Genomic DNA, 72,089 nt, shown 5'->3' on the forward strand with positions numbered 1-72,089 from the left:
GGTAATAATAAAGGAAGCACAGAAGGGCAACAAACTACACGAGTCAAACGTGGACACTGTTAAATAACAATTATAGAACCATCTTCCCTAGATGTTTATTAACAGAGGCAGAGCAACGAAGGTCCACTGAAGAATCACTTAAAGCCATCGAAGTTGTCCCAAGCGATACACAAAAAATTACTTATATAGGATCTTCCCTCCCAGCCGAGGAAAAGGAAATGTTGATCAGTATCATTCAGAAGAACACGAATGCATTCGCTTGGGGCCACATGGATATGCCAGGGATCAATCTGTCGATCTCATATGATAGTATCAGAGTCAGTCCTTCGTTCAAACCAGTTAAGCAAAACCATCGGAGATTCGCCCTTGAAAGGAGCCAAATAATTGCTGAAGAAATGGATAAGTTACTTTAGGTAGGCTTCATCAGAAAAGTTCATTACCCTAATTGACTATCAAATGTGGTGGTGGTACAGAAGAAAAATGGAAAGTGGAGGGTGTGTATAGACTTCACCAATCTCAATAAAGCTTATCCCAAGGATAGCTTTCCACTAACGAAGATAGACCAAATGGTAAACATTACTACAGGCTATGAGCGATTTACATTCTTTGATGCATACTCCGAATATAATCAAATCCCCATGAATCCCGAGGATGAAGAGAAAACATCCTTCATAACAGAGAAAGGAACTTTTTGTTACAAAGTCATGCCCTTCAGACTTAAAAATGCCGGAGCCACTTACCAGTGCCTCGTCAACAAGATCTTCAACGAGATGTTGGGAAAAACAGTAAAGGCATACATCGATGACATGGTGGTCAAAAAAGAGAAGAAAGAAAACCATTTTGAACATCTTTAAGAGGTGTTCAATACTTTAAAAAGGTATAAAATAAGGCTGAATCATTCTAAATGCTCCTTCGCTGTATCATCAGGACAATTTCTCGGTCATATCGTTAACAAAAGGGGAATCAAAGCAAGTCCAGCTCAGGCCCAAGCCTTAGTATAGAATCAAGAATTGAAAACCCATAGAGACGTGCAGGTCTTAACAGGTAGGATAGCAGTGCTCAGCCGATTCATATCCCTGTTGTCAGACAAATGTAAGCCATTCTTCGATGCTATACGGGCAAAAGATAAGAACATTTGGGGGCCACAGCAACAAGAGGCTTTCACAAAGCTGAAGCTCTATATGGCCAACCCTCCTATTTTATCTGCGCCAAAACCTAATAAGGTTCTCATCATGTACCTAGCAATCTCTAATATAGCTATAAGCGCGGCATTAATTCGGGAGGAAGAAGGAAAGCAGTATCTAGTTTTTACACAAGCAAGACCATAATAGACGCCGAAACATAGTACATCAAAACAGAGAAGATCATATTAGCCTTGATATATGTATTTTTTCTTTAGCCCTATTAATATGCCAAAAGAAAGCTTAGGCACTATTTCAAGTCCCATCGCATCGTGGTTCTTACAAACTATCTGGTACGTGCCATTTTATCCAAACCAGAACTATCCAGAAGAATCACAAAAATGGGCTATTGAACTTAGCTCCTTTGACATCGCCTATAAGTCGAAGGTCTCACACAAAAGACAATCCGTGGCCGATTTCCTCCTGGAGTACGAGGATAAGCGTGAAGAACCGGAGCCCTCATAACTACCATGGGAACTTTATGTTGATGGCTCCTCGAACCCGACGGGCGCAGGGGTAGGAATCGTCATTAAAACTCCCGAAGGAACTATGCTGTAGCAATCAATTCTTCTGGATTTCCCTACTAACAACAACGAAGACGAATACGAATCTTTGTTAGTCGAAATTCGGTTGGCAAGGCAACTTCAAGTAAAATGTCTGAAAATTTTTTGCAACTCACAGCTTTTAGTGAACCAGGTGACAGGGAAATACCAGCCAAAGGAAAAAAGAATGAAAGAATACAAAGAGGATGCGGTAGTTACTTCCCATGGATTCGATCAAATCGAATTCCACCAGATACCAAGAGAAGAAAATTTTGAAGCTGAGCCCCCAATCAGATAAAGAGTTTTAAGAGATTATAAATTAATTCTTGTTGCGAGATTCTTTAGATTTTTACAGTTTTCGAAACTCAACCAAGTAAGCCTTTCAAGAAATTCAATAGACGGATGAACCTCAACTAGACTTGTACAACCTTCAAAATCCAGTATCTCCAAACATGGCAACCTTGACAAATTAGGAGTTTTCTTCAAATTTTTGCAGTAGCGTAGATTAACGAAATTTAACTTATCTTGAAACTCCTAAATCAAACGATTAAAAAATAAAAGAAATTAACTACAATCAACTAAAATATAATTATCCAACAAAAGGGGAAATGTATTTAAAGTAACAACCTCACCATTAACTTTTAATCTTCTCATCTCATTAGAAAATCCAGATAGAAAACACAAGACAACTACAAGTAGTTTCATGTTTCCTTTAGTTTTCAATTTTCCTTTTCCTTTTCCTTTTCCTTTTCTTTCTCTCACATTAGAAAATAAAAAATAGACTTAAGAAAAATAAAAAGACTTGGGAAAGAGAAAGTTACTGAAATTATACAATCACTAGATCAAGACCATTTGTTCAATTAGTTTATTTCAAGTTGCATTCAGTCGTGTATAGCTAAATGAAATGTAAGAGGTGAAAGTAAAAGTAAGAGGAAGTGAGTAAATGTAAAGAAAATAAATTTTCCAATGTGCAATTTATTAGTATATAATTTTTTTAAAGAAAATTAGAAAAAATACCATGTCATAGTTTAGAATACTTGAAACTTGAAAGAAAATAAAGTACAATATTATAACCTCATAAAATTTTCTTAAGAAATGAAGTTAGCTGAATATGACTAAATTACTTTCCTTCTATTTCATACTATTTCATTCTAATCAAATGACCAACAAAATTTTGCCTCCTTGTCTATTACCGATTTGACCAAAACATCGGATGTGTGCTTCAGTTTGAGTTGGTATAGAAGGTAAAATTATAGAACCAAACTCATCATAACTGTTTAAGAATAAATTGAAATCAGCAACCCAAAAACAACCTAAACTGAACCATTCTGGATTGTACAAAAACAATTTGCATTGGCCAGCTTCACAAATTGAGCTCATCCTAAAATAAAATCAAAAAATAATAGGTTAACTTAAATCAAGCCTTATATAAACATAATTTCTATGATGTAGATAAAATATTTCTCAATTTTCCATTTGAGATTGCGTTCCTAGTTTCTAATCTAATAGGTATTAACATATTTAATGTAAGCCTACGACAACAAAAGTTATCAAATCAAAATAAATAAGTGTATATATATATATATATATATAACAGGTATTAACATATTTAATGTAAGCCTACGACAACAAAAGTTATCAAATCAAAATAAACAGGTATTAACATATTTAATGTAAGCCTACGACAACAAAAGTTATCAAATCAAAATAAATAAGTATATATATATATATATATATATATATATATATATATATGCACGCATTAGGGTTCAATAGAATTTTTTTTTATTTTTTTATTTTTTGACATCTAAATGCTGACTACGTTTGGAACTAGAAGTGAACTGTTGATCAATGAAACTGAATCAACTCATACAAAGAACCGTCTTACTTAATGAATTGACATAGTATCTAATTTAAATCTGGTTTTTATTTTTTCTTATGAAAAATCATAGATTTTTTAAAATGTTCTGTGATGAACCTAAGGCTCATGTATTTAATTATAATTATGATAATAGTTATCATAATTATTATTTACATGGACATTCTTTTAACTATGCCCCATGAATCTGGAGATGTTCTTGACAATTTTTTCATTGTAACATTTATTTGCAAACAAACTTGTGATATAAATATTGTTCGAAAAAAAAAAAAACTTGTGATATAAATCTTCTTCAAGCAACTTGATAAAATAATGCACCTTAAATAATAACATTACCTCAAATTCAACCTCAACCAAATTGTCACTACCCTTAAGATTCAAATTCTTCAGAAAGGGGAACTCTAGAAAATTTGGATTTACCAAATTTGGGCAGTTACTGAGATTAAGTACTTTTAACATCTTTAGAATTTGTTAAAAAATATAATATAAAAAAAAATAAGTCAGCTTCAATTAGGTGGAGAAGATTATTTTATTCGAAAGAGAAAATTTTAATAGAAAGGGAAACGGCGGGAGCAAATTAATTATCTTACTTTTGAATTCATGCAAATCCCTTTGATCAGGCTATTAGGTAAATGGAGTACCTCATGTCTTTTTGGATGAAAATTGTATGTAAAATATTCTTGGGGATAGCCGTCCGACTTAATATACCTTAACTCATTTGAAAGATCTGTAAGGAACCCATCAAGCCGCACACCATTGATTTTGAGTATTCGTAGCTTCCTCATCTTTGTGAACGCATCAGCTCTTACATGCAACCCTCCCTCTAAAGATAATCCATTCTTGGGTAGCATAATAGCTTCGATTTTTTCTATCACCTATTAACCAAGAGAAATAAGAACCTAACTATAATTATACTACTACTTCAAAGAAGACTACAAGTAAAATACAATACAAGAAACTTTCTTTGTTTGCAAATCTTGCACGTAGAAAGAAAAATAACATATATACCTTTAACACGTACCATATTTTCAGCGAATACATGACAGATGTCATCACAAGACCATAGCCTACTGTGTTCTCCAGGTTCTTTAGATTCTTAACGAACAATTCCTCAGCCCATTTCTTATATCAAGTCATGCATTAACACCACATTGCCTTTTGATATATTAATGAGGGACCTCTCACTAAGAATTTTTATTCCATTGACCACGTCAAATTCAGGCAACTTAGAAACATTTATGACATATTTCTTATGGCATCCATTGAAGAAACACGCGATATCAAGAAAAATATCCATCTCTTCCTCATTAAGGCAATCATAACTAATCTTTAAAACACGATAAACATTTTCCTCTTATTCTTTGGGAGGGCTGGTCTTCAAGTTATCCAATATACGTGACCAGTATTGTTTTCCTCTTTTGTGTAAAAGAGAACCCAAAACTTGGAGAGCAAGTGGAAGGCCCTTGGCATAATCTTTTGCACGGTGTGAAAGTTCCTCATGATTATCTTCAAAATTTTCCCGTTTGAATGCATGATAACTAAAAAGTTGTAGTGCTTCACTCTCATTTAATAACTCAAGATCGTATGTTGTAACATTGTACATTTCCAACAATCGTTTATCTCTAGTTGTTAGGATGACCCTACTACCACGACCAAACCATTCCTATTCAACTAAGTTCTCCAATATATTTTGGTCGTCTACTCATCAAGCACTAGAAGAAGCCTTTTATTACCAAGTCTATCCTTTATATCATTGATTCCCCTATCAGGATCTGATATTGTTATAGTTTGATCCCTTAGGGTCTCCCTGAGAAGCTTGGTTTGTAGTTTAGCTAGATCACCATCTTTTGCTAACTCTTGTCTCACTTTTTCAAGAAAACAACTTCTTTCAAAATCTTTTGATTTATGGTTGAAAACCGCTTTGGCAGCGGTGGTCTTACCTGCTCCTCCAATTCCACAAATTCCAACAAAGAATTGATCTTGGTCTAGCAATGTAATGATTTTGTCCACGCGTGCATCGATACCAACTTTGTACTTAGCAACTCTGAATGGTTTAGGCTACAATTTTTCTGAAATATCTTGAATAATAATTTTGATAAACTTAGCTTCGTACCTGTTAAGTAGAAAGCACTTTAAAATCAAAGACTTGAGAAGGAAAAAAACAAAAAGGAAAAACAGAGAGAAATATATAAAGGTTGAAATAAGTATTTACTCATTATAAATTAAAGTCCCCCCAAAAAAAATTAGAGTTTAAAAAAATACTTCTAAGAAGTAACAACCCATTTGATAGATATAAAATGACATTTGAATACGGTGACTTCCATTCGATAAGAGTGTGTCATCATGTTAGTAACAGAATAGATGCCCTGCTTAAATATGAAGTTTGCCATCAGATAAAGGGAAGTCAATTAAGATATGAGACTGCATTGTGATGTTAAAAATCTATAAAGTTGTTGCTGCTCTTTATCACAAACCAATAAAATAATGTATATATACATATTGAACTAAGCTAGTAATAACTGATCATATATAGAAGCAGAACATATATATATATTACCCATTAGCTGCATCTTGTAGATCTAAGCCGCTTAGACTTGCTGCTTCCTTCAAAGTGTCCCTCCATTTTTGCATCGTTTCGTTCTCCACCTTATGAATTTCTTTATGCTTTCTAAATGCTTCCGCAAAACTCTTCTTCTGGTACCGAACTTCCGATGTTTTCACGTCGTAGAAGATGGGCAAAACTATCTGTCCCTTGGTCCTCTTGCACTTAAGGATCTCCACTAGTTCGTCCAAGCACCATGACAAAGTCGCATAGTTTTTGGAGAAAACGATCACAGCAATTCTCGATTCATTAACATTCTTCACAAGATCTGAAGAAATAGATTTTCCTCTCTCAAGCCTTTCGTCATCTTTGAAGGTCCTAATTCCTCTATCAACCAGAGCTATGTAGAGATGATCCACAAAGGTTTTGTGAGTGTCTTCCCCTCTAAAACTTAAGAACACATCATATTCAGATCCACGCGGCGATGATGATGAAGAAAAAGAAGAAGCCATAGGAACCTAGCTTAATAATGAGACAAGTTACTGGGAGCTAGAGATTTATCTGGAGAGCAACAAGAGTGTGTATATATTCTACACAGATGCTATTCAAAAAAATCTTAGCCATCAAGTTAGATGGCTGTTCAAATCTTAGCAATTTCCTGGCACTATACATAAAGATGAGCAATTTGCTTATGTTGTGACTGTCCACGAAACTTCCTATACTTTGTTTGGTAGTGTCAGTGACAATAATTGAATTCGGGTGATGTTTAACCAATTTCTTACACTACATTGATACCGTGTGGCCGTAATTGAATGCACTTACTAATTGAGCACAATGATGCATGAGGGACAATAATGCATATTTGAAGTAGGAGAATTGAAACCGCCTTTTATTTTTTTCTTAATATTTGCATTAATTATGGACAATAAGGTCACGTGGACAAGTAAGGTCAAGTGGACAAGTAGTCTCGTTTGGGTGCACCCATGCGCCTTGGGAGAAGTTCAGATTCGTGGAGATTAGTTTTATTTTTAGGAGAGGTTCAAATAAAATTTTAAATTATAAAAAAAATCTCTATAATTATGACATATCATAAGAGAGTTTGATGTAATTTCATTCTTTCTGATGTTAAGATATTGGATCAGTTAAATTTCTTAGATTTATATTTATGGGTGAAAGAATTAACAAAAAAAAATTACAGTAAGTTTAGTTTTTCCAAAGAGGTTATCCGTGTTATCAGATCTTGAGCAGGCAAATGAGCTGGCTTTGGATGGAATCCATCACCTAACCTGGTCTATTGATTGGGACAACAAGAATGCTTTGAAGTGAGAGACCTTCACTTTTTCCACTACGCCTTTTTCACGTATGCTCCCACAAATTTTCACCATGAAATTTGACACTCTTTTCCGCGACACTTTTTGTGGTGAACGACCAAAGTAATGAGAAATGCTAATAATCCTTACTTTGAAAGTAATGAGATTGGGATTATGACCAACAATACTAAGCTGTTTATAGATTCAATTAAGTACCTCTGATATAATTTTAGTTTCATGAGAACATTATAAGGTTTTAAATTAACACACTTTGAATATTATAAAAAAATAATAAACAATTTACATATTATAAGCATATTATAGTGGTCTCATAGTTAACACGAAAAAAAAAAAAAAAAAAAAAAAAAAAAAAAAAAAAAACGAGGTTTATAAAAATAAAATAAAAAATTTATTTCTAAACAGACCCTAAAGCTTTTACTTTTAAAAAATTACAAAATTAGCAATTTAAGATGAAAAAAAGATGATAACAAAAGGAACAAAATTAGAATCAATTTATAGTGGTTGGTTGCCTTTCCCCACCATTTATGGTATTTTGTGGGTAACATTAACTAAAGTTGCTAAAATGAGCCAAGTTGGATGACTTTATATATAAAGCAAAAAAAACGCAGATCACAAATATCTAATTAAAATTGCCATCCAATTTTCACCAAATAATTGCATAGGTGTCAACCACAAAAATAACATCAAGACTATGAAAGAGACTATGAGTTGTACATCTTATTGTCTTCCGTGGTGGTCCACTCTTCCTTTGATTTCTTTCTTTCAATAGCGTTTGTTGACTTTTTGGCTCACTCATCACCCACGATGTCATCTAAATACTTAGCCTCCAAGTTGATGTGCTCAACAAGCAATTTTCTTGGTCTCCAAGTCCAGCTTGCATGCATGATCACCAAGTAGCAAGAACAGTGATGACATTTTTTTGGCTATAAATAGCCTTGATCTCCATGGTTCTATCATCCAAAAATTTGAGAGTAATTTGCTTGTAAATGCAAAGTAAAGTGTGTGAGATTTTGGATGTATCTAGATTTTGGGTGTGATCCACTTAAATATTGTATCTCCTTATTTCTATAGTGAAATATTGTTCTGTTTTCTCCCCGTGGATGTAAGCACAGCCGAATCACGTAAATCATTATCTTGTTTGTGTGTGCGCTTCATTTATTTTCTTGTCATTATTTTTCTCTTGTTCTCATAAACTCCTACTCTATCCTTGTTTTTTTTTTTTTTTCATAACAAACTGGTATCAGAGCTCGGTTCGTGTATTGTGTACACATACTATTCACACATACGGTCCTGTTCACATATACTTTTCAGGTACTGTTCACAAATACGGTACTATTCACCAAGGAATTTTTTGGGGGAGTTTTTTTTTGAGATGTCGACCAGGTATGAAATTGAGAAATTTGATGGCAAGATTAGTTTCAGTCTTTGGCGTATCAAGATGCAGGCCCTGCTAACTCAATAAGGTCTAAAAAAGGTACTGTTCGGGAAGGACAAGTTGCCAAAAACTATGTCCAATGAAGACAAGGATGAGGTCGATGAAAAGGCGCGCAATGCGATTCTCCTAAATCTTGCCGATGAGGTGCTGCGTGAAGTTATTGATGAAGACACGGCGGCAAAGTTATGACTGAAATTGGAGAGTCTGTACATGACGAAGTCTCTCACCAACAGACTTTACCTGAAACAGAGACTTTACACCCTTCGTATAAAGGAAGGTATGCCTCTTAAGGAACATGTTGATAATTGCAATTATATTATTATGGATTTAAAAAATACTGATATTAAAATTGATGAAGAAAATCAAGTCCTTATTTTGTTGTGTTCTTTGCCTCCTTCCTATAAGCATTTTGTTACCACATTGCTCTATGGAAAAGTCATCAATAGTATGGAGGATGTTAAATCCTCACTAAACTCTCAAGAGTTGAGAAAAACGGTATCCGGAAATAATGGAGATGAACAGGCCGAGGGTCTGATTATGAGGGGAAGAAGTGAGAAAAAGGGCTATGGTAGTAGGGGCAAATCGAGATCTAAATCTAGGTCTCATAAAGATACTAAATGTTATTATTGTCACCAAAAGGGGCACATTAAGTGGAATTGTCCAAAATTAAAAAATAAGAAGAAAGATAAAAGGGATAAAAAGGAGTCTAAGGATAAATCCACTAGTAATTTTTCTAATATTGCAGGGGTTACTGAGGAAAGTTACTCGGATGTCGAAAATGTTCTTTCAGTTTCTGTCAGTGATTATCACTCCAGTAGTGAATGGGTTCTTGATTCTGGTTGTTCCTATCATATGTGTCCCAATAGGGACTGATTTTCTACTTACCGTTCTGTTAATGGTGGTACTGTCTTAATGGGGAACGACAATCCCTATAAGACTATTGCCATAGGCACAATCCAGATTAAGATGCATGATGGTATTGCTAGAACTTTAACTGATGTTCGGCATGTTCCAGATTTGAAAAAGAATTTAATTTCTCTTGGTACTCTTGACTCTAATGGTTATAAATTTTCAGCTGAATGTGGAGTTTTGAGAATTTCTAAAGGTGCTCTTACTATGCTTAAGGGAAAACAGAGAAAAATGCCTCTATTTTTTGTAAAGCAGTACTGTGACAGGCGCTGCTTTAGTATCTACTTCAGTTGATCAAGATTTAGAAACTACCCATCTATGGCATATGCGTTTAGGGTATATGAGTAAGAGGGGTTTGACAGAATTAAGCAAACGAGGTTTGCTAGGTGGACAGAAGACAGGAAAGCTGGACTTTTGCGAGCATTGTATTTTTGGCAAGCAGAATATACTCAAGTTCAGTACAGCTGTTCATAGGACCAAAGGCACTATTGATTACATTCATTCAAATCTTTGGGGTCCGTCCAGAGCTCCCTCTCTTGGTGGTTCTCGATATATGTTGACTTTTATTGATGACTTCTCTAGGAAAGTCTGGATCTATATCTTGAAGCAAAAATATGAAGTGTTCCTTAAGTTTAAGCAGTAGAAGGCCATGATTGAAAAGCAGATTGGAAAGAAAATCAAGCATCTCAGAACAGATAACGGTTTAGAATTTTGCTCGGGAGAGTTTGACGATTTCTGCAAAAATGAAGGCATTGTCAGACACCAGACAGTTTGAAAGACTCTACAACAGAATGGTGTAGCAGAACACATGAATAGAACTCTATTAGAAAGAGCTCGTTGTATACTTTTCAATGCTAGGTTGTCTAAGGGATTTTGGGCTGAAGTAGTCAACACAACTTGCAATTTGGTAAACAGGTTACCAACAACTGCTATTGAGTGCAAAACACCTGAAGAGGTATGGTCTGGTACTCCTGCTGATTATTCTAATTTAAGAATTTTTGGATGTCCTGCTTATGCTCATGTTAATGAAGGAAAACTTGAGCCTAGAGCCAAGAAATATGGTGTCGACGCGAGCGTGTGCACAAAATAATGTACAAAACTTTGAATTTGGAAATTAATGTCAAGGGGGCACCATAATTAAAATTTATAAACCGCTTAACACCTATACTATGTAGTATGAGTGAGAAGGGATCGTCCTAAGGGATTGAGGTGTCGTACTAGGTTGAGGAATCAAGATTAGGGTTAGTCGGTCGAGTGATCAAAGTAGTGGTTGGTTGATTGGATTACACTAGATACAAATTAAACTAAAGTAAACAATAATGCAATAGAGAGAATAAAAAAGAGAGAGATCTTGGGGTTTAGAGATCACCACTAAGCATCCTTTTCTACACCTTTAATGAATGATTAATGAGAGGAAAGGCATGTATTGCAACAAAGAGTGTGTGTGTGGTTGTTTCAATAAGTATGGATGACAAATTAAGCATATATTGTCTAAATAACATGGTGGATAGCACAACATATCAAATTAAGCCATTAATCCTTTCTTTAAGCTCATAATCCAAACACATCACAAGGTTAGAGATATATGTTACTTGTTTTCATAAGTATGGAACATCAACAATAAGCATGGATTGTCCTCCCATTTAACAAATACACTACAACTAAGCTAATGACATGAAATTAAACTAATTAAACTAAGGGAAAGGTACAATCCATCAAGAAATGAGTATGAACCATCAAATAAACCACAAGAACATGACATTAAGCACTATGTCTTGATAATCTCTAGATCTAAAGTATCAATACACATAGACATGCATCAATAACACAAGAAATAGAGACAAACACATGAACATCTATTCTAGCATAAATAGACATATGGATGGAATGAAATGATCAATTGGAAGCATTAAACCACATAAATCATTGAATAAACAAGATCTATATATATAAAAGTGTCAAGACATGAATCACAATACAAATCCCCTCAAAAATACATAAATCAAGAAGTAGAAAGCATGCTTAGGGCTAACTTTAGCCCCAAGAGGATGTCTAGCCACTCATGGATGATGTCCTCCAACCCTCAAGGGCAAGCTCCATGGAAGAAATCTGCTCCTTGGTTGATGAAGAGTCTCCAATGGTGTCTCTAGCCTCCTCTTCTCCTTTGCTTCCTCACTAAGTATTATCTTCTGTAAGTATATGTGTATGAGTATGTGTATAAAAGTGGCTTATATTCCTTATATAGGTAGGTCAAAAATCACCCAAAATGAGCTGGGCTCGTACACCAATAATCATCTGATGATTGGATATGAGATAACTTTTAATAAGCTGGAATTTGGATTTTTCTCGGGATTTGGGAGGTTCGATCGATCGAACTTGAGGTGAGATCGATCGAACATGGCTGAGATCTATCGAATTGAAGCTGGATCGATCCTCAATGGCAGCGCCTTTATGGATAAAAACAAATCTGAGATATTTTGAAGATATTTTTGGGAAAAAGACAAAAGTGGTTGGTAGGGTGGTACAGCTGGATAAGATCTGGCATGTGGATAAGGACAAGAAGGTTCGATCGATCAGAGAATGATATTAGATCGATCGAACTTTTGGGATCTCTGAAAATAACATCATGGCATGGATCTATCTTGAAGTGCTGAGATCGATGGAAGTTGGATTGATCGAACTTTTCTTGAGATCGAAGTTGCTGAAATTCCACCCTTTGCTTCTTTTTGCTCTACTTTGCTTCTTTCTTTGATTCATCCCAGAATTACTTCATTTCTGCTCTTATTTGGCTGAGTTAGCTTATTTTGGGGATAAGTACCTGAAAATATAAATAACACGAAATCAATACAAAACGGTAAAATAAGATAGATAAAGGTTCTAGAATACCTAAGCTTAAGGGATTTAAATACGCAATTTTCAGCGCTCATCACACCCCAAACTTAAATATTGCTAGTCCCTAGCAATGAACTAGAAAGTAAAGGAATGAATGAAAAACTATACAACTATGAACTAGAAAGCAATAAATGGATAACGCCACTTTCGTAGGGAACACGATTGCATTTAGCATATGCAACAAGCCTTTTAAACCCCTAGGTTACCCCTAGTGGACGAGTAAAGTCTCGTGAGGGTTTCCAGAAATGATACCCACAAACATTAAGCTTATTCTCACAAAAGAGGCACCAATATTGCAAAGAAGCATTGGGAGAAAACTACCTCAAGTATGCAATTTTTCAAACATTTCTAAGCAATTTCTCAAAATTTCAACATCAAGCAAGCAAATATGGTCCTCCACACATCAAGAAAATGATCATGAAAATTAAAACAATATTAGAATCCTTTTTGAGTGGACCGGCATCAAATATGTCGCTATCTTAGCCAACTAAAGAATTAATCACATCCTTACCCTCAAACTAGCACAAAAATCTAGTACCGATCATCAAGACAAAAAGTGAACCTTTTATTAAAACTTTATTCATCTAGGTGCGCTTATTCTTTTCACTCGATTTTTGATTTTTTTTTTTTTTAGGATCAAAGATGGAAGCATGGTGCAATGTGTTGATCTATTAAGCTTTCTAGTGATCCATGAGGTCTAGCGTTAGGTCAATAACTCCCAAACCAGACGGCTTTAGGGCACTAGGTGTTCAAACACCCCTAAGTACTTACAAGCTCAAATCAACTAGGCTACAAATCAAAACAACCTCCATCTAATCATTTCCCACTTCTCACCTTTTTGGGAGAAGTCCTCACTCTTTATTGCTTTTGTAACCTTTTTTTTTTTTTTTTTTTTTTTTTTAAAGCAAGTTCAATTTACTTAGAATTTGGGCCCTCCACCTTTCGGCGCGAGAAGTTCAGTGCTTGATGAGGCTAGAATCCCGGCTACTTAGTAAAAAGGGGTTGTTATCTACCTTTATCAAAAATGAAAGCTTTCAATGCACTACTAGCTCAATTGGGATATAACCAATTCAATAATCAACAAAGCATGTACCCCACAAATAGATGCTAGTGTGCGCCTATGCTAGTGTAGAATACTAGAGTGAATCTCAAAACAATCACAAAATCAGGATGATGTGGACCACAAGTGCAAGCAAGATATCAATTTTTCAAAAAATTTACTCATAAATGGCATCCACAGGGCATACAAGGAGTATTGGACTCTCAAGTCATGCAATTTTTAAATTTTAAGCAATATAGTCCTCAAAAGATCAAAATCATAGCTAGCATGGGCCAATCATATAAAATCTCTCAAATACGCAAGACTTGCTCAAAATTTTAAATTTAAAAACAAACACTGCAAAGTACCATTACCCCCAAACTTAAATGGCACAATGTCCTCAATGTGCAAAGAGAACAAAAAGGAAAGAGTATACCAGTGCAATTAAGGCAAAGAATAGCTAAGACAGAAGTATCCAAAGTGGGTGGCATAGCCCCCCTAAACTTGGGATTAACTGTGGTCCTGAAATTTTGGCACTTGGATAAAACTCATTAGATAACAAAAGGAATAATAACAGTGCACAATGGTCATGCAAGTGTAATTGGTATAGCAACTGAAAAATAGAGAAAGGTATAAGGGTGGTCTTGAAAATTTTGGGCAGTACTCTCTCTCACTGAAGTCATTGGGATGCACCTGATGGAGTCAAACAGATAGCTATAAGAATATGAAAATATGACATCCATACAGAAAATATATATATAAATAAAAAATAAAGTACAGTATATCCAATATCAAAGCCGACAGACACGGCTACAAAAATAATATAACAGTATCAAAAATATGTGGAGATCACAGATATATAAAATAACAGGAGGAAAGGGATAGAGAGATCAGGAAGAGGAGGTAGGACGGGCAGGTCGCGCTTCGCGGATGTCTCTGGATAGATCTCTTAATGCAGTCATGACATCTGTACGGAGGGAAGCAATATCAGCTTTAATGGAGACAGCATCCTCTCGGAGAGAGACCGTGTCGGCGCGGATAGATGCTATAGCATCCTCCAAAGCCTGGAGTCGCTCTCCAAAGTCGGGTGTCTGTGCTGGAGCCTCAGGTACCACTGGAGTGGAAGAATGATGATCCTGAGCCAGCTCCGCATCGTGAATGGGTGACCCAACTGGAGAGTGCTGCTCTGCGTCCTCGGCAGGCTACTCCAAATCAATATCTATATGTACGGCAGCCGGATCGACTGGTATATCGTCCGCTACCGGGTCTGCTGCTGCTGCTACCTGCTCCTCTACCTCTAAATCCTCAGCTGCCTTTACAGCATTGTCTCTCAGGCTCTTGATAAGAGCATTGTAGCTCTTATCCCAATCTTTCTTTTTGAAGGAACAGGCCCCAGACTCAGTCTGCTCCCGTGGCTGGAAGGGATAGCGCTGGTCTCGTAGAATCTGGGTGATGAGATGGCCAAATGGAAGATACTTGGCCTTTTTGGGCTTGGCCTTACTGATGTGTTCGACATACAACTTCATCATGATGCTCCAGATGAGTGCCGGAATAGATAGCCAATGCCCTGTATAGAATACGTACAGAGCTGTCAAATAGTCGCCGCACCTCTATGTCTTATGGCCGACCATGAAGATGTTACAGAATAGGATAGAGTAAAAAAACCACAGGTCATCTAGAAGATAGGTTCGGGTGGCATAGGTTTCACCACCGGCATAGTGACCTGTGAGTAAAACGGCCATGTCTGCATATGTGGGCCTGTAGAGAGTGGGATATGTGTCCTGTAGCTCTGGAGGGCAGGCGTGTGGACACTATTAAGATCTGGACAATGTGTCCACAGTGATGCGGATCGGGTAGCCATCAATGGTGGTCCGCAGCTCCGCCAGGTTACTCGAGGCAGGCCGGAGGTTCTGGTAGAACATCCGGACCAACCTAGGGTACACTGGGTATGAGGCAGGGGCTAGTATGGCTGAGATGCCCTGTTTGAAGATATCATCATATGCTGACCGGGTAAGCACCGATCGGGAAAAGAAATATGTGTCGAAGACTGACTCATGCGGCACTCGAAGGCGTGAGTATCTACGTAATGGCTGGTCTAACTCCTGGGTTGACTGAGCTGGCTGTGGTGGTAGAAATGGTATGTGCTCAGCCTCAGCATCACCCTGTGAAGAAGATGCTCCATCTGAAGACTGTAGGCGGCTGTCAGCTGGAGACTGAGGTGGAGTGCGCTCCTAAGCATGAGATAGACCCGCCTTGTCATCCAAACTCGGCCTGCCCCTGCGGTGATAATGTCCGCGGGCTACAGTCTTAACCCTAGCCATGGTCTGTAAAATAAAAGGACAAACTTGCAAAGGAAGTTAGTGCTGATATAAAGAATTAAAGCACAGTTCATAGAATCATGTATGTCAAATAGGATATACAAAACAGATAGGAAACATGAATCTATTTAAGTGACCAAGAATAATTGACATGATGTGAAACATGTGAGACAATATAAGTATGGAATGCAACCAATGTGGAAAACATAGGCATTGGGCATGTATGAGATGGCATGAAATACAAGAGATGGTGTGTGAGATGTGTGAAACAAATCTGTGAAGTTCGATCAATCACAAAAATGTGAGATCGATTCAAGTTCGATCGATCAAGAATGAGTTAAAACGATCTGTTACAGATCAATCGAAATAAAAAGTTCGATCGATCGAACTGTGAAGTGAAACTCGAAAAGTCACAGATCTATGACGTGGATGGCACGGCGCCTTCACGAACATGGTCGTGGGCCCATCAACACAACAAAACATCAATCCTAATCACTTTATGAAGCCCATACTCCCAAAAATTGAAACAAATCTCAAAATATAAACAACCATATATACATATATATACACATATATACAAAGAGCTTTAAACTTCATCAATGGAGATTTTCAGCATCAAATAGCTTAGATCTAGCATTTAAAACATGTATTGAACAAATTGAAGCTTGAAATCACAAGAAGGAGGTTCGGATCTTATCGGAGTGAAGAGAGAAGTGGAGATGCGAAGGAGAGTGAGATGTGAGTCAAGATCTGAGAGGAGAGAGAGGGATTTGACGCCTGGGATGCTCGCCGGAGTCTCGCCAAAGATGGGGGAGAGTTGGGATGCAGCGACGAAGGGGGAACAAGGGTCTTAGATCGATTCAAGTTGAATCGATCGAATGACCCTGAATCGATTTTAAAAACATTCCCTTGCCAATTCAATCGATCGAACTGAATCTTAGATCAATCGAACTGACATCGATCTCTCCTCTTAAGTGACAAAGTATTTTTGTGATTTTTTTTTTCATTAAATAAACATATTTTTGTAATATATATATATATATATATACATTTGAAATTTTTGGAATTTAAAACAAAGTCAAAACAAAGTCAAAATTAAAAATCAAAGAACAAAGATCGATCTTTCCAAAATTGATCACAGAATACATTCGATCGATCGAAAATGCATAGAATTGAAGAAATGTTTGATCAATGAGACAAAGAGGCTTTTGGATGCAGGTGTATGCAGGTTTAAAATTTTTCTAGGTGTTGGAACTGCAAATTGATCCAAGATGAAGTTGGATCGATTGAAGAAATTTATATCGATCTAGGAACAAGTTCGAACGATGGGACAGAGAGTTGAAATATGTAGGTTTTGTTCGAACTATTGGACAGAAAGTGATTTGGATGCAGGTTTGATGTAGGTGGGAAGTTCGATCGATCGAACTCATTTTGAGATCGATCGAACTTATGCAAAATGCTCAATTTCAACATAAAAGTGCATGCAATCCTAATCACAGTTCCTAACAATGCATATGAACCCAAAGCCAATATCTAAACTTCGCAAGAAATGAAATTAAAGATAGAAATGAGGGAGGAATAGGGTTTTGACACCCTACAAAATGTCTTATGTAATACCCCTAATTTTAAAATGATAGTCTCGGTATTTATTTATTTGTTTTAATTACATTTTTAATTATTTAATTGATTATTTGACTAATTACTTATGTGTTTAATTGAATTAGGTATAACTTGATTATTTGATTACGTGTCTATGTATTATTTGTATTTGTCTATGTGTTAATTGTTTAATTAGATTATGTGCTTAAATGGTATTTTGATTAATTGTAAATTATATATATATATATATATATATATATATATATATATATATATTATTTTTCTTTTATGGTTATGGTTAGTAGTAATGGGCCAACCAATTGGGTCCTATGGACTACTTGGATAGGAGGTTGGATGTGTATGGATTATTACCTATGGATAATTGTGTATGTATATATATAGATATATATTATATACATATATAAAAAGGAAAGTAATTTATTAATTACTTTTATGGTAACTTGGGTAGTAATATTTAATCTGATGTATATGTTTTATATTTAAATAATAAAAATATACGTAGATTTGATACGTGTTATGTTTTAAGTTACTTTATAATATTATGGTAACTTAAATATTATTGGATAATCCATTAATAAATAATGGAATGTGTATAATTTATTTATTTAATAAAGATATACATAAATTATATACGTAACATATTTTACTTACCTTTCTAATATATATAAAAAGGAAATTAATTGATTAATTACTTTTATGGTAACCTAGGTAGTAATATTTTATCTGATGTATACGTTTTATATTTAACTAATAAAAATATACATAGATTTGAAACGTATTATGTTTTAAGTTACTTTATAATATTATGGTAACTTCAGTATTATTGGATAATCCCTTAATAAATAATGGAATGTGTATAATTTATTTATTTAATAAAGATATACATAAATTATATACGTAACATATTTTACTTACCTTTTTAATATTTTAATTTTTATTTTTTTTAAGTTGACGTGGATTGGGAAAAGGGTTAGGGTTATTTTATTTAGCCTATAAATATATAGCTAAAGGGGGTTAGAAATATTCATGTGATATATTCTAGAGAGAGAGAGTTAGAGAAGGAAGGAGGAAAAGAAAGGAAGGAGGAGAAAAACCCTGTAAAGAGAAGATCAAGGAAGAAGAAGTTTAACTTTCGATCCGAAAGTTTAAGGCAAGTTCTTCTTCTATCTCTTTCCCTTTGATTCGTGTTTCTATATATGCCTAGGAAATTCCAGGATTTATTAAACACATAAAATTAAATAATTATGCATGTTTAATTGGATTAGAACATAGGTTTTATGAATTTTGTTCATATCTGTTCTTATGTTATGAATTGATAAATGCATGATTTTGATTTGATTTTTGATGTGAATTTTTACATGTTTAAATTATGTATTTTTTATATCTGTGGAATGATGGAACGTAGAAACATGCCTAGGATTCCTGAACATTAAATAGGAACTAGGTTTGGGTTTAAATAAATTTAAATAGACTCAGTCATAATGATGCTTGCTATTTGAATGTTTTAAACAAACAAATGAATTTAATCTTTTAATATGTTTTAGCAATTGAGATTAAATGTGTAGGATGAATTGGATATGGAGAATGCTTATTTGACGGTATAATAAAATATGATCATATGTATAAGAATCAGTTTATGTAGGACATATGATATAGGAAGCTTAAATAAATAATAAGTCATTCTTATTTTGTGATAACTTGATATCATATTATCATAGTTATTTCTGGATTATTTGATGTATTTTCTTAATCGTTACATTAATTGTTGGATTGTGTGGTTTAATGCACCGGTATGGGACGGTGGCATTCTAGGGACGAATTAACTTATCAGTTAAGTCCTACCTATTTTATATAAGGGAATGGATTAATTAAAATGTTAAGTCCTACTTATATTCAAGTCAAGTTAGCTGAACAAGTTGAATGACTTATGGAGGATTAATTTATTATATAAGGGAATGGATTACTAAAATGTTAAGTCCTACTTATATTCAAGTCAGGTCAACTGAACAAGTTGAATGACTTATGGAGGATTAATTTATACTGAATAGGATGGTTACTAGATTATATATATAAGTATGGTGCCATGATATGAGCTTGAGTCTCAAGATCAGTGGTTAGGGCGCGTATATCGCCAGGGATGTGTAGCTAGATATAGTGTAGTTGTGTATCCTGGTAGGTCTAGGTACTCATGCCCACTATATATGCGTTTTGCATGTTGCCTACTATTCAGGTTGAGACAACCCTATAGCCTAGTGAGGTTCCTTTAGAGTGTATATATATATATATATATACGGACTACTAGTTATTGTTGGATTGACTAGGATGTATACGTGTATCGGATCTCTGCTTAGACTGTAGTAGAGTAGAACTTGTTTGTGGGCCTGACCCACCATTATTTTTCAGAAGTTCGTTAGGAGTAGAGGTTGTTCGTGCTGAGCGGGGATCAGTCTACTTCATTCTTCCGATACTGCATAGGAGTTCCTTTATGATTCAGTTTCCTGATTTAGACAGTTATTGCTGTCATTTATTTAGTTTGGATTTTCTAGGGGTCCACACAGTATGGATTCCCGAGTTGTATTTTGGAGGATCAGTTGTATCAGAAGAGTTTATTAATTAATGGAAATATATTATGAGATTTATTATTAGATTATCATTTTAGTTTCTTATCAGCATTTTATTTATTCTTCTATATGTTTTTTTGTACTCTGTGTTCGTTTATTGCTGATTTATTTTTGATATCCTCGGGTATTCGGGCGTGGGCCTGGCCAACCTGCATTCGGAAATCCGAGGGTATCACATCTTGCTAGTCTTTAATGTCTCTAGCAAGACGTTGGGCTCTTTTAGCCCGGATCAAACATCTTCTAGTGCATCTCCTCCTCAATGGGGTGATAAGTGCTTTGAACTCCACCCAACAAATGGTTCTTTGAGGAACTTGTTAGATTAAGCTCAAAAGACGTTTTCGGTCATTGGTCAAGACAATCTTTGGGCTTCCATGCCCTTTCAAAACAAGATTTTGAAACAACTTTCTCTGGTTTCAAGGTTGAAGATGGACTTATTGAAACTTTGGTCTCACACAAAAACTCAATTCCTTCACTTTTAAGGTTATGACATTTTTCTACAACATTAATCTCTTCATGCTTGTCAAATAAGTTGGGGGTTGGATTGAAAATATTCAACTTTACCTTCATGTGGCCAAACGAGATCTTCATTATCCCTGTCCTACAATTAATGTTGGCATTCGTGGTTGCCAAGAAAGGACGGCCAAGGATAACGGGAATTTGGCTCTTATGATTTGGGACCGGTTCCGTGTCAATGACAACGAAATCAACAGGAAAGAAGAATTTATCAATCTTAATCAAGACGTCCTCAATGATACCTCTAGGATTTTTGATTGATCGGTTGGCAAGTTGTAAAACCACTGACATCGGTTTCAAGTCTCCTAAGCCTAATTTGATATATACCGAGTATGGAAGAAGATTAACACTTGCTCCTATGTCAAGAAGAGCCCGATTAATGATATGATCACCAATGATGCATGAAGTGGTAGGTGAACTGGGGTCCTTAAACTTTGGAAGAGTGTTATGCTGCAAAATTGAGCTTACTTGCTCAGTTAAGACCACTTTTTTAGGTGCTTGGCTTTTGTTCTTCCTCTTTTGGGTGCACAAGTCTTTCAAGAATTTGGCATAAGCCGGAATTTGCTTGACTGCATCCAAAAGTGGAAGATTAACTTTTACTTGTTTAAACACGTCCATGATTTCATTTACTTTAGCCTTTTGCATGTCATTTGAAATGGATCCTTTTAAGGCATCCAGAAATGGAGCTTTTGGTTCAAAAACCTTTTCAGAAATTTTCTTTGAAGTCTCTTCAACACAAGAAGTTTTCAAATCATTTTGCAAATCTTTCTTTTCAAAATCACTTTTCAAATCACTTTTCAACACATTCTCATTTATATGGTCATGCACATGCAATGAAGGAGGAATATGATATGAAACGGGACGGGTGTCAACTTTTGGTTGTACCGATTCACTCTCTTCATTGGACATACCTACTTGGTTGTCCACAATCTTTCCACTTTGATGAGCACTGAAAAGTGCGTATTTAAACCCCTTAAGCTTAGGCATTCTAGTACCTTTATCTATCTTACTTTACCATTTTAAATTGATTTCGTATTATTTCCTTTTTCAGGCACTTATCCCAAAAATAAGCTAACTTAGCCAAATAAGAGCTTAATTGAAGCAATTCTAGGATTAAACAAAGAAAGGAGCAAAGTGGAGAAAGAAGGAAGCAAATGAAGCCAAAGGTGGCAAACAGCAAAATTCGATCGATCCAAGTTCAAGGTTCGATCGATCGAATAATGATCGATCTCAGCACTTCAAGATAGATCCAAGCCTTAACCCAAAAGCATAAAGTTCCGAAAGTTCGATCGATCCAACACCATCCTTCGATCGATCGAACACTTTTGTCCTTATTCAAATGATTGATCCTATCCACAGCTGTACCACCCACTAACCATTTTTGTCCTTTTCCTATAAATATCTCGGATTTGTCTTTTTCCAAAAAGCTCAGCCAGTTGGATCGATCCAGCCTAAGCTCGATCGATCTCATTTACTTTCAATTGATCCAAGTTCAAGGTTCGATTGATCGAACTTCCTCCAGTGCGAAAAAGTTAAAATTCTATCTCATTGAAAGTTGTTCTTTATCCAATCATTAGGGAATATTGTGTGCATGACCCCAGCTCATTTTGGGTGTCATTTTGACCTACCTATATAAGGATAAGGATTGCTTTTACAAAAAGAGGCCAACATTATTTTCATATCATCTCTTAGAGAAGAGGAGGAGGCTAGAGACACCATTGGAGTTCTTCATCAACAAGGAGCAGATTTCAACCATGGAATTAGCCCTTGAGGGTTGGAGCATCCTCTTGGGGCTAGAGTTAGCCCCAAGCATGTTTTCTGTATCTTAATTTTGTGTATTATTAAGGGATTAGTGTTGTAATTGATGTTTTAACACTTTAATATATATAGATCTTGTTTATTCAATGATTTATGTAGTTTAATACTTCCAATTGGTCATTTCATTCTATCCATATGTCTATATATGCTAGAATAGATGTTCATGTGCTTGTCTATAGATTTTGTGTTATTGATGCATGTCTATGTGTATTGATGCTATAGATTTGAAGATTATCAAAACATAGTGGTTAAAGGAATGCTTTTGTGATTATCTTGATGATTCATGCTTATCTCTTGATGGATTATGCCTCTCCCTTAGTTTATTTTCATACTAGTAGTGTAGATGTAGTGTAGTTGTATTGTAGTGTTAAATGGGAGGACAATCTATGCTTGTTGTTTGATGATCCAAGCTTTTGAATGCAATTAGCATATGTCTCTATCCTTGTGTTGTATTTGGATTGTGAGCTTAATGAAATGATTAATGACTTGTTTTGATTTATTGTGCATTTACATGTTGTTTAGACAATATATGCTTCATTGCTTAGATATATTGTGTCTTTCACATGATATTTAGACAATACATGCTTAACTAGTCATCCTTTCTTGTTGAATCAACTAAATACACACACACCAATATTGCAACACACCATTTGCCCTCATTAATCACTTTTCAATGATATAGAAATGCATTGCTTGGTGGTGATCTCTAAACCCCAAGATCTGTCTCTCTTACTTACTCTTAATTGCACTCTTTTGCTATCACTTAGTTTAATTTAGTTGCTCTTTAATCAACCAACCAACCAATTGTTTGATCACTCGACCTACTAGCCCTAATTGTGATTCCATGACATTGCTCGATCCCCATAATCCCGTGGGACAATCCCTTCTCACTCATACTACATAGTATAGGTGTTAAGCGATTTATAAATTTAAGTATGATGCCCACTTGACACTAATTTCCAAACTCAAAGTGTTGTGCATTATTTTGTGCACACCTAGGGGTAAGCATCATCGTTTTTGGCGCCGTTGCCGGGGATTTGTTGATTAGATTTGGCAACGTCGGATTTATTGAATTGATTAGGATTAGTACTCTTTTGATTGTGTCTTTACTTTATTTTTATTTTTCTTTTTGGTTACTTATTGTGTTGTTCTTACTTAACTATGTGCATTGTTGGAGAGGAAGCAAGCAAAGGAGCCATTGAGCATTTAATTCAAGCAAACAAAGAAAGTAAAAAGCTAAAAATTCTAAAATTGTTAAGCCAAGCTTTAAAATTTGGAGTTGAAGTGCTAAAGGACCTTTGTGAGATTTTCTTTACTCAATCCCTTAGTTAAATCGTCGGCCCGCGTGGAGGCTTATTTTTAATTATCTTGCATCATTATTGTTAAAGTATGGGAGTATGAATTAAATGTTTATGGAAAAAGTCTAATTGCATTATTGTGAAGGCATAGTGTTTGCCATTCTTTGTGTTTGTTATGTTTTATATTGTGCATGCATGGGTATCGTTCATTGAGACCAACTCTTGTCCCTCTTGATTTACATCTTAAATCTATCATTAGAAATCCTAAGGGAAGAGGAAGTTCAAATAGAGCCAATCTTTCAATGGATGACCATAATGATAATCATGTTCAGGACATTGGTCACATAGACCAACAAGGTATCCTTCATCCCAATGTGCACAATGAGAACATACAAGTACCATTAGGCATGCCTAGGCCATTCATTCACCAACCACCACAACAACAAGGCCAAGTTCCATATGGAATGCCAAGGCTAATATATGTTCCACAACCTCCCATAAATAATCAAGGAATTCAAAACCAAGGTGTTCATGTTGCACCTCAAGTAGCTAATCCACCTCTTGCTTTAAGAGACCATTATGTGCCTAATGAGTATAATGCACCTACATGTATCCAATTGCCTCCATTTAGAGCACATCATTATGAAATTAAGCCACAAACCATTCAAATGCTTCCTAACTATCATGGACTTCCAAGTGAAGAACCTTACAAGCATTTGGATGAGTTTCTTGAAGTATGTTCCACCGTAAAATATACGGACATGCCGAAAGAGGTTTTAAGACTCAAACTTTTTCCATTCACCTTAAAAGACAAGGCAAAGTATCGGTTTAACAATCTTAGGCCTTTTTCAATCACTTCTTGGGCAGAAATGCAACAAGAGTTCTTGAAGAAGTACTATCCGGTTTCTAAGACCAATGCCATGAGGACCTCAATTCGAGAATTTTCATATGAGGATGGAGAAACATTTCATGAGGCATGGGAACGCTTCAATGAATTGCTTAGGAAGTGTCCACATCATGACATGCCCAAATAGCAATTAGTTCAATACTTCTTTGAGAACTTATCAGACAACTATAAGGGTATAGTTGACGCTTCCATGGGTGGCTCATACATTAATAGGCATGAGGATGACATGTGGCGTCTTTATGAAAGCATGAGTGAAAATTCTTTGCATAGAACACTATCATCCAAGAATGGTAGAAATTCACAAGGTATGAAGAGTGTTGGCTTACATCAGGTCGACCATTAAAATGAAATAGCCGCCGAAATGAAGTCTTTATCTCAAAGGTTTGATCAATTTTTGATTAACCAAAACTCGGCGAACCAAGTATCTTCCTTCCCTAACCATTCTCATCGTGCATCAAATGAAGCATGTATGACTTGTTCTAGTGTTCTTCATTCTACTTCTCATTGTCCTCACGGACAAGTGCAAAGTGAACCTAATGAACAAGTCAATGCGGCTTTTATGAACCAAGGGAACAATCCTTATGGTACTCATTATAATCCAAGTTGGAGGAATCATCCGAATTTCTCTTGGAAAAACCAAGGAAAGGGCTCAAACCCTTCCCAAGGTGGTTTTCAAAGGAAGTACATTCCACCTCCACTTCAAAACCAAGGATCCCAAGGTTATAAACCCTATCAATCACAAGGGAATCAATTTGATAATTCTCATTTTCCCAACCAATCTTATTCCCAAGGTAATACTAGAAGTCCCGCCTTTGAAGAGAAAGTTTTGAATGCTTTGGGCACTTTAGAGGCTAACACTCAATTGTTTCATTCTCACTCTCAATCTATTGCGAAGTTAAAAACCTAAGTAGGGCAAATAGCAAGCACTCTCAATGCAAGAGAGAAGGGACAGATGCCTATAAATGCCCCACCTAAGCAACAATGTGTTGTGGAAACCCATTCCTCATCGGAAGGCCACACCATTGAACATGTTAATGCGGTGACTACCTTGTGGAGTGGTAAGATTGTAGATAATCATATTGGAATGTCTAATGAAGAGAGTGAACCGGTGCAACCTCAAGTTGTCACCCGTCCCATTTCACATCCCATTCCTCCTTCATTGCATATACATGATCTTGTAAATGAGAAAGTTTTAAAAGATGTGTTTGAAAAAGAAGTTTTGAAAAATGATGTTGAAAAGGTTTTATTGAAAAATGATTTGAAAACTTCTTGTGTTGAAGAGAGTTCAAAGGAAATTTTTAAAAAAGTGTTTGAACCAAAGGTTCCATTTCCTGATGCCTTAAAAGGATCCATTTCAAAAGACAAACAAAAGGCAAAAACCAATGAAATCATGGAAATGTTTAGGCAAGTGAAAGTTAATCTTCCACTATTGGATGCAATCAAGTAAATTTCGGCTTATGCTAAATTCTTGAAAGACTTGTGCACCCAAAAGCGGAAGAATAAGAGCCAAGTACCAAGAAAAGTGGTTTTGACCGAGCAAGTAAGCTCAATTTTGCAACATAACACTCTTCCAAAGTTTAAGGACCCTGGTTCACCCACTACATCATGCATTATTGGTGATCATATCATTAATCGGGCGCTTCTTGACTTAGGAACAAGTGTTAACCTTCTTCCATACTCGGTTTATGTCAAATTGGGCTTAGGTGAATTGAAACCGATGTCGGTAGTTTTGCAACTTGCCGACCGATCCATTAAGAAGCCTAGGGGTATAATTGAGGATGTTTTGATAAAGATTGACAAATTCTTCTTCCCGGTTGATTTCGTTGTCATAGACACGGAACCGGTTCCTAATCCTAAGAGCCAAATTCCCGTTATCCTTGGTTGTCCTTTCTTGGCAACCGCTAACGCCAACATCAATTGTAGGACGGGGATAATGAAGATTTCATTTGGTCACATGAAGGTGAAGTTGAATATCTTTAATCCTACACCCAATTCATTTGACAAATATGAAGGAGAAGTTAATGTTGTAGATGAATGTCATGATTTTCAATGCCAAAGAAATGAGCTTTTGTGTAAAACCAAAACTTCCAAAGGATCATCTTCAACCTTACATTCTAAAAGTCTTGTTTCAAACTCTTGCTTTGAAAGGGCATGGAAGCCCAAAGGTTATAATTGCATAGACAAGGGACCAAAGACTTCTTTTGAGCTTAATTAAATAAGTTCTTCAAAGAACCATTTGTTGGGTGGAGTTCAAAGCATCTATCACCCCAACAAGGAGGGGATGTATTATAAGATCTTTGATCCGGGTTAAAAGAGCCCAATGTCTTACTAGGGACGTTAAAGACTAGCAAAAGCATTCGTAGGGTGTCAAAACCCTATTCCTCCCCTATTTCTATCTGTCATTTCATTTCTTGCGAAGTCTAGATACTTGTTTTTAGTTCATATGCATTTCAAGGAGCTTTGGTGAGGATTGCATAAGCTTTCATGTCATTATTGAGCATTCTGCATAGTTCGATCGATCTCAAACTTGAGTTCGATCGATCGAACTCTTCTCTGCATCCAACACTTAGAAAAATTTTCGACCTGCAGAAACCTGCATCCAAATCACCTCTCCGTCCCATCGTTCAAACCACCTCCAAGATCGATCAAGAGACCTTCAATCGATCCAACTTCCAAGTTCGATCGATCTCATGACTTAACACTTTGGAAAATTTTGAGCCTGCATCAACCTGCATATTTCAGCTCTCTGTCTGATCGTTCGAAACATTCCAAGATCGATCTGAAAGTTCTTCGATCGATCCAACTTCCCAGTTCGATCGATCTCATGTTCTAACACTTAGTCAAATTTTTGAACCAAAAACCTGCATATTTTTGCTCTCTGTCTGATCGATCGAACTCTTGTTTCGATCGATCTCAATCTTCATTTCATTATTTTAACTTTATTTTGACTTTTCAAATTTTCAAAAATCCAAAAATATTTTTATTTTTATTTTATTTTATTTCATTTTACTTTATTTTATTTTCATTTTATTATATTACATTTTAAAAAATCCCAAAATATCTTAATTAATTTTTAATTATTAAGTGTTTATTCAATAATGCAAAAAAAAAACTTTGAAGAGAGTTCATCAAAGTTCGATCGATCACAATTGAGTTCGATCGATCACAATTGAGTTCGATCGATCGAACTCTGTCGGGAATGTTTTTAAAAATAAAATCAAGGGTTCTCAAGATCGATCATTTAGATCGATCTCACCCTCTCTCAAACCCTAGACCCTCTCGTCGCTGTCACTGTGCATCATTATCTTCCCCTTCTCCGGCAAGCCCTCCGGTGTCATCAAGCTTCTCGAATCACTCTCTCTCATCTCGGTTTCATCTCTCCCTCTTCATCTCCAATTTTCTCTCCGGTTGAGGTAAGAACCGAGATCTACTTTGAAGCTTGATTTGATTTGATGCATACATGTTATATATATTTGATTTAGGATGCCTAGATGATCGAATCCACCATTTTTAAAGCTTCGAAGCACTGTATTTCCATATATATATGTGTGTGTTGCTTCGTGTATATATACTTTGCATATTTTCAGATTTTGATCTCATTTTGGGAGTTTAGGCTTTGATTAGTGATGGGGATGTGTTGATTTGTTGTGTTGATGGGCCCATGAACACGTTCGTGTGGGCCCCATGCTTCCAAGGTCACAGATCTGTGACCTTTGGGTTTTCATCGTTGCACAGTTCGATCGATCAAACTAGTATCTCCGATCGATCTTGAGAGATCGATCGAACTCATGTCTTCGATCGATCGAAGTAGTGAGATCGATCTCACTTACTTTTGATCGATCCAAATTTTGTGATCGATCTCACTTTTTTTTATGATCGATCGAACTTCACAGATCTCACACACACACTTCATTCATCATATCTATGCCCAATGCCTGTGATATTCCACATTGGATGCATTTCATACTTACATTGTTTAGCATGTTTCATATTCTACCACTTGCATAGATTCATGTCATATTGTCTATTTTACTTGACATCCATGATTCTATTTCGTGCTTTTAAATTTCTTATTCTGGCACTAACTCCCATTACAAGTTTTTTCTTTTTCTTTTTGCAGGCCATGGTAAAGAAGAAGACCGTTGCTAACGGGCAACACGGGCCCACCCGCCATACTAGGCCACGGACAGAGGAGCCCGCAGAGCCCTCTTATGCACAGCGGGAGCCAGCACAGGCTACCCCGCCTCAGTCACCATCTCATGAGCTTGAGGATGACCATATACCATCCACTTCTATGGTTCATCTTGTTTTCACTCCATCACCATCTCCACCGTAGACTGGAGCTGAGCATTCATATATACCTCCTCAACCACCTCAGCCTGCTCAGCCAGCTCATCTGCGGCGTGATAGGCCCACGCCTCAATATGCACACATGACCCTCGACTATGAGTCGAAGTTTAACACAGCCTTCTTCTCTCGATCAGTGCTGACCCAATCCACCTACCAGGATATTATTCAGAGGGGCCTAGCCGCTATTCTTGCCCCCGTTACAGAGCCGGTTTACCCACGGCTGGTTCGGTTGTTCTACTAGAACCTCCGACCATCGCTGCGTACCACAGCCGAGATGGTCACTTCTATCAATGGCCATCCGATCACCATTATAGTGGACACTTTAGCCTGCTCTTGCCGCTGTCCACATAGATATCCTCCAAAGCTTCAGGACACATATCCGAGGCTATTCAGGCATTCATATGCCGACATGGCAATTTCCCTCACAGGTCACCATGCCAGTAGCGCGACTTTCGCCACCCGGACACACCTTCCAGACGACCTATGGTTTATTGATTCCGTCCTTTACCGGAATATCTACATGGCGGGGCACAAGATTCAGAGAAGGGGCGATTATCTGACAGCCCGTTACTTTTTCTACACAAAGCACTGGGTGTCCATTCTCGCGCTCATCTGGAGCGTGATGAGGAAGCTGTATGATAAGTACATCAGCAAGGAGACGCCCGAATGGGCTAAGTCTCTTCCTTTCAGCCACCTCATCACCCAGATTCTCATTGACCAGCGCTATCCCATCTATCCTCAGGAGCACCCCGAGAGAAGTTCCTGTCACTTCCTCAGGAAGGACTGGAACAAGACCTACCGCTCCCATATTACCAGGTTACAGGACCACGCGGTACTGGCTGCAACAGAGTTAGAGCTGGAGGAGGCACAGGTACAGGCACAGGTACAGGCACAGGCCCAGGCAGAGGCACCGGTAGAGGTAGCAGCAACACATCCCGCGGCGGACGACGCACCAGTCGATCCAGCTGCCGAGCATTTAGACATTGACTTAAAGCGCCTTGTAGACGATGCAGAGCAGGGCTCTCCAGCCAGGTCACCCATTCATGAGCAGGAGCAGACTCAGGAGCTTTCTTTTGATTCATCTATGCCTGAGACTTCAGATATGACCCCTGGCTTTGGAGTACGTCTGCAGATGCTCGAGGATGCTGTTGTTACCATCCGAGCTGACCTCACAGCCCACAGAGCTGAGTTTGTTGCCTTCCGCACGGATGTCGCAACCATGTTCAGAGATTTATCCAGAGACATCCGCAAAGCTAAACCTGCCCGTCCTACCTCATCTTCCTGAGCTCCTAGTCTTTTCTATCTTTTGATCCCCCTCTCCTTTTGATACTTTATTATTGTCACTGTATTATTTTTACAACTAGTCTGTCGGCTTTGATATTTTTGTTGTACATGCACTTTATCCGTTTTATATATATCTATTTTTGCTATGGATGTCATATAATTGTATTCTCATATCTGTATGTTTGACTCCATCAGGTGCATCACAGTGACTTCAGTGAGAGAGTGCTACCCAATTTCCAAGACCACCCTTATACCTCTCTCATTTCATTATCTGTTTTATCCTATTTACACTTGCATGTCCACTGTGCACTGATTATCCCATTTTGTTATCTGATAAGTTTATCCAAGTGCCAATTTTCAGGACCACAGTTCATCCCAAGTTTGGGGGGGCAATGCCACCCACTTCGGATACTTCAGTCCCGATCATTCTTGCTTAGTTGCACTGGTATACTCTTTCCTTTGTTCTCTTTGCACATTGAGGACATTGTGCAATTTAAGATTGGGGGGAATGGTGCTCTACAGTGTTAGTTTTAAATTCAAAATTTTAGCATGACTTGTGTATTTGAGGGATATTTCTATGATTGATCTATATCTAGCTATGATTTTGATCTTTTGAGGACTATATTGCTTAAAATTTAAAAATTGCTTGACTTGAGATTCCAATACTCCTTGTATGCCTTATAAATGTTATTTAGGAGTAAATTTTTCAAAAATTTGATATCATGCCTACACTTGTGGTCCACATCATCTTGATTTTATTATTATTTTGAGATTCATTCGAGGATTCTACACTAGCACCGGCGCACACTGGCATTCATTTATGGGGTATATGCTTTGTTAATTATTGAATTGGTTATATCCCAATTGAGCTAGTAGTGCATTGAAAGCTTTCATTCTTAATAAAGGTGGATAATAACCCCTTTTCACTAAGTAGCCGGGATTCTAGCCTCATCAAGCACTGAACTTCTCGTGCCGAAAGGTGGAGGGCCCAAACTCTAGGTTAATAATTGAATTCAAAAAAAAAAAAAAAAAAAAGCCAAAAGCAATAAAAGTGAGGACTTCTCCCAAAAAGGTGAGAAGTAGGAAACGATTAGATGGTTGTTGTCTTGATTTGTAGCCTAGTTGATTTGAGCTTGTAAGTCCGTAGGGGTATTTGAATGCCTAATGCCCTAAAACCGTCTGGTTTGGAAGTCATTGACCTAACGCTTGACCTCATGAATCGCTAGAAAGCTTAATAGATCAACACATTACACTATACTTCCATCTTTGATCCTCAATAAAAAAAATAAAAAATTAAGTGAAAAGAACAAGCGCATCTAGAACAATAAGCTTTAATAAAAGGTCCACTTTTATCTTGATGATCGGTACTAGATTTTTATGCTAGTTTGAGGGTAGGGATGTGATTAATTCTTTAGTTGGCTTAGATAGCAACACATTTGATGCCGGTCCACTCAAAAGGGTTCTAGAGTTGTTTTGATTTTCATAATCATTTTCTTGATGTGTGGATGACCATACTTGTTTGTTTGATGTTGAAATTTTGGGAGATTGCTTAGAAAGGGTTGAAAATTTTCATACTTGAGGTAGTTTTCTCCCAATGCTTGTTTGCAATATTGGTGCCTCTTTTGAAAGAATGAGCTTAATGTTTGTGGGTACCATTTCTGGAAACTCTCACGAGACTTCACTCGCCCACTAGAGGTAACCTAGGGGTCTAAAAGGCTTATTGCATATGTTAAGTGCAATCGTGTTCCCTACGAAAATGGCGTTATCCTTTTATTGTTTTCTAGATTAATACTTGTATAGTTGTTTATTTCATTCCTTTACTTTCTAGCTCAATGCTAGGGACTAGCAATATTTAAGTTTGGGGGTGTGATGAGCACTGAAAAGTGCGTATTTAAACCCCTTAAGCTTAGGCATTCTAGTACCTTTATCTATCTTACTTTACCGTTTTAGATTGATTTCGTATTATTTCCTTTTTCAGGCACTTATCCCGAAAATAAGCTAACTTAGCCAAATAAGAGCTTAATTGAAGCAATTCTGGGATTAAACAAAGAAATGAGCAAAGTGGAGAAAGAAGGAAGCAAATGAAGCTAAAGGTGGCAAGCAGCAAAGTTCGATCGATCCAAGTTCAAGGTTCGATCGATCGAACAATGATCGATCTCAGCACTTCTAGATAGATCCAAGCCTTGACCCAAAAGCATAAAGTTCCAAAAGTTTGATCGATCCAACACCATCCTTCGATCGATCAAAAACTTTTTTCCTTATTCAAATGATTGATCCTATCCATAGCTGTACCACCCACTAATCACTTTTGTCCTTTTCCCATAAATATCTCGGATTTGTCTTTTTCCAAAAAAACTCAGCCAGTTGGATCGATCCAGCCTAAGTTCAATCGATCCAAGTTCAAGGTTCGATTGATCGAACTTCCTCCAGTGCGAAAAAGTTAAAATTCCATCTCATTGAAAGTTATCCTTTATCCAATCATTAGAGAATATTGTGTGCACGACCCCAGCTCATTTTGGGTGTCATTTTGATATACCTATATAAGGATAAGGATTGTTTTTACAAAAGGAGGCCAACATTATTTTCATATCATCTCTTGGAGAAGAGAAGGAGGCTAGAGACACCATTGGAGTTCTTCATCAACAAGGAGCAGATTTCAACCATGGAATTAGCCCTTGAGGGTTGGAGCATCATCATCATGAGTGGCTAGACATCCTCTTGGGGCTAGAGTTAGCCCCAAGCATGCTTTCTATATCTTAATCTTGTGTCTTATTGAGGGATTAGTATTGTAATTGATGTTTTGACACTTTGATATATATAGATCTTGTTTATTCAATGATTTATGTGGTTTAATCCTTCCAATTGGTCATTTCATTCTATCCATATGTCTATGTATGCTATAATAGATGTTCATGTGCTTGTCTATAGATTTTGTGTTATTGATGCATGTCTATGTGTATTGATGCTATAAATTTGGAGATTGTCAAAACATAGTGCTTAAATGAATGCTTTTGTGATTCTCTTGATGGTTCATGCTTATCTCTTGATGGTTTGTGCCTCTCCCTTAGTTTATTTTCATGCCAATAGTGTAGATGTAGTGTAGTTGTATTGTAGTGTTAAATGGGAGGACAATCTATGCTTGTTGTTTGATGATCCAAGCTTTTGAATGCAATTAGCATATGTCTCTATCCTTGTGTTGTATTTGGATTGTGAGCTTAATGACATGATTAATGACTTGTTTTGATTTATTGTGCCTTTCACATGTTATTTAGACAATATATGCTTCATTGCTTAGATATATTATGCCTTTCACATAATATTTAGACAATACATGCTTAACTAATCATCCTTGCTTGTTGAATCAACCAAATACAGACACACCAATATTGCAACACACCATTTGCCCTCATTAATCACTTGTCAATGATATGGAAATGCATTGCTTGGTGGTGATCTCTAAACCCCAAGATCTGTCTCTCTTACTTACTCTTAATTGCACTCTTTTGCTATCACTTAGTTTAATTTAGTTGCTCTTTAATCAACCAACCAACCAATTGTTTGATCACTCGACCTACTAGCCTTAATTGTGATTCTACGACATTGCTCGATCCCCATAATCCCTTGGGACGATCCCTTCTCACTCATACTACATAGTATAGGTGTTAAGCAGTTTATTAATTTAAGTATGATGCCCACTTGACACTAATTTTCAAACTCAAAGTGTTGTGCATTATTTTGTGCACACCTAGGGGTAAGCATCACACTTCTTAAGGTAGTCACCACATTAACATGTTCTATTGTGTGATCTTCCGATGAGGAATGAGTCTCCACAACACATTTTATCTTTTGTGGGGTATTCAAAGGCATTTTTCCTTTCTCTCTAGCATTTAAAGTGCTAGCTATTTGCCCTACTTGGGTTTCTAGCTCAGCAATGGATTGAGAGTAAGAATGAAGTAATTGTGTGTTTGCCTCTATGATCGATCATCGACTATCATAATAATAATCAACCCTTTGCAATAGCACAAATCATTGTAAAATAGGGCTATTGTTTAGGTAAGTCAAACCACAGGGATTGCTAGTTTATGGCAACCAAGCTTCTAAAATCACTTTTAGCTTAATAAAAGTGGTGTAAGGTTTTTGATTGGTTTGTCACTTGGTAACATGGAATAAAAGATTGTATAAAACAATAAATGCAAAGAATTTAAAGAGGAAGGAAATCTAGGTAGAGAGGACTAGGGAAGTGAATTCAGTACCAACCCTATACACATGCTAGATTATGGTTAAATTGGGAAACAAATTAGATATATATGGCAATGAGATGTAATAATTCAAGATTACTACACTACCTTCAAGAATTTCATAGGATCAAGAATTAAGCATAATCCCTCAAAGTTTCATATGCTTGACTACCTAAATTAGAGTGTAGCTTCACATATTCACTATGCTAGGGACTATCAAATCCCTCAATACTATGGTGATAGCACATGGAGCCAAGAATCAAGAAAAATCCGTCAAAGGGGGACCCTAAGCCATGGACTAACAAGGTTCTCAAATATATGCCAATAAAAACATTTTCACAATCTTATTTCCATTATCACTATGAAAATGAAAGCAATACAACCATGAGAATATACAATCCAAGACAAGATAATAGATTAAACATGATCATTTATAAACATTTAGGTCCATTACATCAAATACAAGCTCTAGATCATGAAAATACCATATATATACACACTTCATTTCCCAAAGTAAACCAAAACTAAGACATGCTTACAAGGAGGAGCTTCATCACCTCCTTAGAAAGGGGGTTAGTTACCCATAGGAGCAATGGAGGAAGGAGAAGAGGTCATCATCCCCACCATTTTCGCACCTCAAGGCCACAAGACATACAAACCCTCTTGCTCACAATATTTCTCTCTCTAAAACCTTCCTCAAATGAGATATATATCCTTTTACATGCTTTAAGCCTCTAATATATCAACCTTAGCCTTCCATCCACTCCAAATTCATGGTCCTAAAGCCTCTAGACAATTTTAGAGCAATCCTCTAATTAAGGGGATAACATTAGGTGAAAAGAAGGGAGCACATGCTCTCTTGTCTGTAGATCGGCGGGCGCCCGCATGCGTAGGGCGGGCACCCGCGGAAGCTCGAAGAATCTGCCCAAAACGGCGGGCGCCTGCGGGTGATTGTCAGCTCTGCGTACCTTTGGCAAAAAGGCCATAACTCCCTGCTCTGAACTCCAAATGATAAACTGTTTAATAATTTGGAAAGATAACTCAAAGATATAAGTACATTATGTTTTAATGGGAGTCTAATTCTCAAGTGTGGTGGGTCAAAAATGAAGAAAAAAGTTGAACTTCATTATTGCCAGGCTATAAATTTCAGCATTGCACACTAGGGTAAAAATGACATAACTCTTTGGATACAAATCCAATTGAGGCAAACTTTATATCTATGGAAAGCTGACTCATAGACTTTCATATTTCATGTTTTACTAAAGACCAAATTCACACACGAAAAAGGTCAAAATTGGAGGCCAAAGTCTAATGGAATATCAACCGGTGCCCGCACTGTTACAGCCTTGCACCAATTTGCTACTTGCAACCTGAAATGATTTGGCTCGGCCCGAAGACACGGTAATTCTTCCTACAACTTTTTGCATAGAGCGTCATGAGTCCCGGGTATCATTAATCTTGGCTAAAATTAAGGTCCTTGGTAGCGGCGTGCTTTGACTCTTTAAGAACTCGTCAAAGCATCTCTTTTAACTCTCTTTGGGGAACCAACCTGAAAATAAACAAAAGCATGCAAATGAAGCTAGAATATGCAATATGATAAAATAATAGACTTAACTAATGCAAATAAGGGCGCTTGAATATGTAATATTCGACGCTTATCACTCTAAAGTGTCCAAAGCGGTCAAAACTTTCTCTTCAAAAGCGGGACTTCTAACATTTCTTTGGAAATATGATGGTTGATTAGGAAAATGAGAATTAGAAAATTGGTTTCCTTGTAATTGGTAGGATGATCTAAAACCTTGGGAACCTTGGCTTTGTAGTGGAGGTGGAATATACTTTCCTTGAAAACCACCTTGGGAAGGGTTTGAGCCCTCCCCTTGGTTTTTCCAAGAGAAGTTCGGGTGATTCCTCCAACTAAGATTGTAGTGATTACCATAAGGATTGTTCCCTTGATTAGCAAAAACAACATTTGCTTGTTCATAATGCTCACTTTGCATATGTCCATGAGGACAATTGGAAGTAGAACGTAAAACACTTGAACAAGTCATACATGTCTCATTAGATGCATGATGAGAATGGTTAGGGAAGGAAGATACTTGATTCGCCGAGTTTTGGTTGATCAAAAATTGATCAAACCTTTGAGATAATGATTTTATTTCGGCGGTAATTTCATTGGAGTGGTTGACTTAATGTAAGCCAACACTCTTTCTACCACTAGAATTTCTACCATTCTTCGAAGATAAAGTATGATGCAAAGAATTTTCACTCATGCTCTCATAAAGATGCCACATGTCATCCTCATACCTATCAATGTAAGAGCCACTCATGGAAGCATCAACCATGCCATTGTAATTATCCGATAAGCTCTCAAAGAAATATTGAACTAATTGCCATTGGGACATGTCATGATGTGGACACTTCCTAAGCAATTCATTAAAGCGTTCCCATGCCTTATGAAATGTTTCCCCATCCCCATGTGAAAATTCCCTAATTGAAGTTCTCATGGCATTGGTCTTAGTAACCGGATAGTACTTCTTCAAGAACTCTTGTTGCATTTTAGCCCAAGAAGTTATTGAAAAAGGCCTAAGATTGTAAAACCAATATTTTGCCTTATCTTTAAGGGTGAATGGAAAATTTTTAAGCCTTAAGACCTCTTCCGGCATATCCGTATATTTTACGATGAAACATACTTCAAGAAACTCATCCAAATGCTTGTAAGGTTCTTCACTTGGAAGTCCACGATAGTCAGGAAGCATTTGAATGGTTTGTGGTTTGATTTTATAGTGGTGTGCTCTAAATGGTGGCAGTTGAATGCATGTGGGTGCATTATATTCATTAGGCACATAGTAATCTCTTAAAGTAAGGGAATGATTAGCAATTAGAGGTACAACATGGGCACCTTGATTGCCTTGAATGATGGAAGGTGGTGGAGCATAGATTGGCCTTGGCATTCCCAATGGAACTTGGCCTTATTGTTGTGGTAGATGAACAAATAGCCTTGGCATGCCTAATGGGACTTGCATGTTATCATGATGCATATTGAGGTGGAGGATACCTTGTTGGTCTATGTGACCAAGGCCCTCCACATGGTCCCCATTGTGTCCTTCCATTGATGAAATGGATTGACTAGAACTACCTCTTCCCCTAGGGTTTCGAACAATGGATTCAAGATGAAAATTTAAAGGAACAAGAGTGGGTTTCAATGATCTACGACCATACATGCACAATGCAACACAACAAGCAATAATGATAAACACTTCACCTTTACAACAAATCAATAATCAACAAACTTCCTCCACATACAATGTTCCCATACTCCCATGCTTAAACAATAATATGCAAGAAAAATAAATTACCTCCACATGAACTCACGATTTATCTAAGATTTGAATTACAAGCCTCCACACGGGCCAACGATTTAACTAGAGATTGAGTAAGAAAAAGCTCACAAAGGTCCTTTAGCACTTCAACTCCAAATTTTTAGCTTTTAGCTTAGCAATTTTTTTTATGATTTTAGCCTTTTTCCTTTGCTTGGAATACTCCTTTGCTCACCTTCTTAGCCCAATACTCCTAGTCAAACAAGAACAAACACAATAAGTAACAAAAATTAAAAACAAAGTAAAGACACAAACAAAAGAGTACTAATTCCTAATTGATTCCACAAATACGACGTTGCCAATCAATCAATCCCCGGCAACGGCACCAAAAACTAAGGTGTCGACGCGAGCGTGTGCACAAAACAATGCACAAAACTTTGAGTTTGGAAATTAGTGTCAAGTGGGCACCATAATTAAAATTTATAAACCACTTAACACCTATACTATGTAGTATGAGTGAGAAGGGATCGTCCCAAGGGATTGAGGTGTCGTACTAGGTTGAGGAATCAAGATTAGGTTTAGTAGGTCAAGTGATCAAAGTAGTGATTGGTTGGTTAGATTACACTAGATGCAAATTAAATTAAAATAAACAATAATGCAATAGAGAGAATAAAAGAGAGAGAGATCTTGGGGTTTAGAGATCACCACTAAGCATACTTTTCTACACCTTTAATGAATGATTAATGAGGGGAAAGACATGTATTGCAACAAAGAATGTGTGTGTGGTTGTTTCAATAAGTATGAATGACAAATTAAGCATATATTGTCTAAACAACATGGTGGATAACACAACATATCAAATTAAGCCATTAATCATTTCTTTAAACTCACAATCCAATCACAAGGTTAGAGATATATGTTACTTGCTTTCATAAGTATGGAACATCAACAGCAAGCATGGATTGTCCTCCCATTTAACAAATACACTACAACTAAGCTAATAACATGAAATTAAACTAATTAAACTAAGGGAGAGGTATAATCCATCAAGAAATGAGAATGAACCATCAAATAAACCACAAGAACATGACATTAAGCACTATGTCTTAACAATCTCTAGATTTATAACATCAATACATATAGACATGCATCAATAACACAAGAAATAGAGACAAACACACGAACATCTATTCTAACATACATAGACATATGGATAGAATAAAATGATCAATTGGAAGCATTAAACCACATAAAATCATTGAATAAACACGATCTATATATATAAAAGTGTCAAGACATGAATTACAATACAAATCCCCTAAAAAATACATAAATCAAGAAGTAGAAAGCATGCTTAGGGCTAACTCTAGCCCTAAGAGGATGTCTAGCCACTCATGGATGATGTCCTCCAACCCTCAAGGGCAAGCTCCATGAAAGAAATCTACTCCTTGGTTGATAAAGAGTCTCTAATGGTGTCTCTAGCCTCTTCCTCTTCTTTGCTTCCTCACTAAGTATTATTTTCTCTAAATATGTGTGTATGAGTATGTGTATAAAAGTGGCTCATATTCCTTATATAGGTAGGTTAAACATCACCCCAAATGAGCTGGGCTTGTACACCAATAATCCTCTAATGATTGGATATAAGACAACTTTTAATGAGCTAGAATTTGGATTTTTCTCGGGATTTGGGAGGTTCGATCGATCGAACTTGAGGTGAGATCGATGGAACATGGCTGAGATCTATCGAATTGAAGCTGGATCAATCCTCAATGGCAGCGCCTTTTTGGATAAAAACAAATCTGAGATATTTTGAAGATATTTTTGGGAAAAGAACAAAAGTGGTTGGTAGGGTGGTACAGCTAGAAAAGATCTGGCATGTGGATAAGGACAAGAAAGTTCGATCGAACTTTTGGGATCTTTGAAAATGACATCATGGTCTGGATCTATCTTAAAGTGCTGAGGCATGTGGATAATGATATTGGATCGATCGAACTTTTGGGATCTCTGAAAATGACATCATGGTCTGGATCTATCTTGAAGTGCTGAGATCGATGGAAGTTGGATCGATCGAACTTTTCTTGAGATCGATCGAAGTTACTGAAATTCCACCATTTGCTTCCTTTTGCTCTACTTTGCTCCTTTCTTTGATTCATCCCAGAATTGCTTCATTTCTACTCTTATTTGGCTGAGTTAGCTTATTTTGGGGATAAGTACCTGAAAATGAAAATAACACGAAATTAATATAAAACGGTAAAATAAGATAGATAAAGGTTCTAGAATACCTAAGCTTAAGGGGTTTAAATACGCACTTTTCAGCACTCATCAAAATATATTTTTATTGGCTATGCATCCGAGGTGAAGGGATACAAGTTGTGGTGTCTTGATCCCAAGTTACCTAAATTTATTACCAGCAGAGATGTTACTTTTGATGAGTTTGCTTTACTTCTCCCGAGAAAGGAGTCTTTTGTTACAGGTGAATCTCAGGGTGTTAAGCATCAGGTGGAGCATAACTTTGAAGCTCTAAAGAAACAAGACAGCACTCTAGTTCAGCCCAATGTTGAAAAGGTACAGGATGATCAAATACTAGATGAGTAACAGTACAGTATTGCTACAGGGAGACAGAAAAGGCAGATTAAACCTCCTAAGAGGTATGCTTATGCAGATTTAGTTGCTTATGCTTTGTCTGTGGCAGAAAATATTGAAGATAAGGAGCATTCCACCTACCAAAAAGCTGTTACAGGAAATAAATATGCCAAGTGGACTATTGCTATGACTGAGGAGATTGAATCTCTTCACACGAATCAGACATGGGAGTTAGTGAAACCTCCTAAAGGCCAGAAGATTTTTGGTTGCAAATGGGTCTTCAAGAAAAAGGAAGGAGCTCCAGGTGTTAAAGATGCAAGGTACAAAGCACGTTTGGTGGCAAAGGGTTATAGTCAGAGAGAAGGTGTGGATTTCAATGAAGTTTTCTCATCAGTTGTGAAACACACCTCTATCCGCATATTACTTGACATGGTTGCTCTATTTAACTTGGAGCTTGAGCAACTTGATGTCAAAACAGCTTTTCTACATGGTGAGCTTGAAGAAGAAATTTATATGCATCAACCAGAGGGGTTCATTGTCCAGGGAAAAGAAGACCATGTTTGTTTGTTGAATAAATCCGTGTATAGGTTAAAGCAATCTCCAACGCAGTGGTACAAGAGGTTCGACACTTTTATGGTTGGTCATGGCTACTTGAGAAGTAGTTATGACAATTGTGTCTACTACCGGAAGCTTTCAGATGGTTCTTTTATATATTTGTTATTATATGTTGATGACATACTTATTGCTGCAAAAGACATGTCAGAAATCAACAAGTTAAAATCTCAGTTGAATACTGAATTTGAGATGAAAGATCTCGGTGCAGCGAAGAAAATTTTGGGCATGGAAATTCAAAGGGATCGTCAAGCTGGTAGATTAAGTTTGTCACAGAAAAGTTATATTGAGAAAGTGCTTGAGTGGTTCAACATGCAGAATTCCAAGCCTATGAGCACACCACTTCCTGCTCATTTTCGTCTTTCTGCAACTTTATCACCGTAGTTCGAAGAAGAGAAGGAGCATATGTCACGTGTTCCTTATGCTAGTGTAGTTGGTAGGTTGACGTATGCAATGGTTTGCACTCGCCCTGATATTTCACATGTAGTCAGTGTAGTTAGAAAATATATAAATAATCCAGGAAAAGAGCATTGGCTAGCTGTGAAGTGGATTCTTCGGTATTTGAAAGGTACTACAGATATTGGCTTAGTTTATCAGAAGAACAGTGATGATTTTGGCAGTGTTGGTTTTGTGGACTCCGACTACGCTGGTGATTTAGACAGAAGAATATCTCTGACAATATACGTCTTTACACTCTTAGGTTGTGTAGTTAGTTGGAAAGCAACCTTGCAATCTACAGTTGCTCTCTCTACTGCAGAAGCAGAATATATGGCGGCCACTGAAGCAGTGAAGGAAGCCATTTGGTTGAGAGGTTTGGTTAGTGTTTTGGGTTTGCAGCAGAACTCAACTGTTAGTTATTGTGATAGTCAGAGTGCGATATATTTGACCAAAAATTAAATGTATCACGAGAGAACTAAACACATTGATGTCAGATATCATTTTATTCGGGATGTCATATCAGAAAGAATTACTACATTGAAGAAAATTAGCACAACTGAAAATCCAGCGGATATGATGAAAAAGTCCATTCCGACTCTCAAGTTCAAGCATTACTTGGACTTGGTTGGTATTCTCAAATGTTAAAATTGCCCTTAGGGCTTAGTGGAGAAGACAGTTTGTTTTGTATAGATACAGTGGCTTATTGAATTTTCGCCAAGGTGGAGATTTGTTGACTTTTTGGCTCAATCATCACCCATGATGTCATCTAAATACTTGGCCTCCAAGTTGATGTGCTCAACAAGCAATTTTCTTGGTCTCCAAGTCCGGCCTGCATGTGTGATCACCAAGTAGCAAGAACAGTGATGACATTTTTTTGGCTATAAATAGCCTTGATCTCCATGGTTCTATCATCCAAAAATTTGAGAGTAATTTGCTTGTAACTGCAAAGCAAAGTGTGTGAGATTTTGGGTGTATTTGGGTTTTGGGTTTGAGCTACTTAAGTATTGTATCTCCTTATTTCCATAGTGAAATATTATTCTGTCTTCTTCCTGTGAATGTAGGTACAGCCGAACAACGTAAATCCTTGTCTCGTTTGTGTGTACGCTTTATTTATTTTTTTGTCGTTATTTTTTTCTTGTTCTCATAAACTCCTACTCTATCTTTTTTTTCATAACAGCGTTGAATTTTCCATCTTCATCTTAGCAATTGCTATGATTTTTCCTCTTTGGCCTTTAGTTTTGGTGCAGAAAGACAGACAATGTGAGTTGAATCCAAGTCAAGATCTTAACAAATAATTCAATTTAATTTTGCTTTAAGGGGATAAGGAGTGAAACGAAGGCTCAGTCCAGGCGGCAATTCTCCTTAATTTTGAGTTGGTAAATAGTATATGAGTTCCGGAAAAGATATATATATATATATATATATGTGTGTGTGTGTGTGAGTTGAACCATGTCAATATCTTAACAAATACTCCGTAATTCAAGCCTAGTTTATGTTACATCATCAAATTTTCTATTTATATGTCAGCTTTTGGTTATTATCATTATTGATTTTTTTTTTTTTTTTTTTTTTTTTTTTTTTTTTTTTTTTAAGTTGAATTTGAGTTTCATTAAGCTTTGCAAAGATGACTCTTTTTTGCAGAGAGTCGCGTTATCTCAATTTTTATTGTGAATTGTTTTTTTAGATTAGTTAGAAACCATGATTTGAATCTAAGTTTTTATCTGATAACCAATTATGAAATATTAAGAAAACTCAAATTGGAAAAACAATTTACAATGGGAAGAATTCTGCGTAAGTTGATCTGTGTCAAGTTTCTTTAATTAAATTAAAATAACAAGGTATTCAAAGCTACTTCAGGTGTTGAAGCTCATTTAATCTTTTTCATTGTAATAAAATGCTTATTATCTTAATGTGTGAAATCTGGATATAAGTATTCAGTAAATTTTCGTACATCATATTGTGATCGAGTATGTCGGTCAGAATCAAAATTATTTCAAATACCTGGCCGAAGGAAAAAAGAAAACGAATATTAAAACTCAAATAAAGTAATCAATTATAATAAGAGAAGAGTAAGCAAGTTAGAGTACATCTATTCTCCAGAGTGTCTCAATGTTCTTGACTCTAACCTCTTAGAATCACCACTGATTCACGCTTGTCAATGCGAACACTGGCCTCAAGATATACACAACAGAGACCAGTTCTATAAGTGCAATGAAAAGTAGAACCAGTAAAAGAGCCAACTGAAACAAAATTACAGCTTTATGTATTGATTTTGAATACGAATTATATCAAATATGTAATTACATTCCTAATACAATCTTCACAAAAGTTTGATTCATATGATCAAGTCCTCAAGATTCGAGCTTTATTTGATTCTTATCACGTTATGAAAAAAATAATAATAAAAAAAATTTCAGTGTCATCTTCTTGTTAATAAATTTGTAACCTTGTAATTCATAACTTAGGTTTTTATTTCATAACAAGGTAATATCAACATCAAAGTTTGATGCTGGATTCTTAGTCTCTTATTATGAATTTAAGAGAAAAATTTGTAGCATTACTACAGTAACTTTTTAATTCTATAAATCTTTTTTATTATTTTTTTTTTTTTCAAATTTTCAGCTTAGTGTTGTATAAATGAAAATGTAAAGTATTGGGCCTGTTAGTTGAGACCTCACAGGCCCATAATTACAAAAGTAGGAAAGAAGAGAAAGCCCAAAGGCAACAGAGGCCTAAGCCTCAAAGCAAGTGATAACCGTTTATGACAATTCAAATCCGGTAAAACAGTGGATGACTTCCTTCTGGATTATTATTTGTCATCACCTCCCCAGTTTATAGAATATTGCAGAATTTTATGAGTTTAAGAAAAGTATTTCTGGTCTTCAACACCTTTTAAATGCATGAAAATGCAGGTTTGAATTTTTAAAATAATCACCTTGTGCAAATAATATTAAAAAACTTCATATTAAGTGTTAAATGCATATATGTTTGCTTTGAGGAATTTCTAAATGGGTGTTGCAATTGACGCGTACACTGTATTTGATTATCTAATATCAGTAAACCAACTGAATTTTGGTAGCAAAGTGCAATGAAATTTGAAATAATAGAAGAATAATGTGTCAAATTCAAAGCCACGGGCATGGATACAGAAGTTCTTGCATAAAATAGATTGTAAGCACAAGGATTTGAAAGCAACATAGATGCCAAGGAGGGGGACGTTCTCCCCTTCAAGGCCCACTTTCCTAGTTCTATCTGGACACATCAAATAAATCCCATATTTTTTATAACTCCAAGAAAAATACAACATAAAAATGAAATTGCATACAACCCACAAGCAGCATATGCATATATATATAGATATATATATGTGTGTAGATTGCTTTTAAAATTGGTGTTAGTTGAATAAATTTGGTTTTGTAAAAATAGTGATGGGGAACATTTTGTAAGTTAGTATAACAATTAAGGAATCAGACCAAATCTCAAATATGTGTTTGGGATTAGCTAATTACTTTTGAAATTTTTAGGTATAAAATAGTGATTAGGAAAAAAATATTTTTTTTTAAATTCTCCATTGAGATACTAAAAGTCATAAAATAATAATATATATTTGTTAAAATTTTACAATGAGATAAATGAGTAATATTAGCGTTTTGGAAAATTGATAAATCGGGATTGATATTTGTAAAACTGGACAAATATAAATTGAGGAGTTTTTTTTTCTTAATTTAACTTATTTTTCTTGGCTGAGCAGTGTCATTTACGTATGTACCTTTTCTATCTTTCTTTGTGCGCCTGTGGGAGAGAGAGATCATCATCATCAATTTTGCAAGTGTTTAACCCATACTCTTTAACACGTTTATCCCTGTGACTCTCAAATTTATATCTTCCAAATTGCTACAAAAACATAAATTCAACCTTGCGACTTAAATTCCCTTAATTGATAATTATTTGCCTTTGTTTTATTTGTCCACATATCCCAATTTATGGACCATTGCAGCAGAATATTATGAGTTTAAGAAAAGTGTTCGAGTATTCAACACATTTCAAATGCTTTACCATCAAGCATGAAAATGCTGGTTTGAATCTCAAAAGTAATTACCTTGCGCAAATAATATTAAAAATCTTTATATTCAATCTGCCCCTCCGAAACACCTCAATTAACAGGGATGACAATGTGTAATGACCATTTTGATAAAGACTTGAAGAGCCAAAATCATTCATACATTCATATATAGCACTAGGAGGAAAGAGTAAGCCACAACTAATCATATTCAATGAAACAAAATAATTCTCACTTCAAGGAACAATTCATCCTTTGCCATTCCAGAGTTTCTAAACTAATCTAACAGAATTCAACTAATATAAACTTGTAATTGAAATTATAAACACAATAACCTTACAAAAATGATATATATACAACAATGAAAGGTTGTGGAGGATGCCATTGGCCCTTGGTATGGATTATCGGAGAGATCTATGGAACATTTTCTTTTTCTATGCCCTCACTCTGCTGCAGTATGGACACTCTCCCCTCTTCGGATCGATTGTGAGGCAATGGACATTACTTCATTTTCAGAATGGTGGTTGAGTCTAGTACAAAAATGGCACCGATTGGAGGAGAAGTCAAGTTTACTTAGCTTAGTGTCTTTCTGTTGCTGGGCTATATGGTGTTGCAAAATCAAACAGAAAATATAAGAAATAGATCAAACACACACACAACAAGAACACACAGATTTTACTTGGTTCACCCAAATTTAGGGCTACGTCCAAGGGTTATAGGGATTTCACTATGATAATCAAAAACAGATACATATACAAAGAATTTAGAATGAATAAATACTCTCGCACTAGGGCAACATAACAAGTGCGGAAATAACCAAAATATCCCCGAATCCCCACTTTTAATTGGATCCGTGGAGTTGGGGCTTGGTGTACAATATCTATCAGGCTCCACACTACCCATCAATCTCCCACTTAGAGACTGATAAAAAATCAAACTATCAACTCCCACATACTTTCATACATAGTAAAACACCACAGCAACTCACTCTTTTGTCTTCAAGCTTGAACACCAACTGAAGCTAAACAACGCTTCAGTTTCTCAATTGTCATTGCCTTAGTTAACATATTTGCTGGATTTTTACTCCCATGGATCTTCTCAAGTGATAAAACTTTATCCTCTAAGTGTAAGTGTATGAAATGGTACCTTAAATGTATATGCTTTGTTCTGGAATGGAACGCCGGATTCTTAGCAAGATGAATAGCATTCTGACTATTACTGTACAAAATACTATTCTCTTGCTTCTTACCCAATTCTTCCAAAAAACCCTGCAACCAAATCATCTCCTTGCTAGCCTCTGTAATTGTAACATATTCAGCTTCTGTAATAGATAGAGCCACAATCTTCTGTAACTGAGAGACCCAATTCACTGTTGTACCACCCAAAGTATACACATACCTCATAGTACTCTTCCTATTATCCATATCATTAGCCAAGTTTGAATTAACATAACCATACAATGTAACCCCTTTCCCAATAAAATATAGTGATGTTTTTATAGTACTCTTCAAGTATCTAAGGATCTTTTTACCACCTCCCAATGATGTTTGCCTGGATTACTCATGTACCTGCTCACAACTCCCACTGCATGTGCTATGTCCGGTCTGGTACAAACCATGGCATACATTATGCTAACAATAGCTGAGGCATATGGAACTCTTTCCATGTATACTTGTTCTTCCTCTGTCTTGGGCGACTGTTCCTTAGTTAGTCTGAAGTGACTAGCTAATGGGGTGTTCACTGGTTTTACATCTTGCATGCTGAATCTGCTGAGAACCTTTTAACATACTCTGTTTGTGACAGCTTCAGAGTACCACCCACTCTGTCTCTGCAAATCCTCATACCAAGAATCTGTTTTGCTTCACCTAAATCTTTCATCGTAAAATGCACAGATAATTGTTTCTTCAGATTTTTAATCTCCTCGAGACTTGACCTAACAACCAACATATCATCAACATACAATAGTAAGATAATGTAGCTATTGTCAAACCTCTTAACATAACAACAATGATCTGCATAGCATCTTATGAAACCATTACTACACATGAATCCATCAAAATTCTTGTACCACTGTCTGGGGGCCTGCTTCAAACCATACAAGCTCTTTTTCTGGCACTGTAAATCCTTGTGGTTGTCTTATAGAGATATCTTCCTCCAAAACACCATGGAGAAAAGCAGTCTTCACATCTAACTACTCTAAATGCAAATTTTTTGCAACCACAATTCCAAGCACCAATCTGATTGTAGTCAACTTCACAACCGGGGAGAAAATCTCAGTGTAGTCAACACCATGCTTTTGCTGAAATCCCTTCACAACCAATCTGGCTTTGTAACGCTTGTTGCCATTATGTTCTTCCTTGATTCTGTAAACCCACTTGTTATGCAAAGCCTTCTTTTCCTTTGGTAGTTCAGCTAGCTCCCATATCTGATTTGACATGAGTGAGTCCATCTCATCCTGCATAACTGACTCCCACTTAGTTGAATCACCAACTTGCATTGCTTCATCATAACTCTCTAGTTCACCACCATCAAACAACAACAAATAGTTTAAAGAAGGCGAGAAACGCTGCATAGGTTTGGAGACTCTGGAGGATCGTCTCAATGCAGTAATAGGTATGCCTTGTTTCACCCGTGGAACTATATTTTCTGAATTGTTTAGAACTCTCCCCTGCACATCTTCCTCAGAGATTTCCTCCAACTCAACAAACTTATCATTTTCAACCTGAGCACCTACATTAGTAGAATCTAATGTTAACCTATCCTTATACATTACTTTCTCTTTGAACATGACATCCTTGCTTCTAATTATCTTCCGGTTTTGATCATCCAAAAACCGATAACCAAACTCATCAGTGCCATACCCAATAAAAGTACATTTTTTTTACTTTAAATCAAGCTTGTTTCTAGCATCAGAACTTATATGTACATATGAAACACAACCAAACACTTTCAGATGTGAAAGATTTACCTCTTTTTTGCTCCAAGCCTCCTCTGGTAAGCCTCTATCTAAAGGAACAGAAGGTCCCTGATTGATCAAGTATGCTGCAGTGTTAACTACATCAGCCCAAAACATCTTAGGCAATCCAGCGTGTATCCTCATACTCCGAGCACGCTCATTCAAGGTTCTATTCATGCGTTCTGCAACCCTATTCTGTTGCCGGGTTTTAGGAACAGTCTTCTCCATTATGATCCCATTAACAGTACAGAACTCTTTAAAGCCTCTGTCTTATACTCACCACCATTATCAGACCTCAAACACTTCACCTTCAAGTCTGTCTCACTCTCTACCATAGCCTTCTACTTCTTGAAAGTATCATATACTTCAGATTTATTTTTCAAAAAATAAATCCATACCTTTCTCGTAGAATCATCGATAAATGTAACATAATACAATGAGCTGCCAAGAGATGAAACTGGAGAAGGCCCCCACACGTCTGTATGAGCCAACTCTAATTTCTCTGCCTTAGAGGTCCTGCCAACCTTTGAAAAACTGACCTCTTATGTTTCCCGAAGATACAGTCCTCACACAAACTAACTTTAACTAATTTAATACCCGACAGTTTTCCTTTCGACAAAAGTACCTTCATCCCCTTCTCACTTATATAACCTAGTCTACAATGCCACAGGTTTGAATCTACGCCAGCATCAGCAACAACAATGGCATTCTTGGTGTTTGTTGTCATGTATAGAGTACCTGTCTTGCTTCCACAAGCCACGACCAAGGATCCTTTGGTGATTTTCCATAAGCCACCTACAAAATTAATTGTATGCCCATCGTCATTAAGTTGTCCCACAAAGATTAAATTTCTCTTCAAGTCAAGAACATGCCCACATTCTGAATCTTCCATACAGCCCCATTAGGTTGTCTGATCTGAACATCACCTTTACCTACAATATTCAAACGCTCATCATTAACTAGATAAACCTTTCCGAAATCACCACTAACATAGTTTTTTATGATTTCACGATGCGAGGTAAAGTGAAAGGATGCACCTGAGTCTAGAACCCAAGACTCAATCAGACACTACAACAAATTATCTTGCCACAAGACACTTCGTGGAAAAAACCTTCAAATTTTGTGGCGAAAGCCTTTTAGCCATGAGAAATAGCTCGTGGCTCAATCGTAGGCGTAACCTTGTCACAGATTGCCAATAACCACAACTAAAATTTTTCATGCCAAAATGTGGAATTTTGCCACAAAATTTAAACTCGTGGTAAAATACCTCATATCGCCACAAGCTATTTCGTAGCTAAATAACAATACTTTTACAACGAAAATATATATCATGGCTAATTTAACCCTTTTCCCATAGAATTTATTCATGGCTATAATTCTAATTGCCCACGTATATATGTCGTGACAAATATATAAAATAGGCCACAGAGTTCATTCGTGACTATAATTCTAATTGTCCATGAATATATGTCGTGCCAAATATCCAAAATAGGCCACGGAGTTCATTCGTGACTATAATTCTAATTGCCCACGAATATATGTCGTGGCCACTACCCAAAATAGGCCACAAAATTTATTCGTGGCTATAATTTTAATTGCCCACCAATATATGTTGTAGCAAATATCCAAAATACGCTACAATATTTATTTGTGAAAAATATTCCCATTTTTTCAATATATTAATTTTTTTTTTGAATTTATATATATTTAATAACATATTAATATGACACTAATTATAATTTTATAACCGATAAATTATTAACTTTATAAACAATATCAAAAATAAAATTTAATCACACATCAAAATGATTATGCAAATAAATAAAAACTTGATATTATATACCACACCAACCAAAAAATATTGTGTACAACATATACAATAAAGCCCATCGCACAAAAAAAAAGAAGTCTTAGCATCTGGATAAAAACAACTAGTATCCTTATCCGAGATCTTAAACAAAAATGAGGAATAGAATCGTAAACAAAGGATTCAAAGATCTGGACATAAACAAAAATAACTTGAATTCTTATAGCATGAGTCCATCCAACAATCTACAAAACCAATACTGAATAAATACAATTAGTGCCTATGTCAAAAAAAAAAAAAAAAAAAAAAAAAAAACAAAATGAACCCAAAGCTAAGTTTTCAAAATATACTACATGAAAGAAAAAATATAAATAGAAAATAAGAACACCAATAGAAAAGATTTATTAACTCATTAAAGATAAGGAAAAGTATAAATAAATAAATAAACATAATATTATTAAGATTTATCATTGACAAGTTAAGCTTTGAAAATTCAATATGTAAGAATATTTACTTTGTGAAACAAAACTAATCATATTACTTTTTATGTTATTCCTCACTATACTACAACAAAAATGATTATTAACACCGTGGCATTTCCAAGATACATAGTCTAAGTGTTGTTAATTAGTTACCTTTTGTAAGATGCTCACTATTTTAGTCTACAACACTTTTAGACCCTTGTTAATGTTTTATTAAATTTTAGCGCTTAAACTCTCACTTTTCAGTATTCTATAACAGAAAGAATAACCTTTGTTACATGTACTCTCCCATATCTTATGCAAAAATGAATTCTTGTAACATAGATCAATCGAGAATCTAGAAACCGATGATGTACAATTAGTACCTATGTCAATTAGAAAAATGTATCCAAAGATGAACTCTAAAAACAGTTCATTATAAAGAAAAAAGTTCCATTAACAAGCACTAAAAATTAAATCTTCCATTTAAGCACATACGTGTGATCCCATTACAACACTAGTATATTGTGTGCAGGATATTAATATATATTGTCTCCATGCAACATTAAGCATAGAAAATTAAACATAAAATTGCTTGGTTAAACTGTATATGCACTAAGAGATCAAATAGATAACAGAAAATTAAATCACCGCAAGCAATTAACTAGGGGCTTTTTACTAATCTGCCAAGATTTCATACACATTATATTTTAAAACTATTTTGGTAAAATTAAAAGATTTTAATGAGAACTATTTATTTGAGGATCACATGGTATAATCCAGGGCTTAAGTTGCACACTACATCGTTGAACAAAATAATAAATATAGTAAAATAATTAAAATTGCTTTATTCAATAAAAGTGTCATGTTTAGCCAATGTTATACGCTGCAAAATTTGATTCCATGTGGTAGAACTATGTTAATAATGTTGTTCCAGTTATGCTTATTTGTTCCGAGTGTCATCTAATTCTTCATCAAAATTTATCTTTGAAAATCTGGAGGTAATGACCAATATTTTAATAGTGGTGACTTAAGTTTATACCAGTTTTGAAGTGGGGAAAAATTGGGGTGTTGGATGAGATTGTCAAGATTCTGCAACACTTGGGAACTAGTTGTGCTTGATTCAAATTCTCTGTTTTTTGCTGGCTACATAAATTGTCATAAAAATAAATAGGTAAATAGGTAGGATTGCTAACCTAATCAATTTTTTGCAAATATCAAGATAGGCCAAAAACAGCAACCCTAACCAAAAGTAAACTTAACTAAACTAAACAAATGAACTAAAACCAAGGAAAAGATCAAACACTAAGAATGCATTGGAAAAACTCTATCACCAAAAATGGAGCATTGAACCAACAAGAAAGCCATTTCTACCAGAACCAATCATTCTGAAGAGAAATCAAACATATCTCGAAAAAAAATTGAATAAAAAAAAAAACCCAAACAAAAGAACCCACAATAGACACACATATATAACAATACACAACACACCCATACATGATCAATCTGAATCAAACTTGTGTTCCAATCAATTAGAATCATGTTAGACCAGCAAATAATTATTAATGCAACCAAAATCAACCAACAATTTGATATTAAAAAAAAAAAAACCCTAAAAAATTAAAACTCAAACCCCAATGATACCTATATATATAGGATAAAATATACTCAATTTATACATGATTTAAGTTCATGATTCTTGAATAGAAATCAATAATAAATGCAAATGATTAAATGACTTAGGAGTATAAAACACAAAAATTAACAAAATGTTCTCTAAAAAATCAACTAACAATTTGACATATTTAGATATCATAAAAATTTGTTGCTTACTATTCTGCAGAAGATTAGCCTTTCTAGGTTTTTCTTTTAACTTGATAGGTATTCTATTTAAGAATTTTTTTACAATTTTATTGTCTTCCTAAAAAATGAGACTAAATTTCATTTTCATTGACCAAGAAAATTCTAAGTGGTTAAATGACACAAAGAAATTTTTGAATGAGGTAAAAAATTAATATAACTAGCTCTATTAACATTAAACAGGACAATAAAGCTAAGGAGAGCCAGCATACCTGGAACCTCCGAGAAAAACCCCTGTCCTCATCAAGTTCATCATACTTCCCCTCTTCTACAATCACATTACACTTCGGCCACCCCTTTTCGTTCCTTTTTCGGCCCCATTTCCTCCCCAAAGAAGACCTAAAAATACCCAAAAACGGCTAGCCGAAGAATTCCAAGAGTGACGCCCAAAAGAGGGGTGTGAAGGCAACTCCATTGGACTATTGTAATTGGGAGTCGCCTGCAAAGAGGAGGACTTGTCCCCATCATGAGAGTCACTTGAAGGGCTCTGTACATAGTACACTGGCCACTTTGGAGACCTCGAAGGTGATGATGGGGCTAAACTAGTTATATCAGACTCAAACTTTGTGTGCAACATATTTCAAAACCTAAAAATAAAAAAAAAAATAAAAAAAAAAAACAGCTATTTTCACAATGGAAGTGAGAATTTCACTTCATATACAAGAAATAATAAAGAAAATGGCCAAATTTTCACAAGGGAAGTGAGAATTTTACTTGATATGACAAATTTTTCAACACCCAGAAGATTTTTAATTGGGATTGAGGAGTTGAAGAACTTGAAACACTAAAATTTAGATAATAAAGAACAGAAAACTAACAAATTGTGATCAAAGTGGCTAAACAGAGACAATGAACAAAACTATATGGAATAATATTGGGTTTCTTTCCACATAATTTAGAAAAATTAGTAAAGAAACGAGGATGCAGATTGTTCAACAAAACAGAGATAGATATATGTGTATGGGTGTGTGGAGACAGAGAGAGATACTACCATGATTGTTGCCAGCGAGAGGACAGAGTTGAGAGGTGAAGTCGGCTGCTAGGGTTTCTGAGAGCCCTCTTTAAAAAAAAAAAAAAAAAAAAAAGGTTAAATCTCAACATTTTCCTCTACCAACTCATCATTATTATGTATTCTTTTAACAAATACACAAACATAAAGAAGAAAAAAAAAATATTATATATGGCAGAAAAAAAAAAAAAAAAAAAAAGTAAAATAGGGCTTTGAATCGAACCAGGTGAGGGCCACCAATCAAACTGGGGTATGTTAGGGCTTCAATCGAACCACTGAATGCCTCATGGACCCATGTGCTTTACATTGAGATTGAGATTGAGATGGAGAAAGACATAGAGAAAGAGAGGTGTATATGTATTTGTTTTTGCACTCTCTGCGTTGTCAGAATAATCTAGACTGTGAAGGGAGAGAGATTAGATGCGCCGCAAGAGAGAGAGGGGAGAAAGATAAAGAGATGAAAAAGAGTAAAGTTGTGTGGAGTGTTATTGCACCTATTTCCTGGCGCCAAAGTTGGGCGGGAGTTTGAATTTTTTAGAATTTTAGCACAAAATAGTTAGAAAACTAATATAATTAGGCAAAAAGTTAAATTTATATTTAGGGAAGAGTTAGGAAGAGAATAAAATAGAAACGAAAATTTATATTATTAATAATGTATTATAAATAAAAATATATATTATTAAAAAATAATAGAAAAAATAAATAAATTTAGAGAAAACATGAATTATTATTTAGGAAAGAGTTAGAAATATAATAAAATTAAAAAAGGGTAAAATATTATTTAGGAAACAGAAAGAGAATAAAATTAGGGGAAAAGTTAAATTTATAGTGCTAAAATAGTTAGAAAGAGAATATAATAGAAAAAAAATAAATTTTTATCATTAAAAATATTTTATGAATAAAAAATAAATAAACAATGTACTAAAACTCTAATAATGTGACACTCTAATGTATTGGAATTCTTTGTAATCGTATAAATTTTTAGAGCCTTTAAAATAAGTTTAATTAATTAGAGTTTGAAAATTTTAATTATTTTTGAATTATTAATTACTGTATATAATTAATATATAGTTTATGTTTTCAATTTGACAATTATGCAAAAAATAAGAAAATTAATTTTGAAAATATCTAGAGGAAAAATATTTTGTTGGAAAACCTTTTAAATATTTAAATCACACTCAAAAAACAAAATTTTTAGTCTCCGACATTAAATTCAATGACACAGTAATTTTGTTTCTAAAACAAAGATTTGTTTAACAAATAATATGGGTGGGACTTGGGCGGGTCAAAGGATTTGCCCAAGCCAAACTCAATGTTCTAACACCTTACTATGTGCCAAGCCCAAGTCCTAAGAAAACCATCACGTCTTATCTTTTGAGGTGAGAATTCGTATTCGCGGGTTGTAATCATGTTGTGTCGATTTAAGAGTATTATATTAAACAGCTCAACCCGAACACAACCCGTTTAATAATCGTGTCAGAAACCCTTATTACTAACCTGACCTATTTATTAAACGGGTTACACGTGTAACTCGTTTAATGACCTGTTTAATAAAATCAAATATTTATTATTTAAATTATTAATAATAAAAATAAAAATCATGTTTAAAATTATTTAAATTATTAATAATAAAAATAAAAATCATGTTTAAAATTATTTGAAGTATCAATAAGGTGTGTATACTATACACACTAATTGATAAATAAATTAAGAATACATCAAACTTAAGTAATGAAATACATAACAAGAATTAATCAATATATAGATATATATATATATAGCGAGAGAGATTGAGAGAAAGAAAGACTTGATAAAGGGTACATGGCCGAAGAGAGATTTGAACCAAGAGATTGCGAGTACTGAATGGATTGAAGGATTAGGGCTTTAGTCTGACGTCGAATAAAAGGAGAGAAACCTAGGGCACCATTTTCCTCTTGAGAGAGAGCAGAGAGAAAGCAAGGACATAGAGCTTATTTGTCTTGGGCTGTGAGAGAGCATACTTGCCTAGGAGTGTTATTTGAGTTACAATGATGGAGATGTTGGCATGACTTGCTATAAAAATTATAATTAATTGAAATATATATTGTAAAGAACGTTTGAAAAGTTTAATTCATAAATATATTTATAGAGACTCTCACGTTTAAATTTTTTTAATTATTAATTATATAATGTATTTAATTAATATATAATTTTGTTTTTAACTTCGGCCATTATGCGAAAAATAAGAAAAACAAAATTCAAAATTTATCTAAAGTAAAAACATTTTGTTAAAAAAGTTATAAATATTTAAATTTCATTCAAAACAACAATTTTTTTTATAGTTTAGGACTTTAAATTCCATGACACAAGTAGTTTTGTTTTTTAAATAAAGATTAATTCTTCAATAATGCTTTGTTCGGTAAGAAAGAAAAAAAATTGGCATATGCAGTTCACTTGAACAACGGGCGATTAGCAATGGAAAAGAAGTTACAGAGACTAGAGACAATCCGTTATAGTGATATGCGACGTATGCTGATATGGGTTTTGAACTTTTGATTTTCGCAGTTACAGAGACTAGAGAGAGATATAGATCGAGAAAGATATGCATATTTGGTTTGTAACATTGAAAACAGTTCTCAAGAATTTAGAAAATAGAAAACTGTTAGAAAATAGAGAACTGTTTTCAGATAATTATAAAAGACAGTTATCTAAAAACATGCCTTTTATAACTGAGTTTTCAAAAAATAGTTCTCAGAATACTTAATCAAGTAGAATTTTTTGTACAGTTTTCAATCTTCTAAAGCAGAATTTTTTGTACAGTTTTCTGTTTTTAATTTTTTGAAAATAGAAAACTTTGACATTGTTTTTCAATTTTCTAAAAACAGAAAACTTTGACATTGAACTAACTCATTCTTTTAGTAATGACTTCATGTGTCTATTGCTAGTGGATATAGGAACATACATGTAAATGATTATATGATATGTATGATTCTATAGAGATGAGCTTGAAATGGATTCATAAATACTTTGATATTGAATCCTAAACACACACCATACTATTTATCCCTTTCTTCAAGCTTTGTCCATATATAATTGTTTAGGCTTTAAAGTATTATTGCTTTCTTCCAATTTCTTTGAGTTGCCTGTTTACTCATTAATTGTAGTCCAAGCTATCTTTGGATGCACTTGCATTTGGTTCCTTGCAACTTCACATCTCTTTGTATACATTCTTTTCCATTAATGTGATTTTTATAGTTTCATTGAGGTTATTTTTTGAAGATGAATCATCTGTAACACTCAATGTATATAATTAAACATTAGTCCACAAATACCATTAATGATTTGTAATCATCAAAATCACTAGATTATCTTTGGTTAAAGGTTTTGTGCCAACAAAATCCTACGTACTCTTAAGATCTTTTATTCCATTTAATTCTTAAATTAAATCTTTTATTTATACCCTTACTAAATAGAAGTAAATTTTGTCTTTGTAAATTTATTCAAGATTTGATATATTATCTATATTTTTTATTATATCTTTAATTTTTAATTACTTAAAAATATTACATTATGGATTTATATATATATATATATATATATATAATGATTAATTTAAATTCAATATAAGAATGTTTGGTACATTTTTTTTTTTAATCGTTTCTGTATGAAAATGAGTATTATTTAAAAATGGTCAAATTTAAAGGAAATGCCATTTTGGAGTTTTATTAACAATTAATTAATTTGCTTAGGGATTTGGTGTTCTAGCCCCTTATTTAAGGAATTACAAAAACTAAATAAATTAATTAATAATAATAGTTAACAAAGATATCCTAATTGCTACGAAAACAAATTTGTTACAAAAATGGCATTTTGCCACAAGAATTGAAAATTCGTGGCTAAATAGTTCCTAATTGCCACGAAAACAAATTCATTGCAAAAATGGTATTTCGCCACAAGGATTGAAAATTCGTGGCAAAAGATACCATTTGCCACGAATAAAGCATCGTTGCGAATATCTAATAGATTTGGTACAAAAATATTTTTGTGGCAATAGAGCATATCATATCCACAACTAATAATTCGTGGCAAAATCCATCTTTTAGTCACAAGAAAAAAAAACTTCATGCCAAAAAATTATATTTGCTACGAGAATAACATCTTGGTAAATTGTAAAGTGATTTGCCACAAAAATATATACATGGCAAAAGAAACATACAATTGCCACGAATACAAATTCGTGGCACATATAGCATTTTGCCACAACTTTGTATGTCGTCCCTGATTCGACTTGGCAAAATTGATATTTTACCACAAATTTTTAGGTTGTCCCTAATATTCGTGGCAAAAACTAGTATTTGCCACGAAAAATTTACTTTGTGGCAAACACTCATAAATTAGCCACAATAAGTTAATTTTGTGGCTAAAAGATATTTTTTGCCACAAAATTTTACACGTGGCAAAAAATTTCGTGGCAAGAGCCCAAATTTGTTGTAGTGAGACTATCTACACTCAAAATCAGAGCATCAATAATCTCTTCTCTAACGGCATTTACAGATTCTTATTTTCCTTCGCTCTTCTTCTTTGGTGCTCGACACTTAAACCTTAAATGCCCCTTCTTTCCACAGTTCCAACAAATTCTAATTTTTGACTTGCTTTTGTGTTTGGAATTGGATTTACTGCAATCCGAGTCTGATCTTTCAGAAGTTCTTCCTCTGCCCTCAGTATTGAAAATAGATCCAGATAATTCTCCTGTTTCCCTTTTGTGAATATCTTCACTAAGGATCAAGTCCCAAATATCATTAAACTTTAATTTTCTTTTTCCTGAAAAACTACTCACTATCTCATCATCAAACTCAATCTTTACAGAGCTTAACTAAGTCGTAACAATGTTAAACTCGTTCAGATGGTCAGTCACTGAAGCGCCTTCTGACATTCTTAGGTTGAATAATCGTCGTATCAAATATACCTTGCTAAACGCAGTGAGTTTCTCATACATATTTGAAAAGCAGTCATCAAACCTGTTATTGTCTTCTCCATTGCTATGTTGAAGGCAACGTTACGCGACAGTGTCAATCGAATGACCCCTAGTGCATGCCGATCAAGAAGAGCCCATTCATCATCCTTCATCTCTTCTGGTTTCTCTCCGAAAAGAGGCTGATACAACTTTTTCTGATATAGATAATCCTCAATCTGCATCTTCCAGAACCCAAAATTTGCACCATTGAACTTGTTAGTCTTGATCTTTCCTTCTTCTGTACCCATCGTGTAATACCCCGTAATTTTAAAGAGTTTATTTAAATTAATTTTGAATTAATTTTGTGTTAGGTTAATTCTTTAAATGTGTAGATTTATTCACCTTATAATTATATATGTTAAATTAGTTAATTAATTTTATTTATTTGTGCATGTAATATTAATTTTTATGTTCTATATAGTATAATGATTAGTTTTGAAATTTTTATTGGTTATGTTTTAGATTAATTATTATTATTTAATTAAAGTATTTAATTTGTATTGAATAATGATAATAATAATAATATAATAATAATATTTATAATAATAATAATTGTAATATAATAATAATTGTAATAGTTTAATAATAATAATTATAATAATAATAATAGTATTAAATCAATGTAATGATGAAGAAATTAAATCTTAGGATAGGATTTCATTCCCATAATTGAACCTTAGGACATCTTGCTTGACTTGGCTTGCTTGCCTTAAAGCCATATGGTTGGGAATGTGGTTAATTAAATGCAAAAATAGATATTTGTAATATTTATATTATATAAATTGTATATAAATTAGATAGCCTACCTTAGAAGGAAAGAAAGGGAGTTAGAAACAAATTATAAATTCTAGTGAGCCATTGTAAAAGTGTGGAAAGGAAGAGAGAGAAAGAAAGGAGCTTGGACCGGTGTAGGAAAAATTTTCCCGACTACGCACAACCGGCGGATTTATTTTAAATCCAAAAAGGCAAGTTCTTATCTATTTTTCCCCTTTGAATCCATAAATTAATTGTTTAAATTATTTAAATTATTATGGAGCCTTGAGAGCATGTTAGGAGTTAATAAATTATTATTTTTAGTTTATTTAATTAATAAAATTTTAATTATTTAGGATGGTAGATATTTAATTATTATCCTATATAATTAAATCTAGCTAAAAATAATTATTTAAGGCTTCAGGGATTTTTCTAGAATTTTCTAGAATTTTTCGGTAGTTTTATACATTTTCCGGCGAGGCTCCGGCGAGATTTCCGGTCGCCGGCAGCGGGGAAGAAGACCGGAGCAATCCGGTGTGTTGCGGCACAAGGTACCCTGTGTGCGCATGGATCCATGACCGGTTGATGGGAAATTGATTAAAAGATGGATTCGGTGTAGCGCGGGACACCATATGATGGTGCGCGCTAATCATCAGCCGTAGGATGAAAGGAGCATAGGTGGATTGATCCGGTGTGGCGCGCATGTAGGAAAGATGATGCAGCCAACCAACCGGAGGACGCCGTGTCAGCAAGAAGCCATCAACGCGCGCGTGGGAGCGCGTGCGCGCGCATGGCTGATGCCAGACACGCGTGGAGGCGCGTGTGCGCGCGTGAGAGAGTGGAAAACATAGGGCTGCGCGTGGGGAAGCTTAGGGCGGCGCGTAGGGGCGCGTGAAGGGCCCTGTCAGCTGCTGGAAATTACCAGAATACCCCTAGGGCCTGTTTTGTAAATTCCAGAACCTTAAACTTGGACTTTTAGGTACTGGGTTGGTATTTACGGGTTTAACGGGCCACGAAATTATTATTTTAATACCCGTTACTTATTCTTATGGCCGATTAATCTTTTCTAAGCATGTATTGGCTCGTTTACAGTGCGGATATTAATGTGATTTATTTAACGACATTGTTAAATATAAATAGTGTTATTATCTTATTAAATGGTATCAAACATTACTGTTAAATTAAATAATGCCATGGTTTTAGTCATATAAATTATCCATGATATCTTATGGGATGTTTATACTGTTAAATGATATATAAACCATGATTATTATGCTGTGTGCATTTTAGGAAATAAATGGACTGTTTAATTATGTCACATTTATATTATATGGATGTGTTGCCATATAGAACCATGTGAGCTGGCTAATAAGTTTAGACTCATTTATACCTTATGCATTCGTTGCTATAGACAGATGTGTGGCTGTCGGGGTATGTGGTTTAATATTATTGGCATGTGTTGCCTAATTGACATGCTCAGTATGTTTAGTAATATTATTGGCATGTGTTGCCTAATTTATATGCTCAGTATATTCATCAGTACTTTGAGAGGTGTTATCACTGTGTAGTTCGTTATAGTCTGTGTTGTCAGTACCGTGCACCATGTATAATAGCTGATTTCCCGGGTAGGGAAAGACGACACTTAACCACCTAGTGTGAGTCTAAGTGATCACCGTCTATTCTGGTTGAGGTCATGTTATACATTGGATAGTTCCCTTAGGATGTATACAGATATAGTACTCGTCCGATTCATAATGATTAATTTATTTGATTCTCTGATTTGGGTCATAGTAGAGAGAACTTGCTCGTGGGGTTGACCCACTATTGTTGTTATTTCAGGATACGGTCAGTACCCGTTCCAAGGTTGAGGTTAGCAGTGTGGGACCACCATCCGAACTCATCTACTCTTACGATCCAGTTCAGGGTAGAAGTTTTACGTATTACTTCAGTTTCAGTTTTTATTTACTTTTGACGTTGAACTCTCAGGTTTATATTTAGGGATCCTTGACATAGGATTTCCAAGTTGTAATGGAGTACTGTATTTAAATAAAGGATGGATGGATGTTGTATTATTTAGTGTTCCTTTCCTGTCTAAATTCTTTTATTATCATCATTTTGTACTCCATGCTTGTATATTGCCAATTGTTTTTGATGTCCCTCGTTTTTCGTGTATAAGCCTGATCAACTTATGCGTGGAAAATGTGGGGGTGTCACAGTTGGTATCAGAGCATTCCAGTTTCGAGTGTCTTAGGGATCTGTGCTTACTATACTTCCGCGTTGTGTATTCTGATAATTAGAGCCTAAGTATTAGGGTTCTTTGTATTCTTTTAGTCGGTCCATTATAATGTACTGACGTTAGATTTTTCTGAATTTAAAAGAAGGATGTCTCGGCGTGGGACAAGGAATGCGAACCGTCATCGCAGTATTTCCCCAACTCAAAATGAGAATCAGGAATTTTCCCCTTAAGTTGCTGATATTATTGCACGAGCTGTAGCAGCAGGAGTAGCATCTGCTCTACAAAACCAGCAACCTCCTCCGATAGTACCTGTTCCTGAACCAGTGGCACAGCCAATGTCATGGGACAAAGTTTGTCACTCGTTCATCCGGGGAAATCCACCAACATTTGCAGGGTCCACAGATGTCCTGTTAGCATTTCAGTGGAAACAGGAGAGCGAGCGTCATCTTCGGATGGTAATCTGTACCGAAGTGCAGAAACAGATGCTAGCTACGTTTATGCTGATAGGCAATGCCTTGCAGTGGTGGGAGTCTATTACTACTGTTGAAGAGAGGACCAGATTGACTTACGCTGAATTTCAGACTCACTTTGACGACAAGTGTTTTCCTATGTCAGTAAGATCAGCGATGAAGACTGAATTTCTGGATCTGTAACAGGAGGATATGACTGTGGCTGAGTATGAACAGAAGTTCATTAATTTGTCATTATTTGCACCAGAGGAGGTCAATACGGAAGAAAAGAAGAGAGACCGCTTTGTGAAAGGGTTGATATGGCCGATTAAAGTGGTGATCATAGGTAGTCCTGCATATACTACTTATATCCAGGTGGTTAATGCCGCTTTACAGCACTGCCAGATGAGGAGTGATTACCAGAAGTCCAAGGGAGATAAGCGGGCTAACCGAGACTACCAGACAGTGGAGAAAGGAAGCAGCAGTGGTACCAAGTCCAATGATCGGGGCAGATTTCAAGGACATCAACCTTGGAAGAAAAACAAAGGAAACCCAGATGTGCAGAGGGATGGAGTCCCTAATCAGGGTAGACAAGGTGGGGTACCTCAGATCGGACAGGAATAGTTTTCGGGAAGTCAACAGAGGAGGCAGACAGGTCCTTTTACAGGACGTTGTTATCACTGTAGAGAGATTGGGCATCCGGCCAAGATGTGTCCCAAAGCTAAGCAGGGACAGTATGGGCAGCCGAGACCTAATCAGCCATTACCTCTACCAGCCCCACCGATGCCACGTGGGCAAGTTCAGAATTTTTCGACACTTCCAGCGCCACCATTTCCTTCGGGACAACCTCCACAGCAGTTGCATCATGGCAGAGTTTATAACTTCATACCACATAATGCGCAGGCTCCTCAGTCTATTGAGGGTATGTTTTCTATACATGGTAGAACTGCTCGTATATTGTTTGACACTGGTGCATCACATTCTTTTGTGTCTAGATCTTTTGTTATCTTATCTGGTATGACGACTCAGTTATGTGACCAACCTCTTAATATTTATACACCATTGGGAGTTGGCGCAATTTTACGAGAGTGTAGCGGTGATATCTTTATAGATATGGGCCGGCTTCGATTTCTTGTAAATTTGTTAGTGTTAGATATGCATTCGTATGATGTTATACTTGGGATGGACTGGTTATCTCAGTACCATGCTCAGGTTAACTGTTACGAAAAGTCTATTGTATTTGCTATACCAGGACAGGAGATGTATCTTCTTGTTATACCACAACCTGATAGAGGGCCTAGCACTTATTTATTCATTCTTGAAGAGGACTCACAGGAAGCGACTGCGATATCTCTTGACAGTATTCCGGTAGTACAGGAATTCCAGGATGTATTCCAGGAAATTCTAGGCTTGGCACCGAGTCGAGAGATAGACTTCGTCATTGATTTAGCTCCAGGCACTACGCCTATTGCTAAGGCGCCGTACAGAATGGCACCAGTGGAGATGCGAGAGTTGAAAGATCAAATTCAGCAGTTGCTCAGCCAGGGATTTATTCGCAGGAGTACTTCACCATGGGGAGCACCAGTACTGTTTGTTAAGAAGAAGGATGGATCTCTTCGTCTTTGTATTGATTATAGAGAACTGAACAAGGTCACTATTCGCAACAAGTACCCGTTGCCCAGAATTGATGACCTGTTAGATCAGTTGAAGGGAGCTACTTACTTCTCAAAGATCGATTTGAGGTCTGGTTATCATCAGCTACGAATCAGAGAACAAGATGTTCCAAAGACAGCATTTCTCACAAGGTACGGATCTTATGAGTTTCGTGTTATGCCTTTCGGTTTAACGAACGCTCCAGCTGTCTTTATGGACTTGATGAATAGAGTATTCAGAGAGTACTTAGATCAGTTTGTCATTGTTTTCATTGATGATATTCTGGTTTACTCTAAGTCGGAGAAGGACCATGCCAGACATTTACGCACAGTGTTGCAGACACTTCGAGAACATCAGTTGTTTGCAAAGTTTGAGAAGTGTGAATTTTGGCAGAAAGAGGTCAAATTTCTGGGTCATGTAGTGTCAGAAGAAGGGTTAGCAGTAGATCCAGCCAAGGTTGCGGCCATTATGGAGTGGGGACAGCCTACCTCACCGACAGAGATTCGCAGTTTTCTGGGATTGGCGGGGTATTATCGCAGGTTCATCCAGGGATTTTCCAAAATTGCGGGTCCACTTACTCATTTGACTAAGAAGAATGTACCATTTGTATGGGATGATTCTTGTCAGACTGCTTTTGCTGAATTGAAGAGTAAGTTAACTTCTGCACCTGTCTTAGCCACACCTCAGAGTGGAATCGAGTATTTAGTATTTACCGACGCTTCTCTGAAGGGTTTGGGTTGTGTGTTGATGCAAGAAGAGCGACCAGTTTCTTATGGGTCTAGGAAGCTTAAGCCTCATGAGCTTAATTACCCGACTCACGATTACGGATCGGATTGGGGCAGTAGCTTATCGTCTGGCTCTACCAGATAATCTTCATAGGGTACATAATGTTTTTCATGTATCCATGCTGCGGAAATTTCTACGGGAAGAAGATCGATATCAACACATTGTTGTGGGTGAGATTGAGTTGCAACCCGATGCAACCTATTTGGAACAACCTTACTGTATTCTCGATCGTAAGAATCAGATACTGCGCACGAAGACTATTCCATTAGTACGTGTACAGTGGAGTCATCATAGTGCTACAGAGTCTACTTGGGAACGGGAAGATATTATCCGTGCCAAGTATCCAGAGCTCTTTAATACAGGTATGTAGTGAATTTCGGGGACGAAATTCCTTTATTAGGGGGGGAGAATGTAATACCCCGTAATTTTAAAGAGTTTATTTAAATTAATTTTGAATTAATTTTGTGTTAGGTTAATTCTTTAAATGTGTAGATTTATTCACCTTGTAATTATATATGTTAAATTAGTTAATTAATTTTATTTATTTGTGCATGTAATATTGATTTTTATGTTCTATATAGTATAATGATTAGTTTTGAAATTTTTATTGGTTATGTTTTAGATTAATTATTATTATTTAATTAAAGTATTTAATTTGTATTGAATAATGATAATAATAATAATATAATAATAATATTTATAATAATAATAATTGTAATATAATAATAATATTATTTATAATAATAATAATTGTAATAGTTTAATAATAATAATTATAATAACAATAATAGTATTAAATCAATGTAATGATGAAGAAATTAAATCTTAGGATAGGATTTCATTCCTATAGTTGAACCTTAGGACATCTTGCTTGACTTGGCTTGCTTGCCTTAAAGCCATATGGTTGGGAATGTGGTTAATTAAATGCAAAAATAGATATTTGTAATATTTATATTATATAAATTATATATAAATTAGATAGCCTACCTTAGAAGGAAAGAAAGGGAGTTAGAAACAAATTATAAATTCTAGTGAGCCATTGTAAAAGTGTGGAAAGGAAGAGAGAGAAAGAAAGGAGCTTGGACCGGTGTAGGAAAAATTTATCCGATTACGCACAACCGGCGGATTTATTTTAAATCCAAAAAGGCAAGTTCTTATCTATTTTTCCCCTTTGAATCCATAAATTAATTGTTTAAATTATTTAAATTATTATGGAGCCTTGAGAGCATGTTAGGAGTTAATAAATTATTATTTTTAGTTTATTTAATTAATAAAATTTTAATTATTTAGGATGGTAGATATTTAATTATTATCCTATATAATTAAATCTAGCTAAAAATAATTATTTAAGGCTTCAGGGATTTTCCTAGAATTTTCTAGAATTTTTCGGTAATTTTATGCATTTTCCGGCGAGGCTCCGGCGAGATTTTCGGTCGCCGGCAGCGGGGAAGAAGACCGGAGCAATCCGGTGTGTTGCGGCACAAGGTACCCTGTGTGCGCATGGATCCATGACCGGTTGATGGGAAATTGATTAAAAGATGGATTCGGTGTAGTGCGGGACACCATATGATGGTGCGCGCTAATCATCAGCCGTAGGATGAAAGGAGCATAGGTGGATTGATCCGATGTGGCGTGCATGTAGGAAAGATGATGCAGCCAACCAACCGGAGGACGCCGTGTCAGCAAGAAGCCATCAACGCGCGCGTGGGAGCGCGTGCGCGCGCGTGGCTGATGCCAGACACGCGTGGAGGCGCGTGTGCGCGCGTGAGAGAGTGGAAAACATAGGGCTGCGCGTGGGGAAGCTTAGGGCGGCGCGTGGGGGCGCGTGAAGGGCCCTGTCAGCTGCTGGAAATTACCAGAATACCCCTAGGGCCTGTTTTGTAAATTCCAGAACCTTAAACTTGGACTTTTAGGTACTGGGTTGGTATTTACGGGTTTAACGGGCCACGAAATTATTATTTTAATACCCGTTACTTATTCTTATGGCCGATTAATCTTTTCTAAGCATGTATTGGCTCGTTTACAGTGCGGATATTAATGTGATTTATTTAACGACATTGTTAAATATAAATAGTGTTATTATCTTATTAAATGGTATCAAACATTACTGTTAAATTAAATAATGCCATGGTTTTAGTCATATAAATTATCCATGATATCTTATGGGATGTTTATACTGTTAAATGATATATAAACCATGATTATTATGCTGTGTGCATTTTAGGAAATAAATGGACTGTTTAATTATGTCACATTTATATTATATGGATGTGTTGCCATATAGAACCATGTGAGCTGGCTAATAAGTTTAGACTCATTTATACCTTATGCATTCGTTGCTATAGACAGATGTGTGGCTGTCGGGGTATGTGGTTTAATATTATTGGCATGTGTTGCCTAATTGACATGCTCAGTATGTTTAGTAATATTATTGGCATGTGTTGCCTAATTTATATGCTCAGTATATTCATCAGTACTTTGAGAGGTGTTATCACTGTGTAGTTCGTTATAGTCTGTGTTGTCAGTACCGTGCACCATATATGATAGCTGATTTCCCGGGTAGGGAAAGGCGACACTTAACCACCTAGTGTGAGTCTAAGTGATCACCGTCTATTCTGGTTGAGGTCATGTTATACATTGGATAGTTCCCTTAGGATGTATACAGATATAGTACTCGTCCGATTCATAATGATTAATTTATTTGATTCTCTGATTTGGGTAATAGTAGAGAGAACTTGCTCGTGGGATTGACCCACTATTGTTGTTATTTCAGGATACGGTCAGTACCCGTTCCAAGGTTGAGGTTAGCAGTGTGGGACCACCATCCGAACTCATTTACTCTTACGATCCAGTTCAGGGTAGAAGTTTTACATATTACTTCAGTTTCAGTTTTTATTTACTTTTGACGTTGAACTCTCAGGTTTATATTTAGGGATCCTTGACATAGGATTTCCAAGTTGTAATGGAGTACTGTATTTAAATAAAGGATGGATGGATGTTGTATTATTTAGTGTTCCTTTCCTGTCTAAATTCTTTTATTATCATCATTTTGTACTCCATGCTTGTATATTGCCAATTGTTTTTGATGTCCCTCGTTTTTCATGTATAAGCCTGATCAACTTATGCGTGGAAAATGTGGGGGTGTCACACATCATTCCTACTCAAACCTAATGGCTCTGATACCAGTTGTTGCGAAATCAAACAGAAAATACAAGAAATAAATCAAACACACACATAACAAGAACACACAGATTTTATTTGGTTCACCTAAATTCAGGGCTACGTCCAAGGGTTGCAGGGATTTTACTATGATGATAAAAAAATAGATACAAATACAGAGAGATTAGAATGAATAAATACCCTTGCACTAGTGCAATATAACAAGTGCGGAAATAACCAAAATACCCCCGAACCCCCACTTCAGTTTGATCCGCGGAGTTGGGACTTGGTGTACAGTATGTATCAGGCTCTACACTACCCATCATATGGGAATGTTCTTTTGATATTCATGCAATTGTCTGCAACATACAGTCAGCTTGCGGAAGTTTTCCTCCTCTTTGATGAGCACTGAAAAGTGCGTATTTAAACCCGTTAAGCTTAAGCATTCTAGTACCTTTATCTATCTTACTTTGCCGTTTTAGACTTATTACGTGTTATTTATATTTTCAGGCACTAATCCCAAAATTGAGCTAACTCAGCCAAATAAGAGCTTAATTGAAGCAATCCTGAGATAAACCAAAGGAGGGAGCAAAGTGGAGAAAGAAAGGAGCAAAAAGGAATCAAGTTGTGCAGTTGAAAAGTTCAATCGATCCAACTTAGAGTTCGATCGATCGAACATCTATGATCGATCACAGTACTTCTCGATAGATCCAACCTTGGCCTTTGCTGAAATTCCAAGTTCGATCGATCCAACATCACCTTCGATCGATCGAACCCTATTTTGTCCTATTCAAATGATTGATCTTATCCACAGCTGTACGCCTACCAACCACTTTTGTCTTTTTCCCCATAAATATCTTCGAAATATCTCAGCCTTGTCCTTATCCGGAGGAGTCAGACCACTTCGATCGATCCAAGATGCAGTTCGATCGATCGAACCCATTTTCGATCGATCCAAGTTAAGGTTCGATCGATCGAACTTCCTCCAGCGAGAAAAAGTTAAAGTCCAGCTCATTTATTCCGTCCTTCATCCAATCATTGGAGAATATGCCTTGCACGACCACAGCTCATCACGGGGTGTATTTGACCTACCTATATAAGAAATATGATACACTTTTTGAGGAAGTTTCTAGAGCCTCTTGTCACACATTGAAAATCATCTTGGAGGCTATTCTTGGAGAGGAAGAAGGGAGGAAGCTAGAGCAACCATTGGAGGAGATCTTCACCAACAAGGAGCAGCCATAGAGTTAGCCCTTGAGGGTTGGATCATCACTACCATGAGTGGTTAGACATCCTCTTGGGGCTAGAGTTAGCCCCAAGCATGCTTTCTATACACTAATCTTATGTATTATTGAGGGATTAGTGTTGTATGATACATCTTGATATTCATGTATATATAAATCTTGATTATTTCATGGTTTGTATGGTTTAATGCTTCCAATTGACTATTCTATTCTATCCATATGTCTATGTATGCTAGAGTAGGATATTCATGTGCTTATCTCTAGATTTATTGTTTTTGATGCATGTCTATGTGTATTGATGCTATAGATCTAGAGATTATCAAGATGATATGCTTAATGAATGCTATTTTGGTTCATTTGATGGTTTATGCCTATTCTTGATGGTTTGTGCCTCTCCCTTAGTCTAGATAGCTTTATTTTCATGCTAGTAGTGTAGATTTAGTGTATTGGTAGTGTAATGTTAGATGGGAGGACAATCTACTCTTGATGTTTGATGTTCCATGCTTGTGGGTCCAAATGGCATATTCCTCTAATATTGTGTTGTATGTGGATTGTGAGCTTAATGAATGATTAATGACTTGTTTTGATCTATTGTGCTATCCCCATGTTGTCTAGACAATATATGCTCTATTGTTTAGATATATTGTGCTCTTCACATGATGTTTAGACAATACTTGCTTGATTTGTCATCCTTGCCAATTGAATCAACCTAATGCACACACACCCTTATCATATTGCAACACATCCATTACCCTCAATTGATCACTTGTTAGTAGTATAGAAAAGTATTTCTTGGTGGTGATCTCTACACCCCAAGACCTCTCTCTCTCTTGTTTACTTCATATTATTTTATTTAGTTAAATTCAATTTAGCTTAATCAACCAACCCAACTCTCTTTTGCAATCATTTGGTACGCTAGAGTCGAAGTTGAAATTCCAACACGTATAATCCCTTGGGACGATCCCTACTCACCCTATCTATATTTTATATAGAGAAAGGTAGTAGTGGCTTTCTATAAATGTAAAACTTGGCCACCTCCTAAATTCACAACTCTTCAAGCTTTGTTGGTTATGGCGACTCCATTAAGGAAACCAACAAGTTTTTGGCGCCGTTGCCGGAGATTAACGGTTTTGTTGGAATTAAACTAGACAATAGTGTTCATTAGATTGCTTCTATTTTTATTTTATTTTCCATTGTATATTCTTTTCTCTTGATTCTCATTATTATTTGTTCAATTAGGTACTTGACTACAAGGAAGGCGAACTTTGGAACTTAAAGCAATCATTGGAGCTTAAAAGCTAAATTTGGAGTTGAAGTACTAAAGGACCATTGTGACCAATTCTTGGCTCTCTTGTATTTTAATTGTTTCACTTCTTTGTATGCTTGTGATAGCCCTTGTTGAGGCTCATTTTATTGCTAAATTTTTGTCCAAGCATATGCCTTTGTTGAGGCCAATTTTTTCTTGCATTTGGGTTTTAATTGTGAATGGAGGAATTGTTTGATCCAAGTTTGGGGGGGAATTACATCCCTTCACCTTATGCTCCTCCATCACATTTTAATCCTTATGAGATTGAGTCCAATTCATTTCATGCATCATCTTATTATGGACTTGATCACTCATTTAATCCTTCTTATGAATATTGCCCTCCACCACCATTTTATAATGAATCAATTCCACCACCTTCTAAGTACTCACCCGGATTTGAAGAAAAAGTGTTAGCTTTACTTGATGTGCATATTTCACACACTTCACTTATTAATTCTCATTCTCAAGCTTTAGCCAACTTAGAAGCTTAAGTTGAGCAAATTGCAAGTACTCTTTCTCATCAAGAAGAGGAGGAAGAGGCAAATGAAAAAATGGCAAGAACTTCAATGAATATAGATGAGGATGATGAGAGTGAGGAGAATGAAACAAGTGAGCTAATGCCTAGCACTCTATCTTGTATAGAGGAGGAAGTGGCAAGTGAGTTAGTGGCTAATCCAATAGAACATAACATGATTAATGAGGACTTTCCTTGTTTTGATTATGATTTTATCTCGGAGATGACTACTCTAGAGAGTGAGGAGATGTTGACCACACTTGAGGTAGGAGAGAAAGAGGAGGAACTTGTTGAAGAGGGTCTTCCTTCTATTATCTCTAATGACCCTCTTGAGGAGTGTCTTTTGGAAATGTATAAAAATTGTGGTTTTGACTTTAAAAGCTCTAAAAATGAAATAAACTCTCTAATGGACTCCTTAGCTTACTTAGAAGGTGAGGAAATGGTAATTTATGAGGAGGAGAAGAGGGATGAAGAGAGGGTGTTTTTTATTAATCCAAATGAGTCTTTGAAAGACAATGCCTCACCAATTATCAATATGGATGATCATTTGAATGTGTTTCAAGAACACAACAAAGAGGTAAGCCTAACCATGATTGATTTTGTTTTCAAGACCGTAGATGAAAGGAACAATATCATCTCTTTTATTTCTTTTCAAGTCATTCTTTTGGAGGATGATTTTATTGTCATAAGTGGGACATTAAATGAGAAAAGTGAAAAGAGGGTCAATAAGGATGTTTCATATCCAGTTTTTGATTCATTTGATTAGTGAGTTGACCTAACGTCTTGCTAGAGACGTTAAACACTAGTATTCGTAGAGTTTCATAACTCTATTCCTCCCTCATTTCTATCTTGCATTTTGATTCTTGCGAAGTCTAGATACTGTTTTTGTGGTTCATATACATTGGAAGGAACTGAGTAAGAGATTGCATGAGCATTCAAGTCATTTTAAGCATTTAGGCATAATTTCGATCGATCCAAGTTTTGGTTCGATCGATCGAACATTGGTTTGATCGATCCAACTATGGACTCGATCGATCCAGCTCTCATTTTGCACCCAACACTTAGAAAAATTTTGGACCTGCATCCAAATTCCAAAATGCATGCTATCGGGATCTCCAAATTTTCAAAAGTTCGATCGATCGTAAACCATTTCGATCGATCGAACTACCTTTCGAT

At 35.8% G+C, this 72,089-nt stretch overlaps 1 protein-coding gene and 2 pseudogenes across 2 annotated transcripts; 1 reads left to right on the top strand and 2 right to left on the bottom strand.

Moving 5' to 3' along the window:
* Positions 1-3,382: 3,382 nt before the first annotated feature.
* LOC132306929 (TMV resistance protein N-like) lies at positions 3,383-6,870 on the bottom strand. 2 transcript variants are annotated; one of them, XR_009482133.1, is made up of 3 exons: positions 6,160-6,870; positions 4,624-5,715; positions 3,383-4,477 (listed from the first exon to the last, which is right to left on the bottom strand). XR_009482133.1 is itself a non-coding variant. In XM_059804539.1 (2 exons), the coding sequence occupies exons 1-2, from the start codon at positions 6,654-6,656 to the stop codon at positions 5,661-5,663; spliced, it is 552 nt and encodes a 183-aa protein (XP_059660522.1). In that variant the 5' UTR covers positions 6,657-6,870; the 3' UTR covers positions 4,499-5,660. The 2 variants fall into 2 exon arrangements, 1 of the variants encoding a protein (XP_059660522.1); XM_059804539.1 differs by lacking the exon at positions 3,383-4,477 and having other exon boundaries at positions 4,499-5,715.
* Positions 6,871-24,863: 17,993 nt separating this feature from the next.
* Positions 24,864-24,962, bottom strand: LOC132310716 (small nucleolar RNA R71; annotated as a pseudogene).
* A 12,155-nt stretch (positions 24,963-37,117) lies between these two features.
* On the top strand, positions 37,118-37,216 carry LOC132310723 (small nucleolar RNA R71; annotated as a pseudogene).
* The last annotated feature ends 34,873 nt before the right edge of the window (positions 37,217-72,089 follow it).

Source organism: Cornus florida, unplaced genomic scaffold (genome assembly GCF_030987335.1).
Source record: "Cornus florida cultivar Cherokee Brave unplaced genomic scaffold, ASM3098733v1 CherokeeBrave_3.0.0_Hap2_Chr05, whole genome shotgun sequence".
Taxonomy (NCBI): domain Eukaryota; kingdom Viridiplantae; phylum Streptophyta; class Magnoliopsida; order Cornales; family Cornaceae; genus Cornus; species Cornus florida.

Bases quoted from the DNA above. Each gene is read 5' to 3' on its own strand.
- LOC132306929 (XM_059804539.1), bottom strand. From the start codon at position 6,656: ATGGCTTCTTCTTTTTCTTCATCATCATCGCCGCGTGGATCTGAATAT. The intron at 5,716-6,159 runs GTAATATATATA...TCTACTTAACAG, and splicing joins CTACAAGATGCAGCTAATGG to GTACGAAGCTAAGTTTATCA.